This window comes from Cryptomeria japonica, unplaced genomic scaffold (genome assembly GCF_030272615.1).
Source record: "Cryptomeria japonica unplaced genomic scaffold, Sugi_1.0 HiC_scaffold_370, whole genome shotgun sequence".
NCBI lineage: Eukaryota > Viridiplantae > Streptophyta > Pinopsida > Cupressales > Cupressaceae > Cryptomeria > Cryptomeria japonica.
The window spans coordinates 31,579-103,667 of NW_026729191.1; the positions used below are offsets into that span (position 1 = coordinate 31,579).

General features: G+C 34.0%; 3 protein-coding genes and 3 pseudogenes across 4 annotated transcripts; 5 read left to right on the forward strand and 1 right to left on the reverse strand.

Moving 5' to 3' along the window:
• Positions 1-13,493: 13,493 nt before the first annotated feature.
• Positions 13,494-14,867, reverse strand: LOC131032123 (xyloglucan endotransglucosylase protein 1-like; annotated as a pseudogene).
• Positions 14,868-18,757: 3,890 nt separating this feature from the next.
• On the forward strand, positions 18,758-19,249 carry LOC131057091 (xyloglucan endotransglucosylase protein 1-like). Its single transcript, XM_057991279.1, has one exon. The coding sequence runs from the start codon at positions 18,758-18,760 to the stop codon at positions 19,247-19,249; it is 492 nt and encodes a 163-aa protein (XP_057847262.1).
• A 3,637-nt stretch (positions 19,250-22,886) lies between these two features.
• LOC131871098 (xyloglucan endotransglucosylase/hydrolase 2-like) lies at positions 22,887-23,935 on the forward strand (the record flags this gene model as incomplete). Its single annotated transcript, XM_059215915.1, has 4 exons — positions 22,887-22,968; positions 23,065-23,165; positions 23,278-23,471; positions 23,588-23,935. Coding segments are annotated over 4 exons (558 nt in total), but the record flags the coding sequence as incomplete, so codon positions are not given.
• Positions 23,936-30,026: 6,091 nt separating this feature from the next.
• On the forward strand, positions 30,027-31,473 carry LOC131855886 (xyloglucan endotransglucosylase protein 1-like; annotated as a pseudogene).
• Positions 31,474-42,269: 10,796 nt separating this feature from the next.
• On the forward strand, positions 42,270-43,681 carry LOC131871101 (xyloglucan endotransglucosylase protein 1-like). 2 transcript variants are annotated; one of them, XM_059215918.1, is made up of 4 exons: positions 42,270-42,514; positions 42,614-42,714; positions 42,830-43,023; positions 43,146-43,681. In XM_059215918.1, exons 1-4 carry the CDS (start codon positions 42,352-42,354, stop codon positions 43,510-43,512), a joined length of 825 nt encoding a protein of 274 aa, XP_059071901.1. In that variant the 5' UTR covers positions 42,270-42,351; the 3' UTR covers positions 43,513-43,681. The 2 variants fall into 2 exon arrangements, with proteins under 2 accessions (XP_059071901.1, XP_059071902.1); XM_059215919.1 differs by having other exon boundaries at positions 42,502-42,514; positions 42,614-42,694.
• A 12,012-nt stretch (positions 43,682-55,693) lies between these two features.
• LOC131871102 (xyloglucan endotransglucosylase/hydrolase 2-like) lies at positions 55,694-57,433 on the forward strand (annotated as a pseudogene).
• The last annotated feature ends 14,656 nt before the right edge of the window (positions 57,434-72,089 follow it).

A 72,089-nucleotide genomic window follows, 5' to 3' on the forward strand; every position in this document is an offset into this window, starting at 1 on the left:
GATTTAAAATCAAATACCATCATGCAAATTCAATATGAATAAAAATAATGTGGAAGTGCAAACAATGTACAAGAATTGTTTGACAAAATGCCACCAAATGGTATCTTCTCAGGGGACATGCTTGTTGGCACCATTAGTGAAAACGTTTTTCTAAGAATAAAAAAACTTTCAAGTAAATGTTACCAGAAGCCACCTCCATAGTAGTGCCAGACTGACTGCTATAATGGATATTCAACAATATTGAAGAGAAATTCATCAAAGCACTATAGAAGGGTAATTTTGTCAAACGGTCTAAAATGAAAGCCTACCAAAGGCATTAATGGAAACTTAAATTCTTAAAACCTCTAATGAATTACTAATCCAACTCAGTAGCTGAATGATCATTGTTTAAATTCTTTTAGAAAAGAGCTTTCAAAGCTTTCAAGGAAAAACACAATTGGCAGGTGTAAAGTCGGATTCTTGGAAGGTGTAAAGTCGGATTCTCTACCAGGGTCTGATGCTTGAATCCGAAAGGAAACCTTGGAAAAGGGTTTGGACATTCATCAAGTATATATTAGACGGGAATTTTTTATCAAAGCAATGGTGGGAGCGGTTCTAGTAGACGTCTATGTAAAATGTGGGAGTACAAACATGACATGGAAATGTGTGTGATCTAATTAAATTATGTTTCATGATCTTCACAGATAAAAGAGCAAAAGGATATTTGAGAAGAGTTATGTAAATCCTCTTATGTGAGAAAATAAGGATTTTCTTAACGATCATAATAAGCAATAGCGATTTTACTCTAAAATCGAATGAAAGCAATGAATTTAACTGTGATTTGACACGCAATGAATATTAGCTACTCTAAAAATGCCCCCAAACTCTACAAGATTCGGGAAGCCCATGAACAAGCTTTTACAAAACCAGTAAAGCTGAACCCAACACATGAGTTGATAAGACTGTCTCTAAATTAATTTCGGAAACATACCCACTAGTCAAATTTCTTAGTTTAAATCCAACTGAATCAAAAAGAAAATGGTAAACATGGATAATGGGTTTACTGTCACACTCACTTGCAACAATTTGCAAGCACATCTTTCCTTCAATACTAACCCCAATAAAAGGCAAAAATATGGCTATCGTGAACGATTTGCAGGGGCGATGGTGGTCGCTAGCAAGGTTGGACGCCATGATGGAAACGTGTAGGGCGCAGGAGGCACGTGGGCATGCAGAGCAATTTCTAGCACAATGTTAACCATTTACCAACGCGTTACACGAGAAATCCCTCCCACTCGTTAGAGGAGAAACCCTAGCCACGCGTATCGCAAGTCTTGCCCGGTGATCTGCATCTTCTCCCGGTTAACCCTACATCAGAAACAACCACCATTAAACAACAAACCATGCTCAAAAAAATGTTTTCAGGAAGGCGGTTCCTGGCGTGAGACCATTCCGGTGGCGGGGCACCCCCACAGGGGATTGCCTATCAGCAAATTAACTTAATCAAACTATGTGATTGTTAGACTCATTACTATGCTCAGTTTTATCTCTACTTTACCTAATATCTTAAAATATGTATGTGAATTCAAAATCCACTTATATGGAAAAGTTAAATATGTGTGATGATAAGAACAAAGGTATTAGTAAAGTGTATTGAAAAAGCTTAGAGTTATTCATAAGTTTAATTGGTGGTAAATTAATAAAGTGAAATTCTAAAAGTTTTTCAATAGCATACACGTGGAATTATCTAATATCCTTTGGTTTGGAACATACATTGTGATCATCATGAATATCATCAATTACATCCTCATTGCCCCTATTTTTAAATTCAATCACAATATTAACTTGTGGAAAAAGGGGAAAGTGATATTAACAGATTAAATCCAATTTAAAAGTGGAGTCTCTAATAAATGATAGTCATGATTGTATATAGTAGTATATAATTATAAAAATAAATAATGAGGTATATTATAGATTTAGTCCTTAAAGATTTGTATTAAAGCCTCCATTAACATATCTTTAAGTTCATTATTGTACATGAAGTATAACTCATGTTAGTAAATAATGTTTGAAATTGTGATATGTGATCTACAATTAGTTCCCATTTTAATTGCTTTCATTTCATGGGTTCAAGATCATATATGTTACACTCAATTATGATTATTATATTTCATGAAGACAATAGCTAAATGCTCGAAAAAAGTAATAAGTGTATGTTATAATGAATACAACTATGCAAGTGAATGATCAATTGAACTTGATGGGAATATGTTAGCAAGAAATTATTCCTCATGAAAATAAGGGAGGCACTATATTGGAAGTATTGCAAGCATTACAATGGGTCACCTATGCAAGTGCATGATCAATCGAACTTGATGGGAATATGTTAGCAAGAAATCACTTGTCGCGAAAATAAGGGAGGTCGCCTTTGCAATCACACTTATGAAAAAATGGACCACAAATTCACTTGGTGCAAGATACGTTGAAACACGTAATGTAATGAAGGATTTTTTTTTATTGTTTTGGTTTGATCAGGTATTGTTTAAGTCTTTGGTTCTAATCATTAATGTACCTTTTAGACAAGACTTTCCATTATTGCTAATGAGGTGGTTTTAAAGAAAGTTCTCAATAAATCTCCTATAATTGTGAGTTATTTCATTTCACTATATGGTTGGATCTAGTCCTTAACTAGATATTATCTTTGACTACATTAGAAAGCAAGCATGCTTTGAAATAAATTTTTCCCTCTATGACCTTATTTATTTTGGGTACTATAAAGATGAAGATAATGTAACATTCATGATATATAGGAAGTTACATTGTGACTGGCATGAATATCATAAATTGCATCCTCGTCACTCCTATGTTAAATTCAAACATAATATTAACTTGTGGAAAAAGGGGAAAGAGATATAAATACATTTAATCCAATCAAAAAGAGGAGTCTCAAATAAATGGTGGTCATGTTTGTATATAGTAGTATATGATTATGATTGATGTGGTATATTGTAGACTTGGTCCTTAAACATTGGTATTAAAGCCTCCATAAACATACCTTGAAGTACATTATTGTACATGAATCATAACTCGTGTTAGTAAATAGTCCTTGAAATCATGACATGTAATGTATAATTAGTTCTCATTTTTATTTATTTTTATTTCTTAGGTTCAAGATCATATGTCTTCGGCTGAATTATGATTAATATATTTCATGAAGACACTGGCCAAATGCTTAAAAGAAGTAATATACGCACGTAGTTCAAATTCATAGTATCAAATAAAATATATCTAATGATTCACTAATGAGATGAATCATTTGATTACAAGAGCAAGTATTTGTTTCGACCATGTATTAAGATAAGTGTATTATATCAGAAGAAAGGGCAATAGGGAGGAAAATTTGCCTCAACTTAAAACTGGTAACTCTAGGAGTATGATAAGGTAACGTATCATGTAACGTGTGGGAAAAGGAACAATGATGTAAATATATAAAAAAATGCAAAAGGTAAAAGGAGGGAGTGTGCAAAATCATAGAAATAAAAGTATAAATTATAACAAATGTGAATGGTACCTCTCTATTTATGAATTTCCTTGGACTCTATGTTAAGACATACTTTGTCCTAGGTTCAATGTGCAAGTTTAGGCCTATTCTCTAGTCACAAGTTCTTCCTATTTGTGTGAATTTAATGCTACACAATTTGTATTTCTAGTTTATAAGTCACCCAAATGATCCATATCTACTTTTTTCTTTTTTTAAATTTCTGAAGATTAATATTACTTTTAAGTACATTGGAAATGTTGTCATTATGTTGGAAGGGGACATGTTCCCCTAGGCCAAACTTAGAAACATGACTAAAGGATAAAACACAATACAAATGTGTCTCAGAACAAAGTATTCTAAGTTATCATCCAAACATGTATCTATTCAAGATAAGAATATGGAAGAGTAGGTTGAATTTGATTTTAAATTTTGAAAATGCAAGGTTTAAATTTGTGCCCATAGGGTTGACCTTTTAAATGTGGAAATGATATTGGATAGATGAATAATTATTTTAAAGCACATTTTAAGAATTCTAGCATGGACCAAACTCACAAGTCATTACTTTAGAGTTTTAATTTTACCTAGACAACAAGAAAATTGATATTAAAAGACCGAAAAAATGCCCTCTTTAAGTTTAAATTCATTATTTAATGCTTAAGAAAGATAAATCAAACCACAACTTAATAATATTAAATTAATAAATTAATCAACATAAACATAAACATAACACATTTATAGAAGAATACCTTAATTGCCTCTTATGATAAGGCCTAGGTACACCAACGAATCTTGATAATGGTTTTCTTCGATTGGTCATGAAATATTAACCTACAAACTTGTAGGTTAAGATCAGTATATAGCTGAAATAACAATATTTATTGAACAGGAAAAATCACATAGTTGATGAAACGCCACCTCCATGGAAAAGACAAATGCATTGATGGGCCAAAAAATGAAATAAAAGATTCAATGATGGAAGGATTGGATGCTACAATTATATAGACACATCATAATCAATAATATATGCATAGATGGAGGGTAAGGATAATGGTATATGAGAATCCATGCATCAAGGGATGTATCAATGATGCACAATAAAGGCTAGGTGTGATACAAACTAAAGTAACAAAGGTGTTAGAGATTTTTGTTAGCATGAGCTTGTATGGTTGTCATTGATGTCAAACTTGGTTATCCGAATGGATATTTGTTTGGATATGCTTTGTCAGATCTTAGTTATCTGGATGGATGTTGGTTTGAATACTCTTTTGGTGTTGGTTTTATCATCCTGTATTTAGGGTGGTTTGGAATGCATTTGGTGCCCTCTAAATATGTTGTTAATTACATTGTAGTTTATTACATCATGTTCCTTTGTTCTGGCTATGTGTTGGAAGATGCCTTGAGATGTTTACTTGGGTCTCACCTTGGTGTGTGGATATTTGCATGGAGTATTTTGCATTGGAATTGGTTATGTGGCCGACTAATTGATTATGTCTACATATTATCATTTTTAACGTCCTTTGGAGTATGTGTGAGCATTTGTGGATTGTCAAATCATTCATGGAATGCTAAATTATAATATGTTTTGGTTCCCTCTTTCTCTTAGAATGGACCAATCTAAGTATTTTAGGTAAGGGTGGCTTATTTTGTGTAATATTTCTTATTCTATTTTGGTTGAGCCTTAATTCGGATTTCAATGTTGCATCTCATATTTAAGATGTGTAGATGGATAAACTAAGTGTGGATGAGAAGTGAATTGTGTGATAATTGTATGTGAATGATTTACAAACAGATTTGAGTTTGTGGTGATGAGAAAGTCAATTTGAGAAGAGATTTGAACTTCATATATTCTACAAGACATAATGTTGTGACAGTGAAGATTATTACATATGTTTTCCATGTTATTGATCACTAGAATATTGTCCAAGAACAATTTCATGATCAGGAGAATCCTTCTCAATTTTAGTTCAGCTATTTCAATCGTTGTTGATTGATAGTGGGTCCTTTGGTAGCAGTTTGTATTTTGTCTTGAAGAAGTGTTCTTCAGTTGTACAAGTCCTTCTTGTATCTTGCCTAAGGTAGTGCACCTTCATTATGCAAGTCCTTCAGGTGTTGGTACTCCTTGGTTTCAAGCCTAAAACGTTGTAAACATTGTTATCCATATTGTGAGTTATATTCTCCGTGGTTTTTCCCTGTTTGGCTTTTCCATGTAAATTTGGTTTTCATGTGTTATGTGTTTATGCTTGATTTGATAATGGTTAAAGTGTTGTTGAATAATTTGATTAATAGTTGTTGTTGAAGTTCCAGATCAATTCACCTTGCCCCCCTCAATCCTATCGCGTGTTCGACAAAAGGCCCTAGAAAGGATCAAAATAGTGATATAAGAATGACCTAGGACTAATAAAGAATAAATAAATTATTCAACAATCAAATATATGAAACCTAATGTAAAAAACCAAAGAAAAGGTGGATAGGGTGTGAAACATCTAAGATTAGGTAATGATAAGAAAAAACCCTAAAAGAAGTAAAGAAATGAATGATCATACATGAGAAACATAAAAATATAAAAAAATCTTGTATGCAAGGTAAGTAATTAGAAACATTAACCTTGAAACCCTAATGAAGGGGAAGAAACCTTAAGGGAAAATTCTTTGTCATGTTAAAAATATAAGGTTAAAAAAATTTAAATAAAATTAATAGATTTTCATTATAAACTCATTAAATATATGCAATCGATTAACAAATAGCAAACCTAGTTAATTTAGAGGTGGAGCTAATAATAGAATTAAAATAAACATGATCTACTTAAATAGGGGTATAAGTGTACATAGCTCCAATATTTATGATGGATAAATAATATTGTTGTTGTTATGGAATGTTTCACCTATGATGTAAATATTTCTCTCTTTCCCGATAAATAAATTATTATTCTATAAATTTGATCAAAATTTACAGCTATTATATCAAATATTATAGTAGATAAAAGTGCATATCGTGCACTAAAAGACGTCTTATTTCATGCCACTTTGTGTTGATGTCATGGATATATGGTATCAATGTTCAATTGACTTCAAAAAGTGCACTATTTGACCTAAATTTGTAGTCATCTCTAGATTTGTTTTATGTCTTCAATTATAAAACAAAATTGATCAATTTTTATAACATTTTACCATACTATACTAGGTCATGTATACACTACTATCACTTCTATAAAACCATATTTGATCCAAATTTCTCACTTCTCATACTAAATTTTCAAGAATATGATCACAATCAATTGACATTGAAACTCTTTATATTAATATCTAAACCTTAAAAACATCTGAAATCATTTTTTTCATTCAAAATTAACATCATAATACATCTCACAGTAAACTATAATTACTTCAATTTAAAAAATCTTAATCTCGATTACATCAACATTTTGCATTCTCTCCTGGACATGTTTTAACTTCTTTACTATAGGATGTTTTTATTAGCTTACAAATGGTTTCAAACCATTAGACCCGTCCATGGAATGGTTGCTTCCACTATCAATTGTTACCTGCCTAAGTGAGATGATATTTTGACGATCCAGCTTTGTAGAAAGTGCTGAGACGATGAGGGCTCCAGTTTTTAGTAGCCTCAAAAACTGCAAGAAACAAACTATTTTATAATGCTCACAGCCTGGCCAGCTGTACGCGGAACACGCTCTTCTAGCTGGACCTTCAAGTGCCAATCTGCCACATGCAATCTTCGTTTCTTTTTGCTAACACCAAATCTACCGTCACTATTATAATACACAGGCGTTCTCCGACCCATCAACTTTCCTGTTACTTTCCCTCCTTTCCTCTTTTCCTTAGCTGAGACTGCTTCATACCTATTTATATCTATCCCAGGGATCTTCATCAGCCATCATTCTACGCTTTACTCATTATTAATATGGAAACATCCAGCGCTGACACAGAAATCCCTGATTCTCCGGAGCTGTTTCCATTTTCTGCAGATCGCTCTGTTCTCTGGAGCTGTTTCTATTTTCTGCATTCTATTCTCATCTGTTTCTATTCTTTGTAACGATGGTTATTTAAAACCTCTTGACCCAATGTTCTGAATATAGTAGAATACGTAAAGTATTTTCTGTCTTCACATCTCTTATCTCAACGGAAGTATACACTTGATCTTCTCAAGAAGACAAAGATGGACGGTGCAAAACCGGTTCGCACTCCTATTTGCAGCTAAGAAAAGTTGTCTAAATTCACCGGCTCTGCCTTCAGCGATCCAACTCTATACAGGAGTGTTGTTGGTGCTCTTCAGTATCTCACCCTTACGAGACCAGATATTGCCTTCGCTGTCAATAAGGTATGCCAATTTATGCAACAGCCCACTGATGATCATTGGAATGCTGTCAAGCGTATCCTGCGGTACCTAAAGGAAACTCTCTCTTATGGACTGCAACTCAGCAAGTCTAGCCCTCTCACTCTTAATGCCTTTTCTGACTCAGATTGGGCTGGCTGCCCCGATGACCGTCGTTCTACTAGCGGTTACTGCATCTTCGTTGGCCCAAATCTGATTTCATGGAGTGCTCGAAAACAAAAGACTGTCTCAAGGTCTAGTACTGAAGCTGAATATAGACGAGCTGCCATAGCCACTGCTGAGCTAATTTGGATTCAATCCCTCCTCTCTGAACTTGGATATTCTCCCCCTATTCTATGGTGTGACAATCTTGGTGCTACGTACCTCACGGCTAATTCAGTCTTTCATGCACGGACTAAGCACATTGAGATTGATTATCATTTCGTTCGTGAGAAAGTTGCTAAAAGAAGAGCCAAAGAATCTCACTCCCCCATATTCACCACTAACAAAAAATTGAAAAACTAAAACTAGGCCAAGACTAAAAATGGCCACATTTTTCAGCCAAAAGAGAAAACACAAAAACCCTTTCACAAAAATAGAGACAACACCACCCGAATAAAATAAACAAAGAAAAACAGGGGGGAAATATCTCCTAACCAGCCTCTAAAATTGAATACCACAAAAGATAGGGTAAACACAAAAGATAGGAAGAATGGGGTCATAGCCTCCAAAATATACCTCCAAGCAGGCCTGGAATTTGACGGCCACCCCTACCTGTCATATAATTTTTTATGACGGTTTAGTAATTTTAATGCCTTTCATTTTACGTTTTTTAAAAAATGTTAAGTGTCAATTTTTTTTTAATTTGTGAATAGTTTAATATAAATTCTTTAAGCTTCATAGAATTGAAGTTCCAATAAAATTCAATTGAGGTGAAAAGAAATAATTCCATAAAAAAAAGTAAAACTTTGAAAAACAATGATAAATTAGTAATGCACTTAAAAAATTTTAAATTTACTTGTAAGTTTCTAAATTCAACCCAAAAGTCTTGTATTATAAAAATAGAAACCATTTTAGATTTTTTTATTACAATATTTAAAAAAATTAGAAATGATTATATCTTATCATTTCAATTGTTAGAAGTTTCTATATTGATATTTAAGACAATCTTTAAAAAATATTAAAAACTAAATTGACAAAGTTTCTAAATTTATATAAGAAAAACATACTAAAAATTCATATAAAAATAATATAAAACTAGAAATAATTATATCTTAATCATACCATTTTAAAATATTCTAAATAAATTCATATATTTATAATAAACATTGTAAAATAATATATATCAATATATATTACCTATTATAATATTTTACGGCTTATTAATAATTTTATGTGTCATATATACGGTTTGTGGAAAAAATAGCATGTCGATACTTACGGTCCACTAATTTTATTAGTTGTAATATACGGTCTAAAAGTGCAAAAACGGCCATATAGCCTGTCAAATTCCAGGCCTGCCTCCAAGGACGGACAAGATAGTCCAAAAATGAACCATGAAAGTCATGCCCACAATCAGCATCGAAAGATTTGACAGAGAGATCCCAACTCAGGGAAAGGGCATAGAGAGGAACCCCCCACCTCCACGAGCAAAACCATGGCCTCTCTAGGGCACAAAAGGTCAAAACCATGCAAACCCACTATTGGTCAAGGGCATTTGAAGCCGAAACCACAATAAGATGGAAACCATGATGCTAAGAAAGAGCCGCAAACATATATAAATCTAATGAAATATATTATTAAATATATATGGAAACTGTGATGCTAAGGGCTGCAAACATATATTTATTTTTAAATATATTATTAAATCTAATGAAATATATAATAAAATTATGTTCATTATTACATATTATATGAAATATAATACATGCCATTACTTTAAAATATTATTACATAATATTTTATTAAATAATGATATTAAAATTAAACATAAATATAATATAATATATATAATATCTACATATTTTATAGAATAATAGTAATATTAATATATTATATAATATTTTCTTATTACTTTTAAGGATGTGTACACTCTATTTTAATAATAATTTGGATAATTCACTCTCCAATTGTTGGACTTACTTAGGCTCTTTCTTGCATTTCAATTTTTGATTATATTTTCAAAATTTAATGCACCTCCTTTATTTCTCATTCTTGCCCCCTCTATCTCTATCTTCCCATCTCTCCCTCTCCCTTTTTATCTATATATCCAATCAATAACTACATGTCTATAATTCAAGTTTAGTTCCAAACTATAAATCTTGTGACTACAAACATAAATTTATAGGCATTTTATGGGTCATTTCTACCATTCTATCTATTCAACTATCTCTCCCTCTCTCCCCCTTTCCTCTCTCCCCCTCCCTCTCCTCCTCTCTCAATCACTCTACTTTTCCCTCCATCTCTCAAACTCTATATCTCTATATCTCTATATCGCTAATTCTATCTATCTTCCCCTCACTCATCTATATATCTTTCTATATATATCCTTTTGTACCTCTATCTCACTATCTCATTTTATATCCTTCTCTATCTCTATGCATTTCCCTCTATCTATATCTTTTCATCTATTCCTCTCTCTCTCTCTCTCTCTCTCTCTCTCTCTCTCTCTCTCTCTCTCTCTCTCTACCTCTCTCCCCTTTTCTTTCTCTATCTCTCTCTCTCTACCCATCTCTCTCCCACTTCCCTCTCTCTCTCCTCTTCTCTCTGCCTCTTTTGCATGTCCATATCCATGTATCTCTTATCTATCCCCATATCTCCCTTCCTTACGCCCTCCCTAAACCCATATCTATTTCTCCATCTCTTCATCTCTCTCCCTCCCTTTCTTCCTCTATCATTACTCCATTTCTATGTCCATCTCTCATACTCTATATCTATATATCTCAATTTCTCTCTATCTCCCTCTCACTACTCTATATATTCACTATCCATATCATTCACTACTCTTTATATTTTTCCTATCCCTCTCTTTCTCTATATATTATCCTCTATCTACATCTCTCCCCCTCTTCCTTTCCCATTTCTCACCCCCTCCCTCCTTCCTCTATCTCTCTCTCCCTCTCGCTCTCCTCTACCCATCTCTCTTCCTCTCTCCCACCTCTTCTATCTCCCTCTTCTACTTATCACTCTTTCTTTATCGCTATATTTCTCCGCACATCTCCCTTCTTCTCTCCCTCTCTATCCCCTAACTATCTCTTTGTCTCTCTACTTTTCTCTTCCCATATATCTCTCTTTGTACCCTCCCATTTATCTCTGCCTCTCCCTTTTCCTCTCTCATTCTCTCTATCTCCCATTATTTCTCTTTTTCTCTCTCCTCTTCCTAGACTTCTATATCTACATCTCTTTCCTCTCTACTTCTATATCTCCTTATTTCTTTGTCCATGTCTTCTTCTATCTCTATCGCATTATCTATCCATCTCTCTCTAGCTAAATGTCTCTCCCTCTCCGAGCCACATTTCGTAATTTATAAATTTTGTTTCAATCATCATTGGATCTCTATATCCCTATCTCCATATCTCTCTCGCACACTCTTACACACATACCCCCTATTTATTCCTTCCTATCTCTATCTCTATATCTCTCTCTCACCCACACATATGCATGAGCAGTCCCTATTTTTCCTTCCTTATCTCCATCTCCCTCTCCATCTCCCCACTCTATTTGTTTGTCTCTCTATTTGTCTCTTTGTCTTTCCTTCCCCCCTCTATATCTCCCTATATCTTGACCTCTAAATCACTCAATCTCATCATAGACATATCTATATATATATATCTCTACCTCTCCCTCTTCCTCTATATCTCTTTATCTCACCCAATCTATCTTCCTGTATCTATCTTTATCTCTCCAACCCTCTCTATCTCTCTATTTATTTATGTCCCTCTTCATCGCTACCTCTATCTTCCTATTCCCTCCTCTATCTCTAGACATGTCTCCCTCTATCTATAAATCCATCTCCCTCCCTCTCTCTCTCCCTCTCTCTCTCCCTCTCCCTCTTCCTAGATCTCTATATCTATATATATTTTCCCTTCTATCTCCGTCTCTCCATTTTTCTTCTTTAATCTCTCCCCCTATCTCCATATCATTATCTATACCCTTATATTTCTCTATATATATATCACTTACTGTCCCTATCTTTATCTTTCTACATCTCCCTCACTAAACCCCTATTTATATATCAATCTCTTCCATCTGTCTATATCCATGTCTCCTCTTTCTCTTTATCCCCTATCTTTATCTCTATCTCCCTCTCTATCTATATCCCCAATCTCTATCTCCTTACCTCTCTCTCTCTCTCTCTCTCTCTCTCTCTCTCTCTCTCTCTCTCTCTCTCTCTCTCTCTCTCTCTCTCTCTCTCTCTCTCTCTCTCTCTCTCTCTCTCTCTCTCTCTCTCTCTCTCTCTCTCTCTCTCTCTCTCTCTCTCTCTCTCTCTCTCTCTCTTTTGAGATGCTTCCCATCTTAGTATGCAAAACATAGACCAAAAAATTTATGATTAGCTTTCCACACCTTTTTGATGTACCCATTGCACACTAGGGTGCAATTGCTAGTTTAATACCACTTGTAGATATGAATTCTCCCTTTTTTTCATATTTGATTAGATAAATATTATACTAATAATTTATGTATTAGCATTCGCGGTCCATCCTATAGTGTGATGGTTAAGTGGTTGCATTGTTAATGGTGCAACTTATGCCTTTGATGGGCTATCAATGTGGATGTCTTGCTAGTGATAGGAGAATTAAGGTAGACATGAAACAAGATGGAGGATGTGGAGGTATATCAGCTAGCCATTAATGCCAAATGTAGATGTGTAGGAGGAGGTGTGTGTTGGTGGTGGAGAAGAGACAAGGCAGAGAAATGGATGGCTAGGGCAAAGATGGACGGTCAGTGTTAATGTTAGGGATGAGGCCTCTCATTTGTGGCCTCACTTAGAGCTTGGGCCAATTCTATTGATGGAGGAGAGACAAGGAGGAAAGATGGACAGCTAGGGAAAAGGTGGACGATCAAGTGTTAATGTCAAGGATGAGGCCCCTCATTTGTGGCCCCACCTAGAGCTAGGGCTAGTGTTGATGGTGGAGGAGAAACAAGGAGGAGAAATGGATGGCCAAGGCATAGGTGGGCGTGTTAATGTCAAGGTTGAGGCCCCTCATTTGTGACCTCACCTAGAAATGGGGCTAGCATTAAAATCTTACTGCCTTAACTGATCAAAAAATTTATTTAATATATTTATATAATAGATCAATAAAATTTCCTATAATATATTTTTTATGTATTCACTTTCATGTCATTTAAAGATATAAACTTTTTGTTATTATTATATATATTTAATTTTGGAATCATTATTAACATATGTAATTATTATATAGACCTAGAGGAAAGTAGCTATTGGTATTCGAACCTAAATCTCTCACAAACCAACAACTTTGGTGACTGTTTTACACGCACTCATTTATATACAAATAAAAATGACATTTTATCAACTTTTTTCCAATTATAATTTAAAGGTAACCTCTTCCTCTAAAAATAGGGATGACGACACAATTTTAAGTAGCAATCACAACTACATCGCAACCTTAATATTCATTCCTTTGTAATGAGTACACATGGGATTCTTACACAAAGTGGGTACGTTTTATTTGATTTCAAGTGATCGCAGTTCGTGATATCCCAGTCTAGTTATTGCAATCTCAAACGAATTGATAGAATTCAATGATAGAAAAATTAAAGAATATTTGATAGATCTCAATGCTATGCTCTGTCAACTAAGACTTTATTTAGTTTTTTTGTTCAATTAACTCTCTGGATGGTGCATTCTGCAGGAAGGCCCTACAGAAACCTTTTTCTGTCCAAGCAGTAATCATAAATCATGTAATTCTTGAGCACCCATTTCAGTTTCTGTTCCTGACTGAAATCCAAGGCCGCCTGACTCCACCATGAATTTGCAGAGCAAACAGAAGACTTTGTGCACACCTATGCATTAAAATTGTGGAAAGAGGCATCGAAGGGTGCTTTTCTCCAATCAGTCTTCATTGCCCCGCCTCTGGTTGCCCAATCGTCTGTGTACCACGAGCTCGAATATATTCTCATTGCTTGATTCTTCGGATATGCAACACCCAACTTCTTGTTGTTCTCGAACACTCTCACCGGTGTTCCATCCACGGAGAATCTGCACAATACGACCACCATGATATATTAGAACTATAGATAATTATATCCATAAAATTACGAGTAATGCTTGTATTACATACATAATAATTTGTTGAGGATTCCAGAGTAGAGAGTAAGTGTGAAAATCGGCGGTGTGATCAAACCAGAGGTTAAATTGTTGTTCCCGATTGCCCTGGCCTTGAGAGTAAACATTTGTGTGCATAACGTAGGGATCTCCAGACAGGTTTCCCAAAAACTCGAAGTGAATTTCATCGTGGTTATTGCCTTGGGACGAAAGCTGCACCAAATATTTCAACACATGAATTTATCTGCCATGCTCAGCTAAGAAGGATAATATGTCCTATGTCATTACTAATATGAATACTATGATATATTAAGCGGACTTACATAGTATGTCGTTATAGTGCCTGCCGAGTTACCAGGAACCAACTTGATTTGCATATCGATGTTTTCGAACAGGTATTCCTTCTTGGATTGAAATCCCGAGCCTATCATATAACATCTAAATTAAGGTTCGACATAGAATTTGAATTATATACAATAAGGAAAGGATGATATGAGTAGAAAAATATGGTTTTTCGTTATACCTGAGGATCGGTCGAGAGTAAGCTACAACTGTTGCCCTTTGTTGAGTATATTAGCGCGATCACTACCCCATGTGATATCAAAATCGTTATAAAAATTTGCTGAAACATGGTGGGAGATTGAGACCATAAATATGAGGAAAAGCACGAGGAGGGCCATTGATAACAGAGTTGAAATGAGAAAGTCGAATTTAGGTAAGGTGTTAAGAAGATAGTGGATTTGTGATGGCTGAAAGCTACCAATCGCTTGTATATATATAGTACAAAAGTATGAATGAGTTGTCACGCCTTGGGGTTTATTTGGGTACGTGCAAGGTTTGGCTTTACAGGGATAACAATCTGGATTTTTTTTCTGGGGCCGGCTCATTTGTCTGGAAGCTCCCTTTTATCCTCATCTTTTCAACGTTTTGATACCAGAGCTCACATCCCATGATAATTGTAAGAGAAAGTGTTTTCTAGCTGTATTTTAGCTGCTTCATGTAAATTTCAGGTTGTTAAAGACACACAACTCCATGGCACGTTGTAGTCTCATGATTACCGAGAATTGATTAATGGAGAACAACTTGCAATAGATTTGAGCGATCAGAAACAAGTTGCAATTGATTTGGTCAAAGGTCTATTTTGAACAACACGCTCCTATTTGAGAAGGGAAAGGGAAGGGGCATGGGGCTTTCGTTATACCTACAACACTAAAAGTTATTTTTCTTTTCCCTCTAGGGTGGGGAAGGGGCTTGGGGTTTTCGTTATACACTAAAAGTTATTTTCCTTCTTTCTGAGGTGGCAAGTTGGTATCTAAAAATTTTACCAGCAATTTAATTCTAGTCTATTTTATGAATTTAACTGTAAGTATTTTATTAATTAAAAATTATTTATATAAAGAGAGAGGGGGTGGATGGATACAAGATTATACTCTAGGGTAAAAAAGTAGAATTCAAAATAAAACATAACAATAACAAAAAAATTAAGTGAAAAACAGTAATAGTTTTAATCCATTTTCGATAATACTTTGAAGATTTTTCTTTCCACTATAATATTTTTAACTATACTTAAATCAAATGTTGTTTTGATAGCTATAATCAACAATGTCAAATAATATATTTTTAAGAAAATCTAAAATTCTTCAAGAGGCTATCAAATTTTAATTAGAATAATAAACCTTATAAAAGTTGTGCTATTCTTAATGATTACCTTATGTAGTGATATAGTATAGTATTTATATTAATATTTAGTCTTTTAAATAAGTAATATTAAATTAAGCTATCAAAAATTATAATTATATTATAGGTAAAACAAAAAAATAATTAGGCATGGGCTGAGTTTGGAACTTTTATAATGTTTGTTCAATTTAATTTATAATGTGCTTCTTTAATGCTAAACTTCTTAGTTTACCAATTAAAATAAATAATATTTAAAAATTAATAAAAAATATCATATTATGAAAATAATAACATGTGTACATTAGGGTTGCATTTTGAGAAATAGATCATTTTTTTAATACTTTTGTCTTTTGTGGTCCCTTTAATTTTGATTTTATGTTCTCCTTCAATTTTATTCTGTATGGATTACATTAAAATGAAGTGCATTCTATCGATGACTATATTCCTATTATTAATTTCTCACAATGATGTCTCTACCAAAAACCTAACTCTACATCTAAAAAATATTATTATGTTTTGATTAATAAAAAGCAAGATAGGCCTGCACCATTACATAAATGCTAAAAGTGCTACGTAGGGCACATGAGACATGCACACCAAGCAAAAACACAAAAGAGGCAAAACCTTTTTCGAAAAGAGGCTTTTGACCATAACCCCAACTAGTGGAAACAATGTCCCAAACACAGGAAATCACCTAATGAAAATGGAGGGGGTTAGGAGTGTGCCCCAAACCATCCTCTTGAAAAACCCCCTTAAACTAAGAGCAAACTAGCCAAGGGATAAAAAAATCAAAAGCAAATTTGAAAGACATTCTACAACCTTTTATGATTAGGGATACTAGAGAACACTGATCTGGAGACACCCACGAACCTAGTAAAAATAGAAACTCCTAGCCATTCTATAGCAGTAACAAGAAAAGACATCATGGAATGGACTAGCACAAACAAACACAAGGGGTTTTGAAAGGCACCCCAGAACCTTTTTCATGATGAGTAGCCTGCTAACAAAACATCAAGGGTCACCTCAATAGACAAGCTGTCAACAAAAATATTGGCAGACAAATCCCCAGACAGAAAAAATATAGGGTAGAGACCCTAGCCTTCAACCCAGTGACAAGAAGATCTCAACTCAATCGCCAATCTAGAAGTTCTAAGCTAATTGATCCAAACATGCCCACTACATGACGAGGGTAGTAGAAGACAAAAGCAAAAATTGTCAAAAATAACATCTTCTGAAATAAGAAAGAGTCTAGTGCCATCGCGAGGATGACAAAAATAGAGCCCTCTCTGGTTAAACTCCCATAGGGTAACCAACCCTCAGCACTCCTCTGGAAACCACCCGCCACAACATGGGAAGAATTGCCTCCAAGAAGAACACTATCATTCTCAAAAAATACCAAATCCGACCCCCAAAAAAAGCCATCAGCAAAATAATATTTAAATAACAAAACACCTTCAAGGCCCATCTCCATAGGAACACTAAAAGAAGTAGAGTAAACATCATGTCAATTACCCTTCCCAACTAGGAGAGGAGTCCCAAGAGGAAGTCTTAGAGAGAGGAAGGAAAAGCTACCCCACTCCAGAGAACCTCAACACCACAGGAAACCATCCATCCTAGCACAAAATCCCACCTCCATACGATCAGTACTGAGCAGGGGAGCCCAATGCAGCACGCAACCCACCAACAAGAACCAACCCCAAACGAAGTTGCTCCACCAATGAGTGAGAGAAAATTAGGCACACTCAGCCCTGAATAGAATCTAAAATCCCCAATCAACAAAAGCAAAGAGAAGACCACATAGGGGCACACATTAAACACCATAGAATGAAGGGTTGTCACCAAAAACAGACCCTACAAAGTAGGCCCAACCACCAGAGACTCTCGACACCCACCAAACTTAGGAAGCAAGGCAAAGAGATGAATAGAAACCCTGCACCCACCAACGACTCTCCTTGCATACTGTCAAGAAAGATTCACTGATTATAGGAAAAGGAAAAACAAGGGCCCAATCCAATAGGGAAGAAAACCATCATCTATTAGGGGCCACTTCCTAACCAATGACCCAACATGAAATAAGCATAAGGGAGGCACGATATGAGTAGATATCGAGACCCCAGAAAGCGAAAGGGGCGTAATGTCTCTCCAAGCAGAAAACCAAACAAGGAGCACTGAAAGAGCTACAACCACTATCCAAGAAAAAACCAAGCTACTAGCCACCTAAATCCCCTAACCATCCTCATCGTCGCCCTCACCTCCATCCTCTACATCGTACCCTGAAGAACCTACACCTCTAGAAACCCTAACACTCCTCGCTCCTCCTTGCTCCATTGAATCTTGGTGTACTAGTTCATTTCTTATAAATACTATTATGTTTTTCATTGTAATGATGAGAATTAAATTTTGATTATAAAATATTTGATTCACCAACTTGTCATTGAGCCAATCTACTTTTAGCACATACTTAGAGATATATTTGCAATGTGATAGATATTGACTCCATTATGATTGTCAATCAAACAAGGGGAGGTTTACACTATGTGGTTTAGCATAGAAGCAAGAAGACTACAATTTCTAGAAATGGGGTTTTCCTTTGGGTGTTAAAAGCCCAATTTCATTCCCTTTCACAGTGGAAAATCTATCCACTTTGCCTCTATTTTAAATAAAAGGCTATACATTCCTTGATTTAGAAGCTTTCCCTCATTCTATAGTTGCTTAGATAAAAAATAATAATTAATTGCTCCTATTTTAACCCTTCTATAGTTTTCGACGATTGAGAGGACACAAAACTAACAAAAATAGAGTTCTTGGTTACATTAACTTAAAAAATTTATAAATTGTAATCTTAATTTGACAAATAATTTGGAATGGATAAATCCAATGTAATATTTTTGTGAATTATTGTTATTTTTGTGAATTATTGTTATTTACAAATTTTGTAAGCAATGCTAAATTTACCCTTACCCCTTCAATTTAAGTGCTTAACATCCCTCCGGGCTAAGGCTCTGAAGTATTACCGTGCCCGTTTCAATAACATAAATTATTTTGATGTGATGGTATTGAGCAGATTTTCTTTGGATGGAACTCCCGTGAGAGTGTTTAAGAACAACGAGAATGTGGGTGTGGCGTATCCAAAGAATCAAGGCATGAGAATATATTCGAGTCTGTGGAACACAGACGATTGGGCAACTAGAGGTGGGCTTGTGAAGATAGACTGGAGCAAAGCCCTCTTCGTCGCCTCATACCAGAGTTTTAATGCACAGGTGTGCAGTACTTCTTCCTCTGACTGCTCTGCAAATGCATGGTACAATCAAGCAGCATTGGATTCGGGTGAGCAGCAGCAACTTGAATGGGTGCGCAAGAACTATATGGTATATGATTACTGTTCTGACACCAAAAGTTTTCCACTGGGCCTTCCTACTGAATGCACCCGTTAGACATCAAACGCTGAGTCAATCAACTCTACCTTCGAACAGGAAATTTTTCCCTCCTCTTTAATTGTACAATATTCACACTCTTTCATTCTTTTAACTTTCCCACAATTTCAATGTATTATTTCTTTCAACATGGAATAAAAGAAGGCTTCACACCTTTGGTAGATTATGTGGATGTAAAATCTTATATGAACAAATGCACACGAGTGCCCACCTGATTCCGTCCAGTAATTTCGGTTCTATTTCATAATCATGAATGCTTAGATTTATTTCTCATTTATTTCTTTTATAATCCCTCTCATTCCAAGACAATATCAATCAATGATACTTCTACACATGGTGATAATAGAATCATAATTCCAAAATCAACAATCAAGTTTACAAGGCAAGTCCCAAATTCCTGCAAGAACACTTTATCTATCAATACATATAAACAAGGTTAGATATAAATATTCCTTTAATCAGATATATTTCCTAGTGATCTAGACATCACCAATTTATTCCACATACAATATCAATTTTGTGTTTAGATTGGTCATGGATACTGTGCTTTACAAAGGTCATGTATCATGTTTGGGTTGCATAAAATTTTAACTTAGAAATAATTATGAAACAAATTTTGACTCACAGATTAGTCACCCAATTTTATCAAGCATTGATCATATGTGACAGTGTGATCAAGAGAAATAGAGGAAGGGGGAGATATAGGGAGACAGAGAAAAATAGATATAAAGAATTTGATTATTTGCTTAAGTTCTTGCTTAACTACATAATACTAGAATGGTTCTTTTCTTGATTGATTGTGAGTAAAGGATCAAAATTCTTCAACCCTAATGTATAATGAGATATTTAGTTATATAATTTTCTTAATCACTTCCTTGAGTTACTTGTAGAATTGGATGATGGCTAATTTTATTTTTTATTATTTTGAAATTGTAAACTATGCTTCTCTCTTTAACATGGTAATTTCAAGTGTGCCAAAGAATATTTTCTTCCTATGCCATTTATTTCTCTTCTCATTTGTTGTTGGATACTCCTAAGATTAAAAAGTTAAATAAGATCATTGGTAGTTTCCTTTAGTTTATGGTCAATTTAATAAAGTTAACATGGTATATAACATCACATTTTGACTTATCTTAGAGCAAGTGAATTTGTGGCGCCTTTTTTACAAAGTGTGGTTGCAAAGGTGATCATTATGATATTTACAATGGTTCAAATTTAGTTGCTAGAATGAAGGTGGGTAGTTCAACATAGTGTACTCCATCAAGGACAATTCCATGAGAAAGAAGTACACCATCCCCTAATTTTTATCTGATCTAACTACCCTAAGAAATCTCCTCATAAACACATAAGGAGTTGGAATGCTAGCAAAACATTGCAAATTACTAAGAATGGATATCTCTGTGTGCAAAAGTCCAGCTTTTGTGTAAGCTTTGTCTAGATAATGTGAATAAAATCTTCAACAAGAGGAATAGAGATTTCTTCATATTTTTCTCCAATCTATAACCTCTTGCAATCCTTCTCATGGGCCAAAGTCAACAATGAAACTTTGCAAAGATCAACATGGAGAGATACCAAGACAATTCAAAACAAACCAAAACTAAGCGCAACAAATTAAAAAATGTTTTTGGTCAATGTGGATTGCTTGTCTACTTACGTGCTCTTGCACCAAATTCAAACTATTATGTGGATCTTTAAAATTATTCGGGGATTATTAAGTAGAGATTTGCATTAATGAAGATAAGGTGCATTTGCGAGTTTGATCTTTGTAAGGTAAAGCCAAGTAAATCAATTTCATTTGAAAAGTAATTTCTTACACTATCATTAGGGTATCCACCTAGGGTAGACTCTATGTTGCAAGATTAGGCATCAATTAGTCTAGAAGGTCAACCATTCATTCTCATAAATCAAGAAATCTTGCAAACTTTTTAAGTTTTTACACTTCCTTTACTTTGATTATACAACCTATTGTTGAAAATTTCTATTAATTTTATGGTGATCTTTGATTATTAAAAGCCTAGAGGATTGTTTATAGTCTAGTTTTCACTATCTCGATGATGTATACAACTATCATTGAAAGTATTTAAAGGATTTCTGACGTAATCAATATTTAGTTGCATTAGTTATCTAGATGCTTGAAACAATGCAACAATCCTTAGCAAAGAACAACAATCACAATTAAAGTATAAAGTCGTAGTTTTTGGTGTAATTGAGATATTTATCAAAATTCAAGTGTAGTTTTTCGAGTCAAACTCATTGACCCATATTTCATGGGTAGTGGTTCACAAGAACCCATCTCTCATGAGAATGAATGGTACACTTAGCACTTATTGCATTAAGATAAAATTTTAGTATTGGATCTTTTCCAAGATGTCACCCATCTGAAATGTACTCCTACTCCAACTGAAATGTTTTTAACAATAGAAATTCCCAAAATTAATTGCACTTAACTTGCTATCCTATTTGATAAACTTTCAGCAAGTGTTGTGAGTTCCCTTTAGTTTATTAATTGATAATAACTAGGATATAGAAATTACAGAACTGAAACTGAATTAAGTCAAACATTTAAGACCTGCAATCTTCTTCAATATTCGTATTCTTCACCGTAGCATAAAATTATCAAGAACAAATTTAACAGCCAGTTCCCTTTGGCGTTCATTAAATGAGCTCAAACTAACAGAGGTGTAAGGTGCAGATTCATTCCAGGCAGTTTGGAGTAAATATTGACTCTCCCGTACAAAACACTAACAGGAAATTCGAATGTCATTAAGCAATTCTGTTTTCTAATGGAATGATGATTACGAGTGTCTTCAATGACCAAAATATGACACCTCAGACGTGGACGACAAGAAAATTCAACAAGTCCGACTTCCCCGAGATTTTACGGAAACTAACGCAGCCGTGTACAGTAAAAAAGAAATTCGAAACTCTGATAACAAGTCAAATTTGAGATATATATTAAATTGTCTTGGATAGCATTTGTTACACACAAACATAGATTTATCTGATAAAATTACGCGTCGCAATCATATATTTAATACAAATTATATAGCAAAATTTTTATTTGACAATAATCTTTTTTTAAATTTCTAACATTAATATTGCATTGTATGTAATACTCACCCATTCACATAATATAATATTTTATCCATTATTAAATCATTCCTTTTAGAAAAAAGAAAGACATTGGTACACAAAATCTAACACTAGCACTTGCACCAAAACAAGGTGCGAGGGTTACGCCGATAGCAATGTATACTTTCAATGATAAATTGGAGGGTACAAAATTACATAATGTTAAAATTGCATTTATTAATGATAATTTTTTATTTAATGTAATCAAATCGATTTTAAAATATAAAAAATATAAATACAAATGAATGCAAATTTATCCAGGATATTATAATTTCTTGTCTTGGTTTGAGGCAACTCTACTTTTCCCTTATAAGCCCTTTCTAGTGTTTCAACATTTCTTATCTCGATGTGCCTATTTAATTTGTCATCCATCGCATGACTTTCCCTCCAGTCAACTCTTACCCTCTAACCCTAAACTTTACCCTTATCCTAATTCTAACCTTAACCCTTACTATATCCCCAATTCTGATCCTTAAATTAAACATAATTCTAACCCTAACCATACTTTGACATCACATGGGGAAATGATCGTGCTAAGATACTTGACAATGGCCAACGTTTGCAGCTTACTCTCGATCAGTCCTCAGGTATATTCATCTCTTTTGCCTACTTCATTTATATGATTTTAATAGTATGCTGAACCGATGCTTATCTCCTCCCCTGCCTCTGCTGTATGAAAACAGGTTCAGGGTTCCAATCCAAGAATGAATATCTCTTTGGCAATATTGATATGCAAATCAAGCTGGTTCCTGGTAACTCGGCTGGTACTGTTACTGCATACTATGTAAGTCTCTCCCTCCATTTCATTTTGTAGCCCTAAAATTAGTACTGGGTAGTACTAGTATTGTTGTGGGAAGTTGAGCATGGTCTAATAAAATGGTGATGTTCTGTCGCAGCTCTCTTCACAAGGGAATACACACGACGAAATAGACTTTGAGTTTCTGGGAAATCTGTCTGGAGATCCCTACATTATGCACACTAATATTTTCTCTCAAGGCGAAGGCAACCGCGAGCAACAATTCTACCTCTGGTTCGACCCCACTGCAGACTTTCACAGTTACTCTCTGCTCTGGAATCCCCAACAAATTATGTAAGTTAGTATTTTCCCTACAACTTCAAATCAGCTACTGAATGTCCTCTTTTGCCTAGCCCTCCAGTTTTAACATCATTGTTGTACTTATATTGTGCATTTCTGATAGTGTGCAGGTTTTCTGTGGATGGAACTCCGGTGAGAGTGTTCAAGAACAGTGAGGATCTGGGCGTTGCATATCCGAAGAATCAGACGATTGGGCAACAGAGGCGGTGCAGTAAAGATCGATTGGAGCAAATCCCCATTTGTGGCATCTTATGGAAATTTCAAAGCAGAGACATGCTCTGCCTCCTCTAATTGCTCTGTGAATTCATGGTATGCTGCAGAGGCATTAGAGTCAAGTGAGCAGCAGAAACTTGAATGGGTGCACAAAAATTATATGATTTACGATTACAGTCGCCAGGCGTCCAACTGAGCTCAAAGGACAAATACTTTAACCAAATTCATTAATTCAAATTCTTTTATTCTTTCAAATTTTGTGGCGATTTTGAAGCCAAGGAAGCTATATATGTAACGATTGGATCCCAATCAATTGAATATGTAGCTCAATATTCATTTTGTTAGCATTTGAAGAGATTCAGAATTCTTTCTACTATGGACCTCTTTTTTTGAATTTTGTTGTTGTCGTGAGTAATGACGTTTGCTTGAAGTCAATTATGATTAAGGAAAAATCTATATAGGGGAAAGGATCCATTAGTTGTGCACCCTAACTTCGCGCTTCTCAAAATCTTACTTGGAAATTTCAAATCACTCTGATTTTTTTACAGCAGCTTACTTGGCAAGTCCCTTGCTTATAACTAAGGTTTCAGGGCCACATCATCAAATATGATGCCACATCAGCATGCTTTTTGCCAAGGTGCCCAAAACAGCCCCCAAAAAAAGTGAGACCACTACGCTGCAAAAGAGACCGCAATAGTTGTGCAGCTGACATGGCATCACCTAATCGGTTACTTTTTACAATATTAGTACATTTTTAACAACTATTGGTACATTTCCTAACAACTATTGGTACATTTGTTTCAAACAATAGGTTTTATTTGTTCAATTTTTGGAACAAAAGGTATCAACAACCCTTACAACAATTGGTACATGCTCAACTACTGGGTCCTTTCCCCTATCCTAACTTATACGGTCATGGTAACACATTTTTTGAACTATTTTTTAAAGTATTTATTTGGTTAGTTTAGCAAAGCTTAATTAATATATGTACATCTTTGATATACATAATCTTAAAGAATAGTTTTAAGCTCATAAGTTACATATAAAGATGTAAAAAAATTTGGTGAATATTAAATAAGTTAATTGGAGATTGATAAGTTAGGATGCAAAACTATTTGATTCTCTTCCCTACTATTACCCAAAGGTTGAGCTATTAATTTCAAAGAGAAAAACATATACTAGCTATTAATAGGTGTAATATGAAATTCTATATGTTACAATTGAAAAGAAGTTTTATGATGGTAAAATATTATGTATGTTGCACTTGAGGTATTTGCAATAATTTTTGTGATGGTGAAAGTCTTCTTAAAAAAGACAAAATAATATTTGCTTAACGAAGAAGTATTATTAAGTAGTAATTTGGAAGTCAATTAGTAATATATGGAAAACGTTTGTAAATCAATTATGTATGTAATTGTAGTGGTGAAATTTGCATATCATGATGGTAGTTCAAGTAAATTGGTGGTTTCGGGTGGTAGGTAAGCATGATAGATAGTTAAGAGTTAAAATGTCTTTCTTTTTGAAAATTTTGGTAATCTTTATACTTATATTATGAATGAAATATTTCAATTACCAATAGAAAAAATGCATGTTGATAAAATAAATAATTATAATAAAAAATTATTATTTTTTTTATAGTCAAATCCTTAATTGCATATAAAACTTGATACAAAATATATGTAGTCCATTAAATGCTTCAATTGATTATAGAATAGAAATAAATGAAATAAATTTTATTACAAAACAATAAAAAACTAATTAGAACTAAAATCATGTAACATAGCTAAAATTCTATCTCATATAACATTTATTAGAATTCAATTTTATCAATTATATAATTTTAAATTCGGTATCATGGTTCATCTCAACATGAATGTACCTTAAAGTCTATGTTGGAATTGAAATGCATGTTGATAAAATTTGAAATTTTTCATCATGAAGGGACAAGTGGCTTGGTGGTGGATAATTTTACCAGCCACATGAGTGAGTTCTAAGTTTGACGGTTAGGGCATTCAATATTCTCATTAATGCACATATATTTCCTTGTAGAAATACATATAATCATTATCATTGAAAAGGGTCCCAATAACTATTGTTTACATGACAATGTACATTCACTCCAAAATTGGGAGTAAATATACACCTTTAAATTGTTTAGTAATTTGAGCTCCTTGAGTGAATGTTAGTCCATTCAATGTTTAAGAGAGAAATGGACTTCATTAATCACCACATTCTGGTAGAGATGAAGTGTAAAATTGCTATTGACCAATTGACCACTGAAAAGCATGATGTTCAATTAAAGTGTAGATAGATGGGACACTTTGTGCAAAAAACCTCTCTAAATATTGTATTATGTTTATATTGTGATTGGCATGGTAACATAAAATGGCTAATTTAAAGAAATATACTCAAAAATGGTATCTTAATCTTTGGGTCATAACTTAAAAACAAAATTAAAATAATCCTTTCAATATTTTAAATAATATTAAATTTGAGAACAAAGTTAGTACAATACCAAAGAATATTAAAGTTGAGAAGGAAGTTAATATAACATTAAATTGTCAAATCATTGATCAATATTGTGTGCAATTCAATCTAACACATAAACAAAAGATTTAAATAACAAAATCTAAACTTTTTTTCACACCTAAATACAAACTCAAGAGTAAGATCGAGAACTTGCAAGAAAGGATGATAGCAAACAAGAAAACTCTGAAATAAAGATTTGGTGATGTGAAGGAAATTGGAGACAACAAAAACATTGAAAGAAAATTTTGGGTTTATGCAAATCTTTATAAAATTGAGCTATCATTAGGCCAAGCATAATTGCAAAAAAATCAAATAAAAGTGTCACACTTTTTTGGTATAGGACAATAGAGGAGGGTGGTGTGGTTGTCTCCTCATCTTTGTGATCCTCTCACATAAGAAAGGTCAGTGTCACCAAGGAATTTTTTCAAGCATGACATATAATTTCATCATTAAATCTTAATTGAAGCTGGGCTCACTACATAGGTTGAAAATATCCCTATGTTCTTGCATCAACGCTTCTTTTTTCACATACACAAAATCCTCTTAATAGATATTTTTTTGGCAAAAACAATAAAGAAAGGGAAAAGGTAAGGTACTCTTTTGTTGGTAAAACCAAAGACTATAACATAGCGAGGAGTGTTTTTTATCATGGATCCATCTTATCATCTCCAAGATAGCCTTCCCATCTTTGGTGTAGCCCAAGAAGCTATAAAGGAAGGTATGCAAACATATGATCAATTAAATAATTAAAATATGCATAACGAAATATGTGAATGATGTTTACACCTTGTGACATAAAAAGAGAAATGGTATGCTCTTATTGTATAGGAAAATAAGGTGGTTGGAAGCAAGAGAATGTATGTTCATTCTAAAGAGAAGATCTCCATTGGAATCAAAGATGGTGAATTTATTGTTATAATTAATAGAATTTGATAAAGATAAATAGATAATTCTGATAATTGAGCCAAATTGGAGATTCTAGCTTGTGAAATCAAAATGTAAAATCACATAATTTATTTTCTATAAGAATATAATCTTTTTTTTGTTTTCCGTAGAGGTATCCTCATGACTCATCCCAGAATTTCCCACCAAACCTTGCCTTGGGCTTACTTTTTGTCAAGTTGGGGTGTTAGTGGGGTGAGAGGAGACAAGACTAATCCCCTAGAGATGTGTGTAGTCGCCCAAAAATCACACACATAGGTTTAATCAGGCTAGCGAGAATCAACCTCAGGACCTATATGAGAAGAACCTAAAGCCCTTAGCCAACTACGTTGCCATGCGGGCTTCTATAATAATAAAATCTTAAATTGTTTCCTCAAAAAATAATAAGATTCTATTAATTCTTCTATCATGTTTTTTCAAGAAAATGAAAACATGTGTAATTTTACCAATTTGAGGACATGCACAATCCTTAAAAAATAGAATAATTTCCACAATAAAAGTCATATGTTATCTCCTTTTAATTCTTTCATTGTATTGTGATTGAATGACTGGATTATATGGTTATACTCTCTCTCTCTCTCTCTCTCTCTCTCTCTCTCTCTCTCTCTCTCTCTCTCTCTCTCTCTCTCTCTCTCTCTCTCTCTCTCTCTCTCTCTCTCTCTCTCTCTCTCTCTCTCTCTCTCTCTCTCTTCATCACTTTTCACATATCTATCTGGAACTTATTGGAGGTGCGTTTTAGCCAATTCTTCAGCACTCTCAACTAGAATAAGAGATCTTCTCCAGTTGGGTGAGCTACCCAAATCAATTGAAACCATTATACCTCTCTTTTTCAAAGCTGATAAAATATTCAACCTAAGAAATTAGTGTGTATCTTGAAGATACAAGAAACACCTTTTGTGGAAACAGAGGTTCGCTAGTATATTTATAGCAAGTTAGGTGGGCAAAGTTGAAATTTAAACACATAACAATGAGGAATTCTAAAAAACATGTAGTTTAGACACCACAAATTAAATATTTAATTATCGCATGCTCTGTTTAAACAATGCTCAAAATTTCTTACTTACGACATTCTTGAAGATATCATTGGGATTTGTTGCATGCATGCAAATGCTTGAGCTTTAGGTAAGCAAATAATTGTTAGTGCTTGCAATATTCTTGTTAGGTCTTGTAGTTGGACACATTATCTAGGTTGGACATCCTACTGCGCTAGGGATCAATGGAGATCCCAACTCCCCGTCTCACAAGTCCTTTATTGGATCATAGGAATCATAATATTGGAATGCTAGCCCTTATAGTTGACAACTTAACATCGATTCAGCCAGACATTAAAGAAGGAAGTGCCCCCATTTCAGGGGAGCAGGCTCCTTCGACAACTATTCCAACATAAACAAAAGAGACTGCAGGTTCATCACAACAACCAAACCTGGAGGCCTCTCTATTCAAGGCGATCCAGCAACTAAAATCACCATACCCAAAATAGGCCATGCACACTTGGATCTGCCTCTGCGACCCTTTTTTATATAGTTGTTTCGTGGGGAAAATGACAAAATAGAGGAAGCAAACAAATGTTTAAATCGAATATTTCATTGATTTAGCAAACAAAACCCTACTTGCAAGAACAACAAAGAAATGAAACACAAAGAAACCCAACAACTGACAAATCTACAAGGTAGGGTTTCAAGCAAACATACGAATCTCCAAAAGTGCCCATGTTCCCCTATTGTATGGCTCTGCTCAAAGTTGGAAGAATCACTTTGTGAAAAAAAATGTTTTTGCCACTCTTGACCCGGACTTCTCTTTTTATCTCTTTCATTTGTTGTTTCTCTTCATGGAGATGGATAAAGGGGCTAGAATAGTTCACCCTAAATCTGATTTCCATTGACAAAAATCCACCATGCTAGAATCCTTTGAGTTCAAAAACACCACCAAACCAAAATAAAAAGAAACCCAATAACCTATAATCTCCGGGATAGGGTTTGAAGCAAGTATACCTCACAGTCTGCATAGATACATTCTCCAACAAACAACCGCACAGCCCTTGAACGTGGCAAAACGTCTAGGGTTTGAGTCGCTTATGATTCAACTACTTGTCGTCGAGAAGACACACCCAAGCAAGTAGGATGACAAATTTCAAGCAGTAACTGAAGAATTTGCACAATCACATAATTTCTTCCATTGAACCCTAAGATATTAACAAACGCCACCAATCGACATAAATGCCACTGTCAAACTACTGGAGTCATACAATTTCACTGCTAGATAATAAATGATGAAACACATAAAATCAAGTGACTACCCAAACAAAAACATGGCATTGTCTGAAAATGAAGAGTGGTCAGAAAGATGTCAGAAGTCCGATAATTACCAGAGCGCTGACACTTTGATGGACAAAAGCCCAAACAGAGAACCTATCAGCTAAATATAATATTCTATCAATTATTAAACCATTCTTCAAAAAAAAGAGAGACATTGGTATACAAAATCTACGGTTACAATTAAATACTATTCCAATAAGTATACCAGCGTCCTCCTCACATGTTTGAAGAATATTAAAAAAAACACGCGGTATGTGGCGTTTGACCGCTTTGTGGACAGGTGAGATGTCGACATCCAAGAAACTACATTTTAAGTAGCCTCGGAACTGCACCCACACTTATGGAATACAACTCCTCTTTCATAATCCGCACACCTATGCCAGCTGTTGCATAATGCACACAGCTATGCTGCCTGTACTCAACACTACACTCTTCCAGCTGGATCTCCGAGTGCAACAAATCCCAAAACCTTTACTCGCTGTAAATACAAAGCGCGCACTAACTCATCCACGTTAACAACTCTAGGTGAAATTTCTTGCTACTTTCCATTTCTTACCTGACCCTGCCTATGTATATAAATTCCATCGATTTCCTTCTGCAATCCAACATTCACATCATCTTTACCTCTATCAATACTCATACGGTTTGCATTCTTGTCTTCAGTTGTCAATGGACCTCATTCTATGTGCTCTCCTCTTAAGCCTTGCACTTGCATTCTCCCACCTTGTATCTGCAAATTTTTACAATGACTTCGATATCACATGGGGAAATGATCAGGCTAAGATACTTGACAATGGCCAACGCTTGCAGCTTACTCTCGATCAGTCCTCAGGTATTTATCTCATATGTTTACTGCATATATATATATATGATTTTTAGGGTATGTTGAATGGATCCTTATCTCCTCTGCCTCTGCTGTATGAAAACAGGTTCAGGGTTCCAATCCAAGAATGAATATCTATTTGGCAAGATTGATATGCAAATCAAGCTGGTGCCTGGTAACTCCGCCGGTACTGTTACTGCATACTATGTAAGTTTGCCCCTTCGATTCACTCTGCACTCCTGAAATGAGTAGTGGGTAGTACTAGTAGTATTGTTGTGGGAAGTCGAGTATGGTCTAATAAAATGGTGATGATCTGCTGCAGCTCTCGTCACAAGGGGATAAACACGATGAAATAGACTTCGAGTTCCTGGGAAATCTGTCTGGAGATCCCTATATTATGCACACCAATGTTTTCTGACAAGGAAAAGGCGGTCGGGAGCAGCAATTCTACCTTTGGTTCGACCCAACAGCAGACTTCCACACTTACTCCCTGCTCTGGAATCCCCAACAAATTATGTAAGTAATTTTTATATAATCCCTGCAACTTCAAATCAACTATTGAATGTCCTCTCTGGCCTGGCCCTCTACTTTTAACATCATTTTTGTAGTTGATAATGTGTATTTCTGATATTGTGCAGGTTTTCTGTGGATGGAACTCCAGTGCGAGTGTTCAAGAACAGCGAAGATTTGGGCGTTGCATATCCGAAGAATCAAGCGATGAGATTATACTCAAGCCTGTGGAACGCAGACAATTGGGCAACCAGAGGCGGTGCAGTGAAGATCGACTGGAGCAAATCTCCATTTGTGGCATCTTATGGAAATTTCAAAGCAGAGACATGCTCCGCCTCCTCTGATTGCTCTGTGAATTCATGGTATGGTGCAGAGGCGTTGGAGTCGAGTGAGCAGCAGAAACTTGAATGGGTGCGCGAAAACTACATGATTTACAATTACTGTTCGGACAGTAAAAGGTTTCCACAGGGCTTACCTGCTGAATGCACTCGCTAGGCATTCGACTGAGTTCGAAGGATTGAGATACAACAAGTTTCACCAAATCCATTAATTCAATTCTTTTATTCATTCATTTTTTGTAGCGATTTTCAAGCCCAAGAGGCTATACTTGTAACTATTAGATCCCGGTCAATTGAATATGTATCTCAATATTCATTTTTTAGCATTTCCAAAGAGTTTAAAATTTCTTTCAACCGTGGACTTTTTTATGGCTATAGTTAGTAATGATCTTTTCTTTTAACTTTAATTTTAATTCATATCAAAAGAACAATCACCCTATGGTAACTAATAGGGCGATACTATTGTAATTTTTGAACGGTTCTTTTTTAAGTGTTCTTTTGGACAGTTTAGCAGAGTCTAAACTATTATATCTACATGAACACTATCCGATGATGCATTTATCATGCTTGTTGAGCATTAATTGCATTTGGCTTTTAAGAGTTTGTGGTCTATTGGTAATTAAACATGGTTTTTAGGGACTCAGTCATAATTAACATTATGATAAATCCTATCTCTACAAATTCTCTTTAAAACCCTACCTCGTTTGATCCTACCTTTCTAAGTGTTCTCATCAGTTATGTGTTTCATCAATTCATTTCCTCTTCGTGGCATGTGTTTGTTTGTCATTTGCATCCCATGGTTCATTTACCCGTCGTTCTCATCTTCCTTTTTCTTTTGAAAATTCTAGATATGTTTGAAATGGCATAGCCCAAGGTATGCTTATCTATCCATCAAAATTTTAAAATCCAAATAGTTTCCAAAGGGGTATAGTAAGAAAAAGAGATCCAAATAGTTTTCAAAGGGGTATAGTAAGAAAGAGAGTGAACCAAGTACTCATTATATTGCCACTACTTCTATAAAGTTATTTGTTTCATGCCTTGAATTTCTACAAAGTTTACCAAGTTGACTAGACCTATTAATCATGTTCTTTAATAGACTTTACTTAATTCTAACTTGATTAATCTTCTTCCTACTTTCCAATTAGATCTGTCTAGAGGGTTGTACTTGATATTATAATGATAATTCATCCATTAGTTATCTTAGAGTCAATGGAAATCATACACAAATTTATATGGTATTAAATAATATATGACTCAATTAACAATAATATGATTAATTTGAAAGTGTTAATGATGGGAAAACCTTAAGTTAACTACTTCCAATCAAAACATATTTGTATACAAATCCTTTTACTTTGTATAATCAATCTCACAATATGGATATATTCTTTAGTTGTTTGAGTGCCTCACTGCTAATATGACACATATGCATATAAATAGAAACAAGAAAGATCTGATATAATGTTAATTTTTCAACATATCTAGTTACATAAATTCTTTTGTGGGTATGTCGCATGATAGAGATTTTCTCCTCCCTCTTCTTCGGTGATTTCCTTTTATGATAATGACATACCAAATAACAAATAATATGAATCATTGTACGTGTATGGTCAGATAGTATCTTTATTGACCCAATAAATTCGTATAACATTTTATGATAGATTTTTTACATGACCATCATTTTCATCAATATAGCTATATACATTATAGAATTTCATTTCAAATGACCAATGCCTATTATGGGTTACATCATCTTTCCTATACAAGTGGGTCTTAAAGTGACGAATATCTTATTCAAATTATCACTTTTTTTAGTAGATTATTTATGTCATGTGGTATACTATGGCTTGAATAGTTAAAATAAGTATCTTATATGGTACACTAATGTTTGAAATATGTTCATTGGGATAATATTGTCAAAGTAGAGAGAGAACCATGTGTCCTTGCTTATGAAATATCATTTTATTTATTAAATATATGTCTATGAATAAGTCATTATACATACGTACACATACACATACACACGCACACGCACACACACATGAACACACATGCACACACCCATCCACACACACATACACATATAGAGACTTCTAACAAGCTTATTTATAAGTGCTCAAAAAAAAAAAAAAACATGATTTAAATACTATACATTTTGATGAGAATTGAAGAATCAATGATGAGTTATATGAAAGAAAGACGCGAGGCCTAAAATAAATTGCATTTGGAACCCTTCCTAAGAGAGAAAATTTTGATATTGATGAGCCTCTTGAGGACAATGGATGTCCTTATTTCTCACATACAATTACAAGAGAAGAAAAAAAACAAAAATTTAATTCTTACCCTTCACATGAAGACAAATAAGAATATTTCATTTCTCATTAATCACAAAAGAAAAGCAAGGAAGATTTCATCCTTATCTTCCACAGAAAGCAAATAAACTAATATTTAACAACCTGATTGCTTCATCTTCTAAATATTCTACTACATGTGTTCCAAAACAAAATTCCATTGATAATAAAAAACAAACTACATCCATGGAGTCACATCCAAAAACATTATGTAAAGAAAGATAAAGTACACATTGCACCTATTTCAACAATCTTTACTAAGAGAACACTTTCCTATCACAATGAAAGCCACTTCCTAGAGGGTGTTTACAAAGAACATAATCAAGATGAAGATAATTTGATTGATGATAATCACATATTTGAATCTTGGATTATCCATGCTCAACCCAAATACATTAACTTATTTTCATATGTTATATTGCATATCTCCCACTTGGAGAATATATCCTCTATAGCATTCAACATATTTCTATATTGATGATGGTATGTTTACACATTATATGATCTACATAATTCTCATGATTGCATCTACCAATTAGTATGCTTGGTTGTATATTTTCAATCACATGATCTTTTCTTGTGATGATTATGTTTTCCTTTATTCTTGTTACGGTTATATCTTATGACTATCACATGTTTTTGATAACCATGGTTTATCTTATGATTATATCTTATGACTGCCACATATTTATCCTAACCATGGTTATATCTTATTTTAACATGTCAATGATGATTACACTTTATCCATGCTTATCATGATGTCATCTCACACTTATCATGATGATCATCATATACTACCACTACCATGCTCACAACAAACTTTAATTTCTTTAGGTGACAGGCGTTGTGTAACAACATGGGAACTCTCGCATACCCACCACTATCATTGTACAGGACATCATCTGTGTTACTCTCCCTCTTTCTTTTCCTACCTGTTGTTTTCTTCTGAAAAACATATTGTAGGTACTCTGACTCATCATGTTGCTTTGTTGACACTATTTTCCACATCTGCTCTGCTCATTAAAAACACATTCGAGAAGAATATTGCTACAGGTTTCCTTGTTTGTCACGGTAATACACCCGTGGTTCAATTTCAAACCCTATTCCTCCTATTCAATATACACACAAAAATCCATCAGTCAATTTTTTAGGAGAGGATACATGATAAAAATCAAAGAGGAAGTTGCAGACAAGAAATAAATTCACTTACTTTATAGAAGTGCAAACATAGTTGCAGTGGGGTATGGAGGAAGAGAAGAAGAGAAAGAGGGATGGGGTATGGAGGAAGAGAGAGAGAGAGAGAGAGAGAGAGAGAGAGAGAGAGAGAGAGAGAGACCTTGTATGCGTTTGAGAGGGAGAGATGATACACTTACATGTGTATATATATGTTTAATATATTATATATATACATATATTATATGTATATAAACATATTATATATACAATGTCATATTATACACATATTATATGTATATACACATATTATACATACAATGTCATATTATACACATATTATACACAGAATATCATATTATAAAATAGCGTGTACATTCTGTTTATAGTAAAGGTAGCGCGTACACGCTGTTTATAGGGAAACAAGCACATACGCACTGCTTACACTATAAGTACCCCGTACGCGCTTTTTAAACCATAAGTACCCCGTACGTGCTTTTGACTGTTTAGGCTTGGAAATTGGCCTGGATGACAAAGCTATGGATTGGAAGTTTGATTTCCCTCCATTTCTCTCATTTTTGACGTGTTTTATTTTATCAACTTGGTTTATCGACTTTGTCATCATCAGGTTTACACTTCATAAAGTGGGTATTTCTAAAATTGCCACCATATTTTCACCCATCTTTTGAGCTTTCTAACCATATAATTTGTTTTCAATTTGAACAACAACAACATATTATTATTGAATTTCTTTTACTAGTGTCTCCATAGTTCTCACAGACATAGGTGCACCATTTTTTGAATAACTTTTGATATACTTATCCAAATTTAAAAAACTTTATACATTGTTGTAGCGCACTTTATTCTTTACAATTTAAAAAAAAAAAATTGTATTTTCGATTTGTTTAGTGCAACTTATGCTTTGTGCACAAACAGGTACCTAATTTTCAGGATGTGCTCGATTGGAAAAATCATTAAAAAAAAAAAATACTCAACAAAAAATTACAAAAAAACACACATCTTCTAGTGCCCACTCTTAACTATCTTTATGCCAAAGGATTTGTCAAAATACTAAATCTAACTATGAATTTTTTGATGCGCACGTCAGACACTATGTTATGTTTTTCAGAAAAAATCAGGGTCAGTTTTTCGTGTGAGAAGGATTTGACCCCCTTAATCTTATCCAATTTTGAAAACGTTTAGTAGTTTGGAAACTAGATTTAGAGTAATACAATATTTGTTCTTTGATTATCTTCATATCTTGAGTGGATGACTTTCAAATTTTGCCTCCAAGTTCAGGTTCACCTGATTTCAGAAAAAAAAAAAAAAAAAAAGAGTGTCCACTTATACCCCCCTTTTTGACCACCATCTTTGTGCACTTACCCTAGAGGCAAAGAGATGGGTGAAGAATTGGCATACGGTTTTGAGGTGGAGTACAAGCAGTTGTTGTTCTGATGGCTACAATGTTTGTGATATTGTGAACAACTCTTTCAATGTTTGTATTTGGATTTGACTATTGTTGTGAGCAATTCCTTCAACATTTAAATGTTTCAATGTTTCTATCTGATACCATAACTTAAAGTCTTACATAGACTATACTTTAGCAAAAAGTCATTTAATCTACAGCTATGAACAATTCCATCAACATTTGTATTTGTAAACCAAAAATCAGAAGCTGAAAGTAAATAGAGAAAATATATACTAAATCCATAATGATGAAAACTAAAAGTCTTAAATAGACTAGGATTAATGGAAAAGTTGTTTAATCTAATAATTTAGTATAATATTGAAAATTGTTAACTGAATTGATTCCTTGCAACCATTGTGCATTGTCATTCAGTTTTTATATAGTTTTTTAGAAGTACGTTCCTCTAGCATTAGTACAAACAAGGGAAAGAAAAGTGAAATTATATGTTCCCCAATATGCAGTACTTCAATATGGTAACGGTTATAGAAGTGAATCCAATAATTAACCGGAAGAGCTTGGCAAAGTTTGAAAACAATATCAGACAACAGTTTTGAATCTTTTTTCCGATTGGTCAATAACTGAGACGGAATGATGGAAATGAGGAGTGGACCGGGGAGAAGCAAAGGAATTTAGACAAGAAGGAAAATCTCAATGAACCTATCTTGTTACAATATAAATCAAATCCTCTATAACTGCTTTGGTTTTTAACGGATATTTATTGTGTGTTGTATGTTCTTTTGCCTTATTCTTTTGAAACTTTTTAGTCTGTTGCATTTGTTTTTAATCTTAAGTTAGTTTGACAAGTTGCATGACATAAAGGAGTGTATGCATCACAAGTCAGGCATTGAGGATGACCTTGAATGGTAAGTGTAATGGGCACGGGGAGGACTGAGGTGGCCAATAGACGCACAATGTGATTTCCTTTCCAAAATTTTAATTTGGTGATTAAATTGAAATTTAAATTGAAAGAGTTGGTTTTGAATTTCAAAATTTGAAACAGAGTGTAGATTGAATGCTCTGATTACTTGAAATTTCTTATTCTCCCAACAACATATTTCAAACTTCATCTACCAATGTATTGAACTACGAACTTTTATACTGTTATTGCCCACTTTCTAATAGCATAGAAACATTTTTTAAAGCAAATAGCTTTTAGTGTATGGCAATTATAGTTGCATTCGTTTGTTGTAAGTCCAAAACACATTGCGACCATATTTTCATATTAATATCTTGATCTATTACCAAAGATGATAAGGGAAAACATGTGATACAAGTGAAGCAAGCCATGAATACAACTTTTATTTTCCCCATCTGAGTGCCAACACCGAGGCAATCAGAATACAAAGCTTTCACTACCCTAATCTATGCATAAATTTACCATACCTCTCCTATTTGTTGTATGCATTGACTTATTATGCTTCTATTTGCTTTATGCTCCTATTTTCTTTGTGGTTATTTTATTATGTTGTGATCCACTTCCTAGATTTGTGTCTAGACTCTATGGATCTTTGGTAGTCTTGACAGAAGCCTGAACCACAAAACACCAAACCAAAGTTTTAGAATAATAGTGCTTAGCTATATCATCAAAATCATTTGGTAATGCTAATTTCATCAAACAACATAATAAAAGATTATCTAAAGAAAAAATAATGATATAGAAGTTCCACAATTGTATCACACACTTAAATTGCAGGTATGTTGTGGTCAATTTCTCAATTATTTATGAGAGATGGACTATAATGAAGATAATGATCCATAGATTTATTTTTTATTTTTAATTAATAATTATTAAGATTTCAAATCTCAACTCGCCCCTTAAGGATACCACTGGCGCAACAACAAAAATAAAGATTTCAAATCTAAAAGCTTACTTTTTTCAAGAAAAAATATTTATTAGTATATATATTTCATCAAAAAAAAAGAAAATATCCATCCAATCTACTTTATCATGTTGTGAACCACTTCTGGTATTGGTGCGTGGATTCTTTGGCTTTTTGGTAGCCTTAACAACATCATGAACTTCAAAACACCAGACTAACATTTTAGAATAACAATAGTTGTATCATCAAAACCATTTGACTATGTTGAATTCATCAAACATAATACAAGACTATGTATAATTAAAACTTGTCAATTGTATCACTCACATAAACTATAGGTATGTTGTGTTCAAATTGTCAATTGTTAATGAAAGGTTGATTGTAATGATGATAATGACGAATTTATTTTTTTTAAATTAATATTTTAAATCTAATTTTTTGTATAAACAAGTTGAGACTCTTTCAAAAACCACTCTTTTACCTCAATTTAAAAAAAAAACCATTAGCAAAAGTCTGATACTACACTACAAAACCCATAGCAAGAGAAAAATAGTGCATGACTTATTATGCCGGGGCACCAATACTTATATTTGAATAAACTTGTATGGCTCCTCTCATGATAGCAACATATCTCTCTCCTCTCATAATAGCTTTCTCCACCTAGTTCACATATTCTAAGAGATGACAGAGAAAATCAAATTATTGGTCTTAGAAAACCAAACAAACAACATTACAAAATAAGATAAATTATAGCAAAGGATGAAATGAAGTGGTTGTATCCAAGTTGATTTTCATGTGTTTGACAAATACGTTGTAGCCAACATAGTGTTGTACACATAGAAATTTGTTTGTACTAATTACGAACTGCTAAACATTTCACCAAAATAAGGATTCTGACTATCTCAATACATCTTCACTTTATTTACTATTAATATAATTAAAATTAATAATATATTAGTAATAAACATTTCAGATTTAGATGATTTCGACTCACGACAGAATGAGAGTATGTTTTCAGTATATGGAATGAAGGGTTTATTGGAGAAAAGCATTTTAGTGTAAGGTTGAAAGAGATTTGGAGGCATGGTTTTTCAGATTTGAAGTTCTATGAAAGAATGGTTAAGAAGAATATTTTTTTTATAAATTTAGTGTGAAGGACTGCTTCTAGGGTTCAAAGTTCTCCAGATATCTATTGTCATGTATTTTTTTTTGTCGAGTGCTTGGTCTTGTACTATTTAATATTTTTTTTGGTGGTACCTACTGCTTTTCAATATTTGTGTTGTTGATTCTTGTAACAATTTCACCATTATTTGTTAGACTAAATTTAATTGATCTTATCTTTGCAAAAAATGTTTGTTAAATCCTTTCAAAACTCTATCAATGTTTAATAATATTAAATATAGTTAAATAATAATAAAAATAAAAGATAGGATATTAGAGCTGTCTAGAAATGACTCCTCGCAATAGATCTCACATTACAGATTGTTAAAACATGAAACAAAAACTTTAGTCTTGTTTCTGAAACAAATTCTTAGTATAGATTTATTTTTAGTCAATAAAGACAGAAATGGAATATCTAGGAAATCTTATTGATTTTATGGAAAATCTATATTATAATATGTGAAAGAATCCCCATTCTTCAGAAGCCTTGGCCATTTTTTCGATCTCTTCTTCTCTATGGTGTTCTTGTGCAATCTCACACATATCAATGACAATATTATTTTTCTGAGTCAAATAGATCAAATGCAAATTCAATGATTGCTCATCTCTCTTCATCACTTTTCACATATCTATCTGGAACTTATTGAAGGTACGTTTTAGCCAATTCTTCAGCACTCTCAACTAGAATAAGAGATCTTCTCCAGTTGGGTGACTTGTTGAAATCAATTGAAACCATTATACCTCTCTTTTTCAAAGCTGATAAAATATTCAACCTAAGAAATTAGTGTGTATCTTGAAGATACAAGAAACACCTTTTGTAGAAACAAAGATTTGCTAGTATATTGATAGCAAGTTAGGTGGGCAAAGTTGAAATTTAAACACATACCATATAGTTTAGACACCACAAATTAAATATTTAATTATCGCATGCTCTGTTTAAACAATGCTCAAAATTTCTTACTTACGACATTCTTGAAGATATCATTGGGATTTGTTACATGCATGCAAATGCTTAAGCTTTAGGTAAGCAAATAATTGTTAGTGCTTGCAATATTCTTGTTAGGTCTTGTAGTTGGACACATTATCTAGGTTGGACATCCTACCGCGCCAGGGATCAATGGGGATCCCAACTCCCCATCTCACAAGTCCTTTATTGGCTCATAGGAATCACAATATTGGAATGCTAGCCCTTATAGCTGACAACTTATCACCGATTTAGATAGACATTAAATATTTAGTTTAGACACCACAAATTAAATATTTAATTATCGCATGCTCTGTTTAAACAATGCTCAAAATTTCTTACTTACGACATTCTTGAAGATATCATTGGGATTTGTTACATGCATGCAAATGCTTAAGCTTTAGGTAAGCAAATAATTGTTAGTGCTTGCAATATTCTTGTTAGGTCTTGTAGTTGGACACATTATCTGGGTTGGACATCCTACCGCGCCAGGGATCAATGGGGATCCCAACTCCCCATCTCACAAGTCCTTTATTGGCTCATAGGAATCACAATATTGGAATGCTAGCCCTTATAGCTGACAACTTATCACCGATTCAGATAGACATTAAAGAAGGAAGCGCCCCCATTTCAGGGGAGCAGGCTCCTTTGACAACTATTCTAACAGAAACAAAAGAGACTACAGGTTCAACACAACAACCAAACTTGGAGGCCTCTCTATTCAAGGCGATCCAACAATTAAAATCACCATACCCAAAACAAGCCATGCACACTTGGATCTATCTCTGCGACCCTTTTCTATATAGTTGTTTCGTGGGGAAAATGACAAAATAGAGAAAGCAAACCAATGTTTAAATCGAATATTTCATTGATTTAGAAAATAAAACCCTACTTGCAAGAACAACAAAGAAATGAAACACAAAGAAACCCAACAACCGACAAATCTACAAGGTAGGGTTTCAAGCAAACATACGAATCTCCAAAAGTGCCCATGTTCCCCTGATGTACGGCTCTGCTCAAAGTTGGAAGAATCACTTTGTGAAAATTTTTGTTTTTTGTCACTCTTGACCCAGACTTCTCTTTTTATCTCTTGCATTCGTTGTTTCTCCTCATGGCGATGGATAAAGGGGCTAAAATAGTTCACCCTAAATCCGATTTCCGTTAACAAAATGCCAACATGCTAGAATCCTTAGAGTTCAAAAACACCACCAAACCAAAATAAAAAGAAACCCAATAACCTACAATCTTCGGGATAGGGTTTGAAGCAGGCATACCTGACAGTCTGCATAGATACATTCTCCAACAAACAACCACACAACCCTTGAACGTGGCAAAACATCTAGGGTTTGAGTTGCTTATGATTGAACTACTTGTCGCCAGGAAGACACACCCAAGCAAGTAGGACGACAAATTTCAGGTAGTAACTAAAGAATTTGCACAATCACATAATTTCTTTCACTGAACCCTAAGATATTAACAAACACCACCAATCGACATAAATGTCACTGTCAAACTGTTGGAGTCGTACAGTTTCACTGCTAGATAATAAATGATAAAACACATAAAATCAAGTGACTACCCAAACAAAAACATGTCATTCTCTGAAAATGAAGAGTGGTCGAAAAGATGTCGGAAGTCCGATAATTACCAGAACACTGACACTTTGATGGACAAAAGCCCAAACAGAGAACCTATCAGCTAAATATAATATTCTATCAATTATTAAACCATTCTTCAAAAAAAAAGAGAGACATTGGTATACAAAATCTACCGTTACAATTAAATACTATTCCAATAAGTATACCAGCGTCCTCCTCACATGTTTGAAGAATATTAAAAAAAACACGCGGTATGTGGCGTTTGACCGCTTTGTGGACAGGTGAGATGTCGACATCCAAGAAACTACATTTTAAGTAGCCTCGGAACTGCACCCACACTTATGGAATACAACTCCTCTTTCATAATCCGCACACCTACGCCAGCTGTTGCATAATGTACACAGCTATGCTACCTGTACTCAACACTACACTCTTCCAGCTGGATCTCCGAGTGCAACAAATCCCAAAACCTTTACTCGCTGTAAATACAAAGCGCGCACTAACTCATCCACTTTAACAACTCTAGGTGAAATTTCTTGCTACTTTCCATTTCTTACCTGACCCTGCCTATGTATATAAATTCCATCGATTTCCTTCTGCAATCCAACATTCACATCATCTTTACCTCTATCAATACTCATACGGTTTGCATTCTTGTCTTCAGTTTCAATGGACCTCATTCTATGTGCTCTCCTCTTAAGCCTTGCACTTGCATTCTCCCACCTTGTCTCTGCAAATTTTTACAATGACTTCGATATCACATGGGGAAATGATCAGGCTAAGATACTTGACAATGGCCAACGCTTGCAGCTTACTCTCGATCAGTCCTCAGGTATTTATCTCATATGTTTACTGCATATATATATATATATGATTTTTACGGTATGTTGAATGGATCCTTATCTCCTCTGCCTCTGCTGTATGAAAACAGGTTCAGGGTTCCAATCCAAGAATGAATATCTATTTGGCAAGATTGATATGCAAATCAAGCTGGTGCCTGGTAACTCCGCCGGTACTGTTACTGCATACTATGTAAGTTTGCCCCTTCGATTCACTCTGCACTCCTGAAATGAGTAGTGGGTAGTACTAGTAGTATTGTTGTGGGAAGTTGAGTATGGTCTAATAAAATGGTGATGATCTGCTGCAGCTCTCGTCACAAGGGGATAAACACAATGAAATAGACTTCGAGTTCCTGGGAAATCTGTCTGGAGATCCCTATATTATGCACACCAATGTTTTCTCACAAGGAAAAGGCGGTCGGGAGCAGCAATTCTACCTTTGGTTCGACCCAACAGCAGACTTCCACACTTACTCCCTGCTCTGGAATCCCCAACAAATTATGTAAGTAACGTTAATATAATCCCTGCAACTTCAAATCAGCTATTGAATGTCCTCTCGGGCCTGGCCCTCTACTTTTAAGATCATTTTTGTAGTTGATAATGTGTATTTCTGATATTGTGCAGGTTTTCTGTGGATGGAACTCCAGTGAGAGTGTTCAAGAACAGCGAAGATTTGGGCGTTGCATATCCGAAGAATCAAGCGATGAGAATATACTCAAGCCTGTGGAACGCAGACAATTGGGCAACCAGAGGCGGTGCAGTGAAGATCGACTGGAGCAAATCTCCATTTGTGGCATCTTATGGAAATTTCAAAGCAGAGACATGCTCTGCCTCCTCTGATTGCTCTGTGAATTCATGGTATGGTGCAGAGGCGTTGGAGTCGAGTGAGCAGCAGAAACTTGAATGGGTGCGCGAAAACTACATGATTTACAATTACTGTTCGGACAGTAAAAGGTTTCCACAGGGCTTCCCTGCTGAATGCACTCGCTAGGCATTCGACTGAGTTCGAAGGATTGAGATACAACTAGTTTCACCAAATCCATTAATTCAATTCTTTTATTCATTCATTTTTTGTAGCGATTTTCAAGCCCAAGAGGCTATACTTGTAACTATTAGATCCCGGTCAATTGAATATGTATCTCAATATTCATTTTTTAGCATTTCCAAAGAGTTTCAAATTTCTTTCAACCGTGCTTTTTTATACCTGTAGTTAGTAATGATCTTTTCCTTTTAACTTTAATTTTAAGTCATCAAAAGAACAATCACCCTAAGTTTTGAACGGTTCTTTTTTAAGTGTGCTTTTGGACAGTTCAGCAAAGTGTAACTATTATATCTACATCTTTGATACTCATAATCTTGTTTACGATAAAATTTCGGTGAACATTCAATAAGCTAATTAGGAGATAGCTTAGGAGATTGAGATGCACAAAGGATCCAAAACTATTTGGATTCTCTCTTCTACTATTACCTACTTAAAAAGAACACACAATTCATAATTCATCTAGAAGTTTTTAATTTTTAATGTTAAGATTTTTAGTGTAAATAAGATATGATATATAAAGATTTCTAATCTCATTTATTAGAGGAAAATTGTCAATTTAAAATAGAATTTTTTAATGCGATATGTGTTAGGTAATAGTTCAATAACATTCATATTGGACAAGAGTTAATGAAATGTCATTTTACATATACGTGTACAATATATGTTATGTGCACATATACATATATGTCAACAAGTATATGTGCATATGTATGTGTGTATGTGTTCATAGATTTCAATTAAGTCAAAATTGAAAAAAATAACAAAATTTTCATATAATGTGATTAGTTTTCATGAGAAGATGTTCGTTCGATCAAAAGCTATGATAGAAGGCAATTTAAAATCTTTTTGACGTTTAGTTTCGCATAATCAAGCTCTAATTTGATTGTTTAATTTCTTGGTTGGGTAATTGAAGAATTTGTTTTTAATCTCCAACCTTTTAATTGTTATTGTTAATTATCAAATTCTATTTCAAAAAAATCAAATAAAAGTTTCAGTTATTAAAAGAAAGCGGGGAATAGATGAGTGTCAACTAATTTGGTGAAATATCACATAAGATAGTGTTGCCAATCCAAAATAATCGTGAAAACATAAAGTTTTTAAAAGAATAAAGAATGCTATTAGAAGAGAAGTTTTTAATGCTAGATTCAAGTGTGAATAAGATACGACATTGTGAGGATTTGTAATGCCATTTATTGGAGGAAAACGTAGATTTAAAATACATATTTTTAATGCATATGTGTTGGGGAATAGTTTCTATTCAATAGCACTTATATTGGAATGTCAGTGGAAGATCCCAAAAGAGGGAAATAAAAAGTGAGGTCTCCTTCTATAACACCTTGTAAGGTTATTATTGGATGTTTAAAAACACGTGTAGAGAGAAGTGTTCAGCCAAGCTAGAGGATGGTGATGTGAGAAGAATATAATTGTTGTATCTTGCATCCAAACATTATTTTGTTCTTTCCTTGACAAAGTGGGGTGGAGGGATGGGGGGGGGAGTTCCCCACTCCCCATATTTTTTATTCCCCTTTCTTGTTTGTTCTTGTCTTGGTCCTTTTTGGTTTTTGTTTTCTTAATCTTGTTGTTTGTTTCTTTTTTAATATTTGGTGTTCATCGTTTTGATATGTCAAATGCATTAGCCCCAGTCCTCAATCTCTCTCTTCACCTCATTAGCCTTGTCATTGTGAGCATCATTGTTCTTCATTTTAACATGCTAAAGACAAAAACCCTAATCCCTAATTTAGTCAATGATGATGATGATGATGATGATGATGATGATGATGATGAACACACATGAACACACATGCGCACACACATACACATACACATACACATACACATACACATACACATACACATACACATACACATATAGAGACTTCTAACAAGCTTTTTTATAAGTGCTCAGGAAAAAAAAACATGAATTAAATACTATACATTTTGATGAGAACTGAAGAATCAATGATGAGTTATATGACAACAAGAGGTGAGGCCTAAAATAAATTGCATTTGGAACCCTTCCTAAGAGAGAAAATTTTGATATTGATGAGCCTCTTGAGGAAAATGAATGTCCTTATTTCTCACATGCAATTACAAGAGAAGAAAAAAAAAAAAAATTTAATTCTTACCCTTCACATGAAGACAAATAAGAAGATTTCATTTCTCATCCTTCACAAAAAGAAAAGAAAGGAAGATTTCATGCTTATCCTCCAGGAAAGAAAATAGATTAATATTTAACAACTTGATTGCTTCATCTTCTAAATACTCTACTAGATGCGTTCCAAAACAAAATTCCATTGATAATAAAAAATAAACTACAATGGAGTCACATCCAAAAAGACAAGAACATTATGTAAAGAAAGATAAAGCATACATTGTACCTATTTCAACAATCTTTACTAGGGAAACACTTTCCTATTACAATGAAAGCCACTTGCTAGAGGGTGTTTACAAAGAACATAATCAAGATGACAATAATTTGATTGATGATAATCACATATTTGAATCTTGGAGTATCCATGCTCAACCCAAATACATTAGCTTATTTTCATATGTTGTATTGCATATCTCTCACTTGGAGAATATATCCTCTATAACATTCAACATATTTCTATATTGATGATGGTATGTTTACAAATTATATTATCTATATACTTCTCATGATGACATCTACCACCAATTAGTATGCTTGGTTGTATATTTTCAGTCACATGATCTTTTCTTGTGATGATCATGTTTTCCTTTATTCTTGTTATGGTTATATCTTATGACTATCACATGTTTTTGCTAACCATGGTTTATCCTATGATTATATCTTATGACTACCACATGTTTATCCTAACCATGGTTATATCTTATTTTAACATGCTAATGATGATTGTACACTTTATACATGCTTATCATGATGTCATCTCACACTTATTTACTAGACCTAACATTCATTATTACTTTCACTTGATTTATGAACCAAATTCGGGATACCATGTTCCTATCATTATTTATTTTATTATGATTTTTGCAACTTTCAAGGCTTACCTCATTTACATATCTTTTCTCCTTTCTTCCAAGTTTATTGGATTATTTGCGTGCAAATTTTTTAAGGGGGGGAATATAAGGTTAGTAACATTCCTTTCATGAGTATGGTTGTAGTAGCCAATGTACAATTAAGGCCATTTCATATGGTATCACATTGCTTTTGTTACTCCAAACAATACTTATTAATTCTTTTGACCTAGGTTGTATAATATTGCAATCTTCTCGCTTCTTTCTTTTGGTCATAGATAACGCATACCTATTTTAAATACTTATCAAATGCTCCTCATTAAGTTTTTTATTTTTTCTAGTTTTCTAAGACGAAACACTCATCACAAGGTGGATGTACCAAAAGTGGTATTGATATCCATATCCGTATCATTTTCTAGGTTGAGATATTTTCTTTCATATCTATTAGTTTTCTTACTTTGACAAGAATATTAATAGTAGTTCATATGCAAGTCAAAGTTAGGACAAAATATAATGGTGAAAATTGCATACATGCACATTTTCCATTTATTTTGGGCTTATTGTGACTTAATTATTAAATATATGCAATGACTAGTGTCAATGTGACATGATTTATACATAAAACTTCTCATATAACTTCATCCTTACTTGATTCCATCTACACTCGCTCCTAGTTCCCATTCCCTAACCTTCATTCACCCATCCTCCACTTAAGTTCAAATCCATAATTTGCAAGATTGACCTAGGTCAATCATGTGATTTACAAAAAGGAAGCATAAATTCAAAATTTAAGTTTAAAAATAGACTTGCATCGATACCTTCCAAAGTAATTGTTGTGTGTTGAATTAATGTATGAAACATTTTAGTTGCACCTTGCATAGTTGTATTTAAGGACTATCCCTAATCCATTTGAAGACACATAAGAGATCTCATTCCTACTTCTATATTTAGTATCATAGAGCATCATTACTGCATTATTTGCTTACACCGACATGCAGGGCATACTATGCATGCCTTCTTGTCTTCCATATTTATTAAAAGCCATTAAATTAGTGTTACTAGGGGTGTGACAAAAAGAGAATAAATTATTGCCTAGCAAACTCCCCAAATGTGTTCCTAAACACCATTAATTGGCTAATACAAATCACAAACACCAAAACAAACTTTAAAAACATATATAAGAAGTTGGTAGAGTTGAAATCTATATACTAAAGTTGAAAGTTGTGGGCTAAGTTAAAATGCACAATCACAAAGATTGTTTCTACAATTGTAGAAGTGAACTAAACAAACTTATAATAATCCTCTAGATTCTAAGGCATTCATTTGATTAAGCTTAATTTTTCTTCACATGAACGAATCACCTCTAAACATCCATCACAACATACCTACATTAAATTTTCAAATAAATACACTTATTTATTTTCATATATTCATTTTAATATATCTAAATTAATTAATTTAATTAATCTAAAGTGTTATTTATTTTCCCTTTGTTGTCTTGAAGGACATTGACATGATATAGATCTCAATTAGATTTGTCGTCTTTAAAGACATTGACATGAAAGTTTTTATTGACATTCATGAAACCAACCAATCTATAGAAATCAAAGATTGAAATTGAAACCATCCAAAACACATGACAACCCCACCATTGATTTCTTGTTGATTTCTAACTTTTTGTTGATTTTACTTCTTCTATTGTAAATTTTGTCACATAACTTTATCAAGTTTTTCCATCTTTTCTCCTATTCAAACTAAATCATTAAAAAGCTAACTTATAACATATTTATATAATTATACCGAATATTCTCATATATCTTACATTCCATAATGTAATGTCAATCTACCTCCATGCAGACACATCCTTTCCATCGACCCCTCAACAAATTAAGGAATTGAATTCATGGTCATTGGGAAAGCTCATCTACCACCCCCACACAATTCGCAGCTAAACAAAACACGACAACACTAGGTACAATCAAATAACAACAAATGCAGATTTCTCTCAGTACAAACAAAAGGTACAATCAAATAACAACAAATGCAGATTTCTCTCAGTACAAACAAATTACAAACTCTCCGAACAGGGATTTAATGACATTTAGCCTCTCATTACACTACTTCGGGAGCTCCGGAAAACAGGAGCTCTTCGTTTTCTCTTTTACTCTTTTTTTTCTGCAGGTCAACGGATCGATCCTCGGGGCTGCCGGCAGTTGCAGCAGAAAATAAAAGATAATGGCTCTGATAAAGGCAATTCTGAAGTTCCAGTCCACGACTTCAGACATCAACAATTGCATGCGCTAATAATAATACTTCTTCTTCTTTTTCTCCATTGTTAAATTTTTCATCTGCAGCTAGCATTGAGGCAGAGAAAGCCGTCACAAATGGCCCAAGATATGACTGGACAAGGCCACAGATTCAGTCGGTTTATGATTCTCCCCTCATGGACCTGCTTTTCCATGGAGTAAGTTTTTCTTATCGTTTCGTTTTTACCATTTCAGCCCGCATGTGCATCAGGCACATTGGATTAGTATTTAATGCTATTAGGTTATCAAGCTCAATCTTAAAGTTTAAATGTTGTTTCAGTTTTCCTTGATACTCGAATCTGTTTACCTACACCAAAGTATCAAATGTCGTCGGTTCTAGAACCGGTTTTCTTGTAAATTGAAATTTACACCAAAATACCGTTCAATGTTTGGGTGAGACATTTAACGAGTTCTTTGATTAAGAGTGCTTCCACAGTCCATAATTCAACATTTCATCGGTATATAAGGGTTTTAGGTCATTGTCCTTAAGCTTAGAGTTCAAATTTCTCGTCATTTGTTCTCTGTTCTAGACTTGGGTTAGTTGTAAATGGAAATTTACACCAAAATAGCAACTGCTTGTAAATTTAACATACACTAAAACACCATACACCATGTTGGGGTGAAGCACTTGCAATTTTTTTATTTATTACGAATTTCAAGGTTTCCACAGTCCATCATTTACCATTTGGTTAGTATTCTAAGGTTATTAGGTTATTGTCCCTTATCTGAATGCTCCAATGTCATATCAGTTGCTGTTAGTAATCAAGTCAGTTTGATTGCAATTTTAAGATTTAGTCTAAAATGCATACAACAGTTGCATGAGGCACTTACAATTTTAAGAATAAGTTTTTGCTGTCCAAGTCTATAATTGAGGGCTATTAGGTTATCTTTCTTAATCCTAAAGCTGAAGTCACATATCAGTTGCCCAGTACTCCAATCGGTTTAGAATGCAAATTTACACCAGAATATTGGGCGAGGCACTTAGAATATTATGAATCAAGATTTTTGTGGCTTCCAAGGTCCATAACGTAACATCTTGTCAGTATTTAAGGTCATTAGGTTATTCTCCTTAATCTTAAAGTTTAGATGCCATATCAATTGTCCTCAGGACTCAAATTGGTTTAATTGCAATTGTAAGTTTACACCAAATGCCATTACTGTAGTGCTGGATGATGCACTTTTTAAAGCTCCCATAGTTTGTGATATGACATTTGATAAGTACGTTAAGGTTATAAAGTTTTTGTCCTTAATTATATATTTTAGATTTTCTCAGTCAGGCATAATATCATGTATATGGACACCACTGTTTATTGTCCTTAATCTTAAAGCTCAAATGTCATATCAATTTTCCTTGGTACTCGATTTTGTTTTGTAAATTTAGATTTACATCAAATACCAACCATGGTGTTTGGTTAGGTACTCACACTTTTTTGATTAAAGGTTTTAAGGCACCCACAGTTCATGCTTTAACATTCAATCAGTTTTTAGGGTTTTTAGGTAATCGTTCTTAATCTTAAAGCTTAAATGCCATACCAATTGCCCTTAGTACTTGAACCGGTTTACTTGGAAATAAAAATTTACACCTAAATAGTTAATAATAGTACTGTACCCCAGTATTGGGTGAGTCACTTAATTTTCTGATAAAAGTTTTTTGCTTTTATGGCTTCCAACATCCATAATTCAACATTTGGCCCGTAGTGAAGGTTACTATTCTGTTAGGTTATTGTACTCAATTTTTTTTTTGGATAGATAATTGAAGATCTTTTTCAGGGATCCTCACCTTTAAGTGTACCTATGGCTTTAAAAGCCTTGACATGTGTCTGAGCTGCAATGCCGGAATCAAACTGTCAAATATTATACTATTTGATAGCTGAACTTAAAATGGTAGATATACTTTTACAACAAGATTATACAAAAGCGAATCCAAGCACAGACAAAGAAACTTCTTATGCACTAAAAACAAAACAAAACAAAACAAGAGGAGTCCATGATGAGGTGGGTCCTTAAGCCAACCATTTGTTTTCATTGAGGTCATCCTGGTGATTTCAGCCCAAGTTTGTGCTGGGCCCTGTTGCCACATCATCCTCAATGTCCATCGTCTGTTAATCCACCACCATATCTTCTTGTACATCATTGTGCTGATTAAGTATGCTTTGCCTCGACAACCTCTTCTTCAATAGTCTTTACCTTTGCCAGTACCACCTCTTGCTCATCTGTATTTGCCTGAGAGGATTTCTGTTTAAAGATCAATAGAAGGCTTCTTGCCTCAAAGGCCCACAAGGAGAGATTCACATTTCTTGTTCCATTTTGACCTTAAAAGTAAAGACACAGTACACTTTCCATGTCAGTTCTTGGGGTAGGATTTCCTTAGTCAAATTTTGCCTAGCTGGGGGCAGGGACACAGGTACTGGTACAGCTATTATTGGTTTTGTTATGCAAGAATTGGTGCCTTACTTTCACTCTGGTTGTTTAAAAACCAGATGATAGAGGGCACTATCAAACAAGAAGGCTGCCCTCATGAGCAATCATAATTTGTTTTAATTTATTGGATTTCATGAAGGCCATAGTGCGGTTCTTCAACGGTTTGAAATTTAAGGGTTGAAACCCTAGCCACGATGGCTTGCTCCCATGGCTGACTCTATTTTGTGTCCTCTCTAGTAAAGTTATCCTACATGAGGTCAAGGTCCTTCTAGTTCAATTGGTAGTATTCCTTCAGTAGTTCATCCATTGTCAAAAATACAAATCCTTATCAAGAATTTTGCTAGCCAAATTGAAAACATAGTCATCTCAATATGCCACGCTAGCCATGATGGTTTTCTCCCTTGGCACCCTCTACTTTGTGTTCTCTCTAGCGAAAAATAAACATTATTTTCCTAATTAAATAATTATGGAAAAATAGGGTTCGTGACACATCTATACCATGAAATGATGGTTGCATATTTAATAAATGTTATAAATATTAAATGGTGCAATTATTTGTCAATTCTACTTTTAACCACTAGGTAATATATATTAAATATCAGCTATAGTGAAAATTGTATAGGTATTTTGAGTAGGAGGATTAATTGTTCCTATGAAATTAATGGCCCATTTTTCAAATGGGGACACACTCAATATTAGTTGAAATTGTATTTCATCCTTTATAGTTGGATTACTAATTCTATACCAAATATAACATTTGTGTGTATATTTATTAGAATATCTAATTAAATTAGGACACCAAAATTTTGTTAATATAAACTTGGTGCAGTCATGGTTAGGAGGGACCTCAAAGATATCAATCTGGACTGTGCAATAGAAGTAAAACACAATGGAAACAAGATAAGATGATAGACGCACTGCATAACTATTTGAATTGTATCATGAAAACCAATTACAATTTATCGGTGACATGCGGGCTACAAGATTTGGATCCCTAGCCTGAACACATGCATATTCCAATTACAGTATTGGCCAACTCTGGACCTCTTAATCTCAAGATAGATCTTCTATTTCTAAAGACTTGATTCTACAAGCTATATTACATTGATTTATATGATCTAGAGGGATCCATGTTGGCCCAAGAAGAATCAAATGCCAATGAACAAAATGAAATGTGTAAAACCACCAGGTCAACCTCCACCAAAGAAAATCCTTTGAAGAATCCAAAGAATGAAGTGCAAACCAAAGGCAAGGTCAATCACATGCCAAGGAACGTTGGTACAATGAAGTAAAGCTCTACAAGCTACGGAAAGGATTTGCAAGATTCGCTAATAGCATAATAGGTCCAAACAGTTCTGATGTTCTAAGCTTAAAAACTGTCTCAAAATCCGAAAGCGATAACTTGTCGGAAAAAAATCCAAATGTCCTACAGACGTGGGGTAAGGGAGATAATCATGTCTAGAAGAAAAAACCAGCTCCGCAAGATCTAGTGAGCAAATACAAGAAAATGCAAAAAGAAATGTTGAAACTGCAAAACAGGAAACAAACTGAAAAAAATTGGTTTTGGCTGATGCAAGATTGCCAAGAACTAGGGATGCTCTTGCATCAAAACTTTGTTCTAGTGCCATCACAAAAAATATGTCCTCAAAAGATGCATTCATTATCTTATTTCAAGGCTTTCTCTTTTTCATGTTCCATATAATTGCTCTTCATGATCTCTCTCTCTCTCTCTCTCTCTCTCTCTCTCTCTCTCTCTCTCTCTCTCTCTCTCTCTCTCTCTCTCTCTCTCTCTCTCACACACACACACACACACACACACATATTATTTTGTATGAGCTCCCCATAACATATAATTTTCCTTTATTTTGTATTTTGCTATGGAAAGTGCATGTCAAATGATGAACCTAGATAATAAAGAATTAGTAAGGTCCATTAGTTGATATGGATTCCTATGATATCCTTTGATTTTTTATTATCTATAGGTTACCCACATGTTTGTGTTCTATATACTTTAAGATACATGGTCATTCAAGAATTCACATGCGCATAAGAGTGGAGGTAAAAGACAATAATGTGGTTTAGACACCTATGAGATTTTGCTTTACTTTTGTGTCTATTTCAAATGGTAGACTATATTAATACATGTATATATTAATAGATGACACAATGTTATTTATTATTGGGCTCATTCCCCTATCTTTTACCTATACATGTAACTCCTTAACTCTATGCAAGATTTACACTCTACCTTAAGTTGAAACAGTGGGTTTGGGACTTCTATATATCCACTTATTTTTCTCTATGGGTTTGATCTTTTTAAATTTGAAGATTTTCTCTTTGAATTGGTTTACCTTTTTGTGCTATACCATTTAACTCGAAATATCGGCTTGGTATCTAAAATAACTTTGGAGGGATAACAATGCATTTCGAAGAGACATATTATCTTAGTTCAATTTGGAGAAAGATTAAGTAGAAGATAAAAATAATATACCCTGGCCATGTACATGCTCTAGAGTGATGTGATGCAAAACTAGGCCTGTTTAGGTACTTTAATCAAAATGTTTATAACATGTCTCTTTTATACATGTAAATGGTATTCAATGTTATTTGATGATTTATAAAATAAGCGCAATTAAATATGTTTAAATACAAGTACATAATTGTTTACTCAAGTTATAGTGGGGAAAAGATAGGCAACATTCAGCCAAATTTTGAAATTGAATTTAAAAAAATTATGGGTCATATCCATGATTGATGGGTCAACTTCATCTTTTGGGAAATGTATTAGGACATAGATATAGTCAAATCAAATGGATAATAGAATGATAGGGAAATTTGTATGTATAGGCATAATAGATTCATAATGTAGAGTCTAGACAAATATTTTAGGATTTATGTGTTTATGTGGATAAGGTGGGAGATAAGTTAAAAGGAATTTGTGCAAATAGATGGGTAAAATCAAAATGTAAGAAACCCAAATTCACATAAGATTACTTTGTTTGTCAATATGTAAATCTATTAAGGCATTATCTCAAAATGGAGATAAAAGTAAATCTAAATGGTAGGGTTATGTAAATTTCACAATTGCATTTTCCTCCTACTTTAAGGCATGTGTGAATTCTAGAATGATCACATGCATGTCAAAGAAATTACTACTCATAAACATACATGCAAATGAAATTTTAGACAAGAAAGGATAACACAAGGATCTTATAAACTAGTAGACCTAACTAAATGTCATTGTGTTGGTTAATTCTTTGATTGTAGGAAGCAAACACTAGGTTGTGCATTTAATTTGGCTTGATTAGGTGCAATTTCTTGGTGTTTAAAAAAACAATCAATTGTGTCACTATTGTCAAGACAAGTGAAATACATAATAACTATACTAGCAATATATGTCAAGTAATGTGACTTAAGAGAGTACCGACATATTTAAGGCAAGAACAAAATATGAAAATAGTTATTTATTGTGACAATAATTTTATAATTTCAATTAAAAAAAACCTAATTTCATAATTACATTAAACATATAAAAATCTAAAATCTGACATCATTTATCAAAAGTCTTTTTGAAAAAAGATAAATTGAACAGAAATTTTCTAGAATTAATGACTACCTCGCTAATTTATTTAGCAATGTGAGAATAGTAGTGAACGTGATCTTGGAACCTTTATCGTCATAATGAATTTTATGTTTCAGACCCTTAGAGCTTAGGTGATTATTCTTGGCATGTAACAGTTCCATTGATCATCATCGTGAGGCAATAAGGGAAGAAATTGACGTTATGTTACCTGTTTTTCCTCACTTTTAGCTGAAGAAATAAATTTGGCCTGGATTACTACGGAGGGACCCGACGTGGAAATGGTACTGTCTACCCAACCCCTACTATGCACCTGCATGCAATTATATGTCTATGTAAAATGTATTATATGCATAGGATGTGTAACATGTATTGTATGCATAGGATCCTATGATGCACGGCATGCAGTTATATGTATATTCAACATGTATTGTATACATAAGATGTGTAACATGTATTGTATGCATAAGATGTCGGTGCATCGTAGGAACTGGATAAACATTGCCCACACGAACATCTCATTACATCAGGAGGGCAACATCCAAGACAATCATTTTGACTAGGCTTTCCAAATTATGAAATACACCTATTTTATATTGCACACAGCTAAGCCAGCCGTATGCAATGCGAGAAACACGCTCTTCTTCTTGCTAGAATTCCGCGTGGAGCGAAACTCGAGTACCATAAAATATAAATACAAAGCGCGCTCCAAATCATCCACTTCAACAACTCTCTGTGAAATTTCTCGCTACTTTCCATTGTTACCTGACCCTGTCTATATATAAATCTCATTTGAATTTCCTTATCACCATTCAACATTTCCATACCTCCATCACTATTACAACTACTACGTTTTCTACTCTTGTCCTGATATTCCAATGGATCTGTTACCATGTTTCCTCCTGGTAAGCCTTGTACTCTCCTCCTCCCACCTTGTTTCTGCAAATTTTTATAACGACTTTGACATCACATGGGGAAATGATCGTGCTAAGATACTCGACAATGGCCAACGCTTGCAGCTCACTCTCGATCAGTCCTCAGGTATATCATCTCATTTGCTTGCTAAGATATTCATCTCTTTTTCTTACTCCATATATATGATTTTAACAGTATGCCGATTCCTGAACCCCTCCTCTGCTGTACTAAAACAGGCTCAGGTTTCCAATCTAAGAATGAATATCTCTTTGGAAAAATCGATATGCAAATCAAGTTGGTGGCTGGTAACTCGGCCGGCACTGTCACTGCTTACTATGTGAGTTTCTCTCTTACTCTTCCATACATATTTCTATTGTAGTCCCCAAATCAGTAGTGGGCAGCAGCAGGGAATTGAGTATTTATTGTCTATGAGTACGGTGTCATAAAATGTTCATGGTCTGGTGCAGCTGTCCTCACAAGGGGATAAACACGACGAAATAGACTTCGAGTTCCTGTGAAATCTATCTAGAGATCCCTATGTTATGCACACCAATGTTTTCTCACAAGGCAAAGGCAACCGTGAGCAGCAATTCTACCTCTGGTTCGACCCCACGGCAGACTTCCACACTTACTCCCTGCTCTGGAATCCCCAACAAATTATGTAAGTTAATATTGTCCCTGCAACTTCAAATCAGCTACTGAATGTCCTCTTTTGCCTTGCCCTCCAGTTTTAACATCATTATTGTAGTTTAATGTGTATTTCTGATTCCCTGCTGGTTTTCTGTGGATGGAACTCCGGTGAGAGTGTTCAAGAACAGCGAGGATTTGGGCGTTGCATATCCGAAGAATCAAGCGATGAGAATATATTCAAGCCTGTGGAACGCAGATGATTGGGCAACCAGAGGCGGTGCAGTGAAGATCGACTGGACCAAATCCCCTTTTGTTGCCTCCTATGGAAATTTCAAAGCAGAGTCATGCTCCGCCTCTTCTGATTGCTCTGTGAATTCATGGTACGCTGCAGAGGCGTTGGAGGCGAGCGAGCAGGAGAAACTTGAATGGGTGCGGAAGAACTACATGATTTATGATTACTGTTCGGACAGTAAAAGGTTTCCACAGGGCTTTCCTGCTGAATGCACTCGCCAGGCATCCAACTGATTTCAAAGAAGCAACCTACATAAATTCTTTTATTCCTCCATTTTTTGTACCGATTTACAAGCCCAAGAGGCTATACTTTAAACGATTGCGATCCCACCCAATTAATTATATATTTTAGAAAGACATTACATCCAACTGTTAGCATTTAAGGAGCTTCAATTTCTTCCGACTGAGGACCGCCTCCTGTGAAATTCTCTAATACCAAAATTAATACATAATAATTCAATAATCAAACTAGCAAAATTAAATGGGATGCAAAAATTATGCTAGACAAGACCAATCTCTTAATACACACAATTTGCTTCAATATAACTAGCGGTTGCACCTGGGTAAGGTGCAATGTGTACGGCCGATAGGAGTTTATATCAAGTCTATGTTGTTAAGATAGATCTCTCCTAACTAGGGTATTGATGGATTTGGAAGTCAACGCTAATTCCAATACCTTACCTTCTGCCATACTTTGTAAAGAATCCTCAAAGTCAAAGTTTTTGTATTTCAGCTAGATTAATGTTTGAGTTTAGAAAATAAAGATAAATTGTAAGGGTCATTTTGAGTCAGAACCAAGGGGCCTACAAATATCAAAGCTAAATCCTTTTTATTCAATTCATGTGGTCACTTTCTTGAGCTTCTTACCTTTAGTAGAATTGTAGAATTATTGGTTTCATGGAAAATAATTAATACTCTGCAGTTTCTTTTTTTCTTAAGGAAGCGTTTTTGTTTGAATGCAAGCTTGTAATATTGTCTTTATATATTTTAAAGAAAAAATAGCAATAGCATTGGCTTTCTTTATTAGAATACTCTTAATATAATTAACAACCACACTGTGGTAATTCAAAGAAAAGCATATGGCTAGAAATTAAAAGTTTCTAAACAGAATAGCTTGAGAAGAAATGATAAAAAACCAAATCCCAAAATCTTTTATAGGTTTCATAGTTAAGGAATGTAAAGATATTCAAACACATCTTTTGGTGGAGACTTGTAACCAAATATATCAAGGTGTTTATTGAAAGTGAAAACAATAAGAATGTCCAAATCTAATGAGTATGGTTCTTTGAGAGTACATATACGTCTATGAGACAAGGGTGAGAAGCTAGACAGAATATAAGTTGCACAACAAAATTTCTGGTGAAAGTACTCTATTGGCTAGGCCCTAGGATATATATTATTGAGGAAAAAAATTCATTCATTTTAAAGAAAATATATCAAATCCTGGACAAGATTATGGCATCTACTTGAATCAATAAATCACGTGACACTGTATTAATGCATAAAATAGAGCACTATTGTTTTGCTCTATTTTCTCAATGCAATATGACTCAAAATAAGGGCATCTTGTAATGTACCTAAGCAGCTTACACAAGTGCAAGGCCTCCATTCCATTATAAACATGGCATCTTAACTTATAGAACCAAAAGAACATTGTCGACAAAGGAGATTATTCTAATGGTTAATATATCGCTAGAAACCCATATTTCTTTAGTTGATTGAAAGGTGAGTCAACAAGTATGCCTGAGCCATGCATTTGTATGTGGCCCACTTAAAACTAAAGTGTGTTCCATTTTGTCTTCAATTTAACTCTTGCAAATTGAATCGTAATTGTTATGAATATTGTATCATCTACCTTAATATTTATTAAACTTGGAAATTGTGTTACAATAGATGCATTGCTAGAAAGTATACTAATGAAAATGTCCTAGGATCCATATCTTGAGATGGTCAAGTGGTGTGTAGTTTTCAACTATTGTAACAAATTTATTTTATTTTTTGGTTTTGTCTCTCTTGGATAGGTCTTATTTTAAATTTACACCAACATTATTAGAGGTCTATAAGCTTTCTTCATAATAATATTAAGGAAGGTGTGTTTATGAACCAATTATTTGAATTATTACTTGATATGAAAAATAAAACTGAGTCCTCGATTTTTTTGTCATATATCCATATCTAGTCATCTGAATCTGATCTCAGGGTTTTTAAAATACTAAATTAGACAAGTTATTGAAATTATATTTATTGATTGTAATGATTATTTTTATTGCAATTATTCATTTACATGTTCAATGTTGGACTAAGGGTTTATTGATGTGTTAATATTAGTGGGAAGAAATGCCACATTACTCTTGAAGGTGAATTTGTTGTTTTTCCTCATATCGTTTTAAGGGGAAAGATAGGGGAAAGATAGCTCACTTTATGTTGTAGAAGAGGAGTGAAGAAAAATGAACAAGTTTGGTCACTCAATACCCACCTAGCATTTTGTAGATTAGTAAGTAATAAATTTCTTTTAAAAAGAATAATTGCTTAGAGATAGAAGGATTTTAGAAAAGAGTAAAGTGAGACATGAAAAATAATGGCTAAAAATGCTTAATCAAACTATTTGAAATTTTGAAGTGCATACCAATAACTGAATGTATATAGCTAGCTAAGAAATTAGCCTTCAGTCCTCCTGCAAGTGTGTAAACAATGACACAAAGTGGGATTAGAAAGCTAGCAGCATATATATTTACTCCAGTCGGAGAATTTACAACAGCAGATCTGCCCAGTAGTATCATTGTTATCAGAATGATGTTTGTCGAAAAACAAAATGTGAGGAAGACCAAGTTTGCGGCAGATCCCCATCTGTACATTACCAATGCAAGCTTCAATTAGATAGGCAATTCAAGTTACAAGTTCATTTAAGTTAGTTGACAATATTATAATTCACCAATAGTTCACATACCTAGCACGTACAATCTCACAAACATTGTGTGCATATGAAGCCTTTCTTTTTATTTCAATAGCCATGATTTCAATCATCTTTCATTATGACAGAGGAGGATCATAATATAGAACATTGCATGCTTCAGAAAATGTCTCGAAGAAGTTTATACCACTAATGTAAGGGAGGTAACTAATATAACATTTCAGGTGATAAATATTATTTACTTTAGAGAATACGAAGACGACTTGTCATGGTTGTGGAAGACATTGATTTCAGAAATGTGAATCGTTCCATCATTTTAACGCAAAATTTTGCACACTGTTTTAGACATGATCGAGTAATAATGAAGGGACTTATACACAACATATTAGAAGGCAGATTTAAAATCAAATACCATCATGCAAATTCAATATGAATAAAAATAATGTGGAAGTGCAAACAATGTACAAGAATTGTTTGACAAAATGCCACCAGATAGTATCTTCTCAGGGGACATGCTTGTTGGCACCATTAGTGAAAACGTTTTTCTAAGAATAAAAAAACTTTCAAGTAAATGTTACCGGAAGCCACCTCCATAGTAGTGCCAGACTGAGTGCTCTAATGGATATTCAACAATATTGAAGAGAAATTCATCAAAGCACTATAGAAGGGTAATTTTGTCAAACGGTCTAAAATGAAAGCCTACCAAAGGCATTAATGGAAACTTAAATTCTTAAAACCTCTAATGAATTACTAATCCAACTCAGTAGCTGAATGATCATTGTTTAAATTCTTTTAGAAAAGGGCTTTCAAAGCTTTCAAGGAAAAACACAATTGGCAGGTGTAAAGTCGGATTCTTGGAAGGTGTAAAGTCGGATTCTCTACCAGGGTCTGATGCTTGAATCCGAAAGGAAACCTTGGAAAAGGGTTTGGACATTCATCAAGTATATATTAGACGGGAATTTTTTATCAAAGCAATGGTGGGAGCGGTTCTAGTAGACGTCTATGTAAAATGTGGGAGTACAAACATGACATGGAAATGTGTGTGATCTAATTAAATTATGTTTCATGATCTTCACAGATAAAAGAGCAAAAGGATATTTGAGAAGAGTTATGTAAATCCTCTTATGTGAGAAAATAAGGATTTTCTTAACGATCATAATAAGCAATAGCGATTTTACTCTAAAATCGAATGAAAGCAATGAATTTAACTGTGATTTGACACGCAATGAATATTAGCTACTCTAAAAATGCCCCCAAACTCTACAAGATTCGGGAAGCCCATGAACAAGCTTTTACAAAACCAGTAAAGCTGAACCCAACACATGAGTTGATAAGACTGTCTCTAAATTAATTTCGGAAACATACCCACTAGTCAAATTTCTTAGTTTAAATCCAACTGAATCAAAAAGAAAATGGTAAACATGGATAATGGGTTTACTGTCACACTCACTTGCAACAATTTGCAAGCACATCTTTCCTTCAATACTAACCCCAATAAAAGGCAAAAATATGGCTATCGTGAACGATTTGCAGGGGCGATGGTGGTCGCTAGCAAGGTTGGACGCCATGATGGAAACGTGTAGGGCGCAGGAGGCACGTGGGCATGCAGAGCAATTTCTAGCACAATGTTAACCATTTACCAACGCGTTACACGAGAAATCCCTCCCACTCGTTAGAGGAGAAACCCTAGCCACGCGTATCGCAAGTCTTGCCCGGTGATCTGCATCTTCTCCCGGTTAACCCTACATCAGAAACAACCACCATTAAACAACAAACCATGCTCAAAAAAATGTTTTCAGGAAGGCGGTTCCTGGCGTGAGACCATTCCGGTGGCGGGGCACCCCCACAGGGGATTGCCTATCAGCAAATTAACTTAATCAAACTATGTGATTGTTAGACTCATTACTATGCTCAGTTTTATCTCTACTTTACCTAATATCTTAAAATATATATGTGAATTCAAAATCCACTTATATGGAAAAGTTAAATATGTGTGATGATAAGAACAAAGGTATTAGTAAAGTGTATTGAAAAAGCTTAGAGTTATTCATAAGTTTAATTGGTGGTAAATTAATAAAGTGAAATTCTAAAAGTTTTTCAATAGTATACACGTGGAGTTATCTAATATCCTTTGGTTTGGAACATACATTGTGATCATCATGAATATCATCAATTACATCCTCATTGCCCCTATTTTTAAATTCAATCACAATATTAACTTGTGGAAAAAGGGGAAAGTGATATTAACAGATTAAATCCAATTTAAAAGTGGAGTCTCTAATAAATGATAGTCATGATTGTATATAGTAGTATATAATTATAAAAATAAATAATGAGGTATATTATAGATTTAGTCCTTAAAGATTTGTATTAAAGCCTCCATTAACATATCTTTAAGTTCATTATTGTACATGAAGTATAACTCATGTTAGTAAATAATGTTTGAAATTGTGATATGTGATCTACAATTAGTTCCCATTTTAATTGTTTTCATTTCATGGGTTCAAGATCATATATGTTACACTCAATTATGATTATTATATTTCATGAAGACAATAGCTAAATGCTCGAAAAAAGTAATAAGTGTATGTTATAATGAATACAACTATGCAAGTGAATGATCAATTGAACTTGATGGGAATATGTTAGCAAGAAATTATTCCTCATGAAAATAAGGGAGGCACTATATTGGAAGTATTGCAAGCATTACAATGGGTCACCTATGCAAGTGCATGATCAATCGAACTTGATGGGAATATGTTAGCAAGAAATCACTTGTCGCGAAAATAAGGGAGGTCGCCTTTGCAATCACACTTATGAAAAAATGGACCACAAATTCACTTGGTGCAAGATACGTTGAAACACGTAATGTAATGAAGGATTTTTTTTTATTGTTTTGGTTTGATCAGGTATTGTTTAAGTCTTTGGTTCTAATCATTAATGTACCTTTTAGACAAGACTTTCCATTATTGCTAATGAGGTGGTTTTAAAGAAAGTTCTCAATAAATCTCCTATAATTGTGAGTTATTTCATTTCACTATATGGTTGGATCTAGTCCTTAACTAGATATTATCTTTGACTACATTAGAAAGCAAGCATGCTTTGAAATAAATTTTTCCCTCTATGACCTTATTTATTTTGGGTACTATAAAGATGAAGATAATGTAACATTCATGATATATAGGAAGTTACATTGTGACTGGCATGAATATCATAAATTGCATCCTCGTCACTCCTATGTTAAATTCAAACATAATATTAACTTGTGGAAAAAGGGGAAAGAGATATAAATACATTTAATCCAATCAAAAAGAGGAGTCTCAAATAAATGGTGGTCATGTTTGTATATAGTAGTATATGATTATGATTGATGTGGTATATTGTAGACTTGGTCCTTAAAGATTGGTATTAAAGCCTCCATAAACATACCTTGAAGTACATTATTGTACATGAATCATAACTCGTGTTAGTAAATAGTCCTTGAAATCATGACATGTAATGTATAATTAGTTCTCATTTTTATTTATTTTTATTTCTTAGGTTCAAGATCATATGTCTTCGGCTGAATTATGATTAATATATTTCATGAAGACACTGGCCAAATGCTTAAAAGAAGTAATATACGCACGTAGTTCAAATTCATAGTATCAAATAAAATATATCTAATGATTCACTAATGAGATGAATCATTTGATTACAAGAGCAAGTATTTGTTTCGACCATGTATTAAGATAAGTGTATTATATCAGAAGAAAGGGCAATAGGGAGGAAAATTTGCCTCAACTTAAAACTGGTAACTCTAGGAGGATGATAAGGTAATGTATCATGTAACGTGTGGGAAAAGGAACAATGATGTAAATATATAAAAAAATGCAAAAGGTAAAAGGAGGGAGTGTGCAAAATCATAGAAATAAAAGTATAAATTATAACAAATGTGAATGGTACCTCTCTATTTATGAATTTCCTTGGACTCTATGTTAAGACATACTTTGTCCTAGGTTCAATGTGCAAGTTTAGGCCTATTCTCTAGTCACAAGTTCTTCCTATTTGTGTGAATTTAATGCTACACAATTTGTATTTCTAGTTTATAAGTCACCCAAATGATCCATATCTACTTTTTTCTTTTTTAAATTTCTGAAGATTAATATTACTTTTAAGTACATTGGAAATGTTGTCATTATGTTGGAAGGGGACATGTTCGCCTAGCCCAAACTTAGAAACATGACTAAAGGATAAAACACAATACAAATGTGTCTCAGAACAAAGTATTCTAAGTTATCATCCAAACATGTATCTATTCAAGATAAGAATATGGAAGAGTAGGTTGAATTTGATTTTAAATTTTGAAAATGCAAGGTTTAAATTTGTGCCCATAGGGTTGACCTTTTAAATGTGGAAATGATATTGGATAGATGAATAATTATTTTAAAACACATTTTAAGAATTCTAGCATGGACCAAACTCACAAGTCATTACTTTAGAGTTTTAATTTTACCTAGACAACAAGAAAATTGATATTAAAAGACCGAAAAAATGCCCTCTTTAAGTTTAAATTCATTATTTAATGCTTAAGAAAGATAAATCAAACCACAACTTAATAATATTAAATTAATAAATTAATCAACATAAACATAAACATAACACATTTATAGAAGAATACCTTAATTGCCTCTTATGATAAGGCCTAGGTACACCAACGAATCTTGATAATGGTTTTCTTCGATTGGTCATGAAATATTAACCTACAAACTTGTAGGTTAAGATCAGTATATAGCTGAAATAACAATATTTATTGAACAGGAAAAATCACATAGTTGATGAAACGCCACCTCCATGGAAAAGACAAATGCATTGATGGGCCAAAAAATGAAATAAAAGATTCAATGATGGAAGGATTGGATGCTACAATTATATAGAGACATCATAATCAATAATATATGCATAGATGGAGGGTAAGGATAATGGTATATGAGAATCCATGCATCAAGGGATGTATCAATGATGCACAATAAAGGCTAGGTGTGATACAAACTAAAGTAACAAAGGTGTTAGAGATTTTTGTTAGCATGAGCTTGTATGGTTGTCGCTGATGTCAAACTTGGTTATCCGAATGGATATTTGTTTGGATATGCTTTGTCAGATCTTAGTTATCTGGATGGATGTTGGTTTGAATACTCTTTTGGTGTTGGTTTTATCATCCTGTATTTAGGGTGGTTTGGAATGCATTTGGTGCCCTCTAAATATGTTGTTAATTACATTGTAGTTTATTACATCATGTTCCTTTGTTCTGGCTATGTGTTGGAAGATGCCTTGAGATGTTTACTTGGGTCTCACCTTGGTGTGTGGATATTTGCATGGAGTATTTTGCATTGGAATTGGTTATGTGGCCGACTAATTGATTATGTCTACATATTATCATTTTTAATGTCCTTTGGAGTATGTGTGAGCATTTGTGGATTGTCAAATCATTCATGGAATGCTAAATTATAATATGTTCTGGTTCCCTCTTTCTCTTAGAATGGACCAATCTAAGTATTTTAGGTAAGGGTGGCTTATTTTGTGTAATATTTCTTATTCTATTTTGGTTGAGCCTTAATTCGGATTTCAATGTTGCATCTCATATTTAAGATGTGTAGATGGATAAACTAAGTGTGGATGAGAAGTGAATTGTGTGATAATTGTATGTGAATGATTTACAAACAGATTTGAGTTTGTGGTGATGAGAAAGTCAATTTGAGAAGAGATTTGAACTTCATATATTCTACAAGACATAATGTTGTGACAGTGAAGATTATTACATATGTTTTCCATGTTATTGATCACTAGAATATTGTCCAAGAACAATTTCATGATCAGGAGAATCCTTCTCAATTTTAGTTCAGCTATTTCATTCGTTGTTGATTGATAGTGGGTCCTTTGGTAGCAGTTTGTATTTTGTCTTGAAGAAGTGTTCTTCAGTTGTACAAGTCCTTCTTGTATCTTGCCTAAGGTAGTGCACCTTCATTATGCAAGTCCTTCAGGTGTTGGTACTCCTTGGTTTCAAGCCTAAAACATTGTAAACATTGTTATCCATATTGTGAGTTATATTCTCCGTGGTTTTTCCCTGTTTGGGTTTTCCATGTAAATTTGGTTTTCATTTGTTATGTGTTTATGCTTGATGTGATAATGGTTAAAGTGTTGTTGAATAATTTGATTAATAGTTGTTGTTGAAGTTCCAGATCAATTCACCTTGCCCCCCTCAATCCTATCGCGTGTTCGACAAAAGGCCCTAGAAAGGATCAAAATAGTGATATAAGAATGACCTAGGACTAATAAAGAATAAATAAATTATTCAACAATCAAATATATGAAACCTAATGTAAAAAACCAAAGAAAAGGTGGATAGGGTGTGAAACATCTAAGATTAGGTAATGATAAGAAAAAACCCTAAAAGAAGTAAAGAAATGAATGATCATACATGAGAAACATAAAAATATAAAAAAATCTTGTATGCAAGGTAAGTAATTAGAAACATTAACCTTGAAACCCTAATGAAGGGGAAGAAACCTTAAGGGAAAATTCTTTGTCATGTTAAAAATATAAGGTTAAAAAAATTTAAATAAAATTAATAGATTTTCATTATAAACTCATTAAATATATGCAATCGATTAACAAATAGCAAACCTAGTTAATTTAGAGGTGGAGCTAATAATAGAATTAAAATAAACATGATCTACTTAAATAGGGGTATAAGTGTACATAGCTCCAATATTTATGATGGATAAATAATATTGTTGTTGTTATGGAATGTTTCACCTATGATGTAAATATTTCTCTCTTTCCCGATAAATAAATTATTATTCTATAAATTTGATCAAAATTTACAGCTATTATATCAAATATTATAGTAGATAAAAGTGCATATCGTGCACTAAAAGACGTCTTATTTCATGCCACTTTGTGTTGATGTCATGGATATATGGTATCAATGTTCAATTGACTTCAAAAAGTGCACTATTTGACCTAAATTTGTAGTCATCTCTAGATTTGTTTTATGTCTTCAATTATAAAACAAAATTGATCAATTTTTATAACGTTTTACCATACTATACTAGGTCATGTATACACTACTATCACTTCTATAAAACCATATTTGATCCAAATTTCTCACTTCTCATACTAAATTTTCAAGAATATGATCACAATCAATTGACATTGAAACTCTTTATATTAATATCTAAACCTTAAAAACATCTGAAATCATTTTTTTCATTCAAAATTAACATCATAATACATCTCACAGTAAACTATAATTACTTCAATTTAAAAAATCTTAATCTCGATTACATCAACATTTTGCATTCTCTCCTGGACATGTTTTAACTTCTTTACTATAGGATGTTTTTATTAGCTTACAAATGGTTTCAAACCATTAGACCCGTCCATGGAATGGTTGCTTCCACTATCAATTGTTACCTGCCTAAGTGAGATGATATTTTGACGATCCAGCTTTGTAGAAAGTGCTGAGACGATGAGGGCTCCAGTTTTTAGTAGCCTCAAAAACTGCAAGAAACAAACTATTTTATAATGCTCACAGCCTGGCCAGCTGTACGCGGAACACGCTCTTCTAGCTGGACCTTCAAGTGCCAATCTGCCACATGCAATCTTCGTTTCTTTTTGCTAACACCAAATCTACCGTCACTATTATAATACACAGGCGTTCTCCGACCCATCAACTTTCCTGTTACTTTCCCTTCTTTCCTCTTTTCCTTAGCTGAGACTGCTTCATACCTATTTATATCTATCCCAGGGATCTTCATCAGCCATCATTCTACGCTTTACTCATTATTAATATGGAAACATCCAGCGCTGATCACAGAAATCCCTGATTCTCCGGAGCTGTTTCCATTTTCTGCAGATCGCTCTGTTCTCTTTGAGCTGTTTCTATTTTCTGCATTCTATTCTCATCTGTTTCTATTCTTTGTAACGATGGTTATTTAAAACCTCTTGACCCAATGTTCTGAATATAGTAGAATACGTAAAGTATTTTCTGTCTTCACATCTCTTATCTCAACGGAAGTATACACTTGATCTTCTCAAGAAGACAAAGATGGACGGTGCAAAACCGGTTCGCACTCCTATTTGCAGCTAAGAAAAGTTGTCTAAATTCATCGGCTCTGCCTTCAGCGATCCAACTCTATACAGGAGTGTTGTTGGTGCTCTTCAGTATCTCACCCTTACGAGACCAGATATTGCCTTCGCTGTCAATAAGGTATGCCAATTTATGCAACAGCCCACTGATGATCATTGGAATGCTGTCAAGCGTATCCTGCGGTACCTAAAGGAAACTCTCTCTTATGGACTGCAACTCAGCAAGTCTAGCCCTCTCACTCTTAATGCCTTTTCTGACTCAGATTGGGCTGGCTGCCCCGATGACCGTCGTTCTACTAGCGGTTACTGCATCTTCGTTGGCCCAAATCTGATTTCATGGAGTGCTCGAAAACAAAAGACTGTCTCAAGGTCTAGTACTGAAGCTGAATGTAGACGAGCTGCCATAGCCACTGCTGAGCTAATTTGGATTCAATCCCTCCTCTCTGAACTTGGATATTCTCCCCCTACTCCCCCTATTCTATGGTGTGACAATCTTGGTGCTACGTACCTCACGGCTAATTCAGTCTTTCATGCACGGACTAAGCACATTGAGATTGATTATCATTTCGTTCGTGAGAAAGTTGCTAAAAGAAGAGCCAAAGAATCTCACTCCCCCATATTCACCACTAACAAAAAATTGAAAAACTAAAACTAGGCCAAGACTAAAAATGGCCACATTTTTCAGCCAAAAGAGAAAACACAAAAACCCTTTCACAAAAATAGAGACAACACCACCCGAATAAAATAAACAAAGAAAAACAGGGGGGAAATATCTCCTAACCAGCCTCTAAAATTGAATACCACAAAAGATAGGGTAAACACAAAAGATAGGAAGAATGGGGTCATAGCCTCCAAAATATACCTCCAAGCAGGCCTGGAATTTGACGGCCACCCCTACCTGTCATATACTTTTTTATGACGGTTTAGTAATTTTAATGCCTTTCATTTTACGTTTTTTAAAAAATGTTAAGTGTCAATTTTTTTTTAATTTGTGAATAGTTTAATATAAATTCTTTAAGCTTCATAGAATTGAAGTTCCAATAAAATTCAATTGAGGTGAAAAGAAATAATTCCATAAAAAAAAGTAAAACTTTGAAAAACAATGATAAATTAGTAATGCACTTAAAAAATTTTAAATTTACTTGTAAGTTTCTAAATTCAACCCAAAAGTCTTGTATTATAAAAATAGAAACCATTTTAGATTTTTTTATTACAATATTTAAAAAAATTAGAAATGATTATATCTTATCATTTCAATTGTTAGAAGTTTCTATATTGATATTTAAGACAATCTTTAAAAAATATTAAAAACTAAATTGACAAAGTTTCTAAATTTATATAAGAAAAACATACTAAAAATTCATATAAAAATAATATAAAATTAGAAATAATTATATCTTAATCATACCATTTTAAAATATTCTAAATAAATTCATATATTTATAATAAACATTGTAAAATAATATATATCAATATATATTACCTATTATAATATTTTACGGCTTATTAATAATTTTATGTGTCATATATACGGTTTGTGGAAAAAATAGCATGTCGATACTTACGGTCCACTAATTTTATTAGTTGTAATATACGGTCTAAAAGTGCAAAAACGGCCATATAGCCTGTCAAATTCCAGGCCTGCCTCCAAGGACGGACAAGATAGTCCAAAAATGAACCATGAAAGTCATGCCCACAATCAGCATCGAAAGATTTGACAGAGAGATCCCAACTCAGGGAAAGGGCATAGAGAGGAACCCCCCACCTCCACGAGCAAAACCATGGCCTCTCTAGGGCACAAAAGGTCAAAACCATGCAAACCCACTATTGGTCAAGGGCATTTGAAGCAGAAACCACAATAAGATGGAAACCATGATGCTAAGAAAGAGCCGCAAACATATATAAATCTAATGAAATATATTATTAAATATATATGGAAACTGTGATGCTAAGGGCTGCAAACATATATTTATTTTTAAATATATTATTAAATCTAATGAAATATATAATAAAATTATGTTCATTATTACATATTATATGAAATATAATACATGCCATTACTTTAAAATATTATTACATAATATTTTATTAAATAATGATATTAAAATTAAACATAAATATAATATAATATATATAATATCTACATATTTTATAGAATAATAGTAATATTAATATATTATATAATATTTTCTTATTACTTTTAAGGATGTGTACACTCTATTTTAATAATAATTTGGATAATTCACTCTCCAATTGTTGGACTTACTTAGGCTCTTTCTTGCATTTCAATTTTTGATTATATTTTCAAAATTTAATGCACCTCCTTTATTTCTCATTCTTGCCCCCTCTATCTCTATCTTCCCATCTCTCCCTCTCCCTTTTTATCTATATATCCAATCAATAACTACATGTCTATAATTCAAGTTTAGTTCCAAACTATAAATCTTGTGACTACAAACATAAATTTATAGGCATTTTATGGGTCATTTCTACCATTCTATCTATTCAACTATCTCTCCCTCTCTCCCCCTTTCCTCTCTCCCCCTCCCTCTCCTCCTCTCTCAATCACTCTATTTTTCCCTCCATCTCTCAAACTCTATATCTCTATATCTCTATATCGCTAATTCTATCTATCTTCCCCTCACTCATCTCTATATCTTTCTATCTATATCCTTTTGTACCTCTATCTCACTATCTCATTTTATATCCTTCTCTATCTCTATGCATTTCCCTCTATCTATATCTTTTCATCTATTCCTCTCTCTCTCACTCTCTCTCTCTCTACCTCTCTCCCCCTTTTCTTTCTCTATCTCTCTCTCTCTACCCATCTCTCTCCCACTTCCCTCTCTCTCTCCTCTTCTCTCTGCCTCTTTTGCATGTCCATATCCATGTATCTCTTATCTATCTCCATATCTCCCTTCCTTACGCCCTCCCTAAACCCATATCTATTTCTCCATCTCTTCATCTCTCTCCCTCCCTTTCTTCCTCTATCATTACTCCATTTCTATGTCCATCTCTCATACTCTATATCTATATATCTCAATTTCTCTCTATCTCCCTCTCACTACTCTATATATTCACTATCCATATCATTCACTACTCTTTATATTTTTCCTATCCCTCTCTTTCTCTATATATTATCCTCTATCTACATCTCTCCCCCTCTTCCTTTCCCATTTCTCACCCCCTCCCTCCTTCGTCTATCTCTCTCTCCCTCTCGCTCTCCTCTACCCATCTCTCTTCCTCTCTCCCACCTCTTCTATCTCCCTCTTCTACTTATCACTCTTTCTTTATCGCTATATTTCTCCGCACATCTCCCTTCTTCTCTCCCTCTCTATCCCCTAACTATCTCTTTGTCTCTCTACTTTTCTCTTCCCATATATCTCTCTTTGTACCCTCCCATTTATCTCTGCCTCTCCCTTTTCCTCTCTCATTCTCTCTATCTCCCATTATTTCTCTTTTTCTCTCTCCTCTTCCTAGACTTCTATATCTACATCTCTTTCCTCTCTACTTCTATATCTCCTTATTTCTTTGTCCATGTCTTCTTCTATCTCTATCGCATTATCTATCCATCTCTCTCTAGCTAAATGTCTCTCCCTCTCCGAGCCACATTTCGTAATTTATAAATTTTGTTTCAATCATCATTGGATCTCTATATCCCTATCTCCATATCTCTCTCGCACACTCTTACACACATACCCCCTATTTATTCCTTCCTATCTCTATCTCAATATCTCTCTCTCACCCACACATATGCATGAGCACTCCCTATTTTTGCTTCCTTATCTCCATCTCCCTCTCCATCTCCCCACTCTATTTGTTTGTCTCTCTATTTGTCTCTTTGTCTTTCCTTCCCCCCTCTATATCTCCCTATATCTTGACCTCTAAATCACTCAATCTCATCATAGACATATCTATATATATATCTCTACCTCTCCCTCTTCCTCTATATCTCTTTATCTCACCCAATCTATCTTCCTGTATCTATCTTTATCTCTCCAACCCTCTCTATCTCTCTATTTATTTATGTCCCTCTTCATCGCTACCTCTATCTTCCTATTCCCTCCTCTATCTCTAGACATGTCTCCCTCTATCTATAAATCCATCTCCCTCCCTCTCTCTCTCCCTCTCTCTCTCCCTCTCCCTCTTCCTAGATCTCTATATCTATATATATTTTCCCTTCTATCTCCGTCTCTCCATTTTTCTTCTTTAATCTCTCCCCCTATCTCCATATCATTATCTATACCCTTATATTTCTCTATATATATATCACTTACTGTCCCTATCTTTATCTTTCTACATCTCCCTCACTAAACCCCTATTTATATATCAATCTCTTCCA

Bases quoted from the DNA above. Each gene is read 5' to 3' on its own strand.
- LOC131057091 (XM_057991279.1), top strand. From the start codon at position 18,758: ATGCTAAATTTACCCTTACCCCTTCAATTTAAGTGCTTAACATCCCTC.
- LOC131871101 (XM_059215918.1), top strand. From the start codon at position 42,352: ATGGACCTCATTCTATGTGCTCTCCTCTTAAGCCTTGCACTTGCATTC. The intron at 42,515-42,613 runs GTATTTATCTCA...GTATGAAAACAG, and splicing joins TACTCTCGATCAGTCCTCAG to GTTCAGGGTTCCAATCCAAG. The intron at 42,715-42,829 runs GTAAGTTTGCCC...GATCTGCTGCAG, and splicing joins GTACTGTTACTGCATACTAT to CTCTCGTCACAAGGGGATAA.